The sequence below is a fragment of the Lethenteron reissneri genome, chromosome 65, assembly GCF_015708825.2.
Source record: "Lethenteron reissneri isolate LAM-NWPU_2019-01 chromosome 65, ASM1570882v1, whole genome shotgun sequence".
Taxonomy (NCBI): domain Eukaryota; kingdom Metazoa; phylum Chordata; class Hyperoartia; order Petromyzontiformes; family Petromyzontidae; genus Lethenteron; species Lethenteron reissneri.
The window spans coordinates 9190101-9262189 of NC_083843.1; the positions used below are offsets into that span (position 1 = coordinate 9190101).

A 72089-nucleotide genomic window follows, 5' to 3' on the forward strand; every position below is an offset into this window, starting at 1 on the left:
CATCGCTACACTATCACACACACACACACGAGTGTACATCACTACACTATCACACACACGAGTGTACATCACTACATTATCACACACACCAGTGTACATCACTATACTATCACACACACACAGTGTACATCACTACACTATCACACAGACGAGTGTACATCACTACACTATCACACACACACACGAGTGTACATCACTACACTATCTCACACACACACACGAGTGTACATCAAATATCCCCCGCGACCCGCACGGTGTAGGGAGGCCCTCATCCAGCAGTGGATTGACAAAGTGCCCGCTACATGTCATCACACCGATAGCTACGCATTACAACGTTGTATTATGAATTGCTCTATTGTAGTATACGTGCGTGTTAGTGCATGAGTGCTATTGTTATAGTTGTTCTGTTGTTACACGGCTACTGTGATTATCGTTACTGCAGACGGACGCTCACCGACTGTGGACCCAAACTCGGCCTACAACAACCTCCAGATTTCCTTGGACCTCAGGACGGTGACGTGCACCGCTGTCTCCCAGGGTCGCCCCGATCACCCACACCGCTTTAATGGCTGTACACAAGCCCTGTGCTCCGAGAGCTTCTCGTCGGGTCAGCACTACTGGGAGGTGGACGTGGGGGGTGTGGCGGGGGGCTGTCGGGTTGGAGTCGCGTACGGGACCATCGCACGGAAAGGGAGTGGTAAAGAGTGCCGGCTGGGAGAGAACGACTCATCCTGGGTTTTACGTATACATAACAACAGCTGCTCAGTGATTCATGGTGGTGTCTGGACCTCAGTGCCGGTGAGGGATCCTCCCCGGAGAGTCGGGTGTCACCTGCACTGGGAGGCGGGGCTGCTGTCGTTTTACCGCGCCGACTCAATGGAGCTGCTGCACTCCATCCACCACTCGTTCAGTAAACCGCTCTACCCCGCACTGTGGGTGGGTGATGTTGGTAACTCGGTGAGGATTCTGGATCTGAGTCGTGCGTCCTGAGAGCACGGAGTGTGAGCAGCGCAGAGGAGCAGCGCAGAGAAACGGGCACAACGCACAGACTCACGCACACAAAGACACAGATCCCCCGTGCAGCCTTAACAGACTGTCGGGGCAAGTGCTGTCAGCGAGCACCTATTAAGGCCGGCACGACACTCGAGGGGGTAGGTGGCCAACACCACGCCCGGCCGCCCTTGTCTCCCCAGGGGTGATGTTTACACACCGTACCAGGAACTCATTTTTCAGGCTGTGTCGACCAAGGGGAGGCCCATGACCTGTTCACCAACACCAGAGACGATCATCGGAATCGGTCCAGGCTCTCCCCTAGGTCGACTCAGCCTCAAATGAGTACCTGCTGCGATGTGCAAACATTGCCACTGGGGAGACAAAGGCGGGTCGGGCGTGGTGCTGGTCACCAACCCCCTCGTGTGCCACAGTGTCGGACTTCATAGGTGCTACTAGCAAACAGCTTTTGCCCCAACAGTTTTGTAAGGCTACTTGGGTGATAATTTTCTTTGGGTTAGTAGGTTGGTGTATATGCCTTTGTCTGTGTGTCAGGGGCGGTTTCTTCATTAGGGCGATTGGGCGACGCACCACCAATGTCATTCAACCACAGTCACGCTAGCCGTCACTCTCAGCCTCTGGATATAGTCCAATCAGCGTCATGTCACGTTCTGTGGAGTACCGCCTCTTTTGGGGCGATTTCACTCCGGCTGAGAATCGCCCCGAGTGGCCCCATAGACTTACATTGAAAGATGTTTTTTTTCGAACGGGGGCGCTCCAATGCATTCTCTATGGCTCCGGGAGGGCAAGCCCTAACGTGCTTACGTCATCATACGTGCTAACGTCATCATACGTAAGCACGTTTCATCCAACAATATAATTTATCGCTACCTAGTGGAATCTTTAATAAAATAAATTTGAGTGGTTTGTTTTAATAGTGAGTATATAAACAAACAAGATGTATTGTAAGAGTCACTTTATTTTTCATTAATATTAAAGAAGTGAAGTTGCCTTTACATGCTTAAGCTATTAATTTATTCATTGCATGGGTAGACCTTATCCTTATCAATCATCCAGACATTTGTCCCCCCTGAGAGATTTTGCAGGAGCCGCCACTGCTGTGTGTGTGTGTGTCTTTGTTATTGTGTCCGTGTCTTTGTGCTTGTGTGTGTGTGTCTTTGTGTGTATTTTTTTTTGGTGCTTGCCACCCACCCCTCGTGTGCGAGAGTGCCAGCCTTCGCAGGCTCTGCTACTTGCTACTAACAGCCCTTTTCCCAACAGTCTGTTAAGACTACACAGACACACACACAAATAAACACACACACACTCACACACATACAAACACACAGACACACAAACAGATAGACACATGTACATACATACACACACATACATACACTCACAAATACACTCACAAACAGATACATACACACAGATACACACACAGATACAAAGACAAATATCCCCCGTATAGCCTTAACAGACTGTATGGGTAAGTGCTGTTAGTGAGCATCAATAAAGGCCGGCACGGCACACGAGGAGGTGGGTGGCCAACACCACGCCTGGCCGCCTTTGTCTCCCCAGTGGCGATGTTTACACACCGCACCAGGTACTCATTTGAGGCTGAGTCAACCTAGGGGAGGCCCATGACCGGTTTACAAACAACATTGATAGCGATTATATTAATCGGCCTTGGCTCTCCCCTAGGTCGACTCAGCCTCAAATTACTACCTGGTGCGATGAGTAAACATTACCCCTGGGGATACAAAGGCGGGTCTCTCCCAGCCTGGCCTTCATAGGTTAAAACTCACTAACAGCACTTAACTCAACAGTATTTTAAAGTTATACGGGGGAACCTTGTCTTCGGGGAAGTGGGTTGGTGTGTATGCCTTTGTGTGTCTTTATTGTGTTTGTGTCTTTGTTACTGTGTCTGTGCGTATCTTTGTCTTTGCCTGTCTTTGTTATTGTGTTTGTGTCTTTGTTACTGTGTCTGTGTGTATCTTTGTCTTTGTGTATTTCTGGGCGTGGTGCTGCCTACCCACTCCCTCGTGTGCCACAGTGCCAGTCTTCATAGTTGCTACTCGCTCCTAACAGCACTTTCCCCAACAGTATGTTAAGGCCACACGGGGGTATCTTTGTCTTTAGCGTATAGAGGGGCATGTGCGTAGTGTGTGGTGGAGCGGAGGTGCAGTGGTTAGCGCACTGGTGGGGGAGAGCGGGGGGAGCCAAGCTTCTCTCTGACGTCATCGTCCCTCGCACCGCGCGCCGCGTGGCGCTCAACGCCGAGAGCGCGGAGCTCCACCGCGGGCGTGCTGGGAACACGCGTCACGTGACGCTGCGGGGTGACGCGCGCCGTCCCCCTCGCGGTCACTCGCTCGTTGGGCGATAAATCCGGGGTGGGAATGGGATGGCATCACTAGGGGGGGAGGGGGGGGTGACTACTCGTGGTGTGTGCCGAGCGTCTCTGAGCTAAAATATTTATGTTATTACCAGGGGTTGAGTGACTCCTCCACCCACACAAACTAGGTTTATTTTACAGGGCACAGAGAGAGAGAAGCCACACCTAGTAGTAGGAGGAGGAGATCTTTCACCTACAATATTAGTCAAAATAAAAGTTTGTTTTTATTAGTATTTTAATTATCTGCTCTCAGACTTAGACTTGGACCTGCAGCCACAACCTTCGATTCATGGATTAACGCCTCCCTCTGCTGACAAAAATGGGAACTGTCCTTTGACTTTGAAGTGGGTTCAAGTAATTAAGCGCCTGATATATATCTAGAGTGAAGATCTACCTTCCACTACAACACGACTAATATTGTCTCAACACGCATTAATAATACGCAGACAATATTTGTTATTACAGGGAGAGAGACACTGCAAACTCCAAATATACAGCAGCTTTCAAGGTCGTAATCCAACCCACGACCTCCTGCATACCAGGCGAGGGAGTTAACATATCCTAGCCACAACGGCGTCCCTCCTTAACGTGAGACACCAATCCGGTGTGAACCCAACCTTAAATCTTAGGCTGTTTAGCAACGCGTAGATGATTTGAGACGCATTGATTATATTGTACCAGTTGTGTAATTACGTGAACGCTAATCGCATTGTGATCTGGGCTGTGGGTGAGATTTTAACTTGCTTCATTGCTGGCATGATTTTGGCTTGTTTTGCTTTTTTCATTTTTGTGACCCAGGTCACTCTTGTCAATGAGACTCATCCTGATCTCCTGAGTTCTCACCTCATTAAATTTAAATTCAACTCGACTCGATCATCAGCATCAGCAGAAGTATCATCAGCAGAAAAATAGTAACAGGAGCAACAGCATCAACAGCAGTAGCTCCATCATTATCTTAATCAGCATCAGGAGTAGAACTAGCATCAATAATGATAGAATCATTATCAGCAGTAACAGAATCATCAACAGCAGCAGCATCATTATCATCACTCCGTGCAACCGAGACTCATCCTGATTTCTTGAGTTCTCTCTCACCTGGTTAAACAAATCGACTTTAACACGTAGGCTTTCGCGACCAATATTATCAATGATAAAGGTTTATTGGGTTAGATCGCGTAAATGTACATAGACCTGATTGTGTTCTGAATTACCTGTTAATTGTAATCACATTGTATTGAGGGTCAAGGGTCAATGTGTTCTGGGTGAATAAAAAATAAAATCTGAAAATCTAGTCAAGATTGTCATCCAGGCTGTGAATGTGACTCTCTCATAGCTGAGACTGACTTGTGTAAACATGTATTTTTTTGGGATGGTTACTGTTGCTTTGTTTTATGGATGTTATATTATCGGAGATTAAACCCGGGCACGGTTAGTAAATCTACAGATTACGCCTTCACAGGTAAGTGCTGCCTGGAGCCTTGGGCCACATTCCATGGCGCATCTCGTGGTATTCTTAGCTGCACTCTCAGTCAGTTTGCTTGTTCCTCGTCACCATGAGCTATGATGATGAATGGATCCTGACTGATGGATGATGATGATAATGACGACGCTTGGTAATGATTACCACCACCCACTCACCTGCACCCAACACTCTCCTACCCGATACCTGCCACTCCCTAACCTACTACCCCCCCCCCCCCCAGCCGTCTACAGAGACCCTCCCTCCCACCTGCCCATACCTGCTCGGCCATACACCTGCCCATTCTGCCACCCTCCCAGCTGCCCACCTCATTCCCGGCTGATGTCCCTCCCTCCTGCAAACCTGCAAACCCATTTACTCACCTACCCGCACAAAGGCAAAGATCCCTCGTATAGCCTGCACAGACTGTTGGACAAGTGTTGTTCGCGAGCATCTATGAAGGCCGGCACGGCACACGAATGGGTGGGTGGCCAGTACCAAGCCCTGCCGCCTTTGTCTCCCGAGTGGTGAAATTTATACTCCACACCAAGGTACTCATTTGAGGTTGAATCGACCTAAGGGAGGCCCATGAGCGGTTCAGACAATGGTCATTTGTGTTGGTGGCCATGAGTGGGAATTGAACTTGGATCGGCAGGTTCATAGCACAGCGCACTAACCACTGCAACACCAATATCCACCTACACACACCTGCTCAACCACCCACACGATCATCCTCCTACACTCCCACCTGATCCCCCACTCATTTACACATGAAGTTGGGAAGTAATTTGTTAAACATTTTACAATATTAAGTTGATTCTTTTTAAATACATTTTTAAACTGTCATGCTAAAATAATGGCAATGATAGAGACGACGTAATTTGTTTTTCAACCTTTGATAAGAATATTTTACAAGGTAAGGTTTGGTGCAGAAACCCACAGAGCCTCACCATAGCCGACGACATCAGTCCAAGGACAAACCATCACCGTTTGCCTGGCCACTCTGGGTTTTGTAAAAATCGCGACCCGTAAACTCCAACACCACGGTGTGAATGCAACGTTCCTCTATGCGCAGGTGTGAGTCGATTAGTGTCTTGGTTCGTCGCCGCCGTGTGCGCTCCAGTGACAGCGTCTCTCAGCCACAGCGAGCGGCTATCGGTGAGAAGCAACTGAGAGTCGTGGCGAGCGCAGCTCCCACTGAGAGCGTAGCGAGTGGACCTGGCTCCCGTCTGGAAGTGGTCCAAGCCGACCGTGTAACGTGTCTCACGTTGCGTCTAGACCGCTGCGTGCGATACGAAGCTCGTGTCTGTGACCTTGACCACCTGAGCACATTTCCACAGAGTGTCTCGTGAGGTTTGTAACCTCGTGCTAAATAATGTTGTCTTCCTTGTTCATCTCCGATGTTGTGAGCCCCCAGGATGTTAATGGTTAAAATATTTTATCTGGAAAGTCGCTCGATTTAACTTCTCATTCGCAAGGGTGTCCATGGTGTCAAGTGACACATGCGTAAAAAGTTCAATAAAACGATTTACTATGGACTATATTTTGTTATATTTTACCAGGTAAGGCACACTGAGTAATGTAGCTCTTTTTCAAGAACGATCTGGCTATCACAGATGATAGCTCAATGAAGTGGCTTATCATCATGTGGAAATGTATATCAGTAGCTTAGTATTCTAAACGCGTGATGTTGATTATAAATGTGGAGGGAAAAAACGATCATGGGGAGAAAGAGACACACGCAAACTCCTAATATGCAGCAGGCATCGGGGTCGGAATCGAAACCACGACCTCCTGCAGACCAGGCGAGGGAGTTACCATCTAATCACTCCAAATAAAAATGTTAAAATCTACATCTTACACGGTTTACGTTAATATACAACGTGACACACATTGATACAGAGCCAAGAACAGAGGCAAGGCATCGCACCCACGAGCATCAGAGGGCAGTCAAACGCACGAATGCGCGGTGCTCTGCCGTTCACGTGGGACGTTCTCTCGCTGTCACAAAATAACTCCACGCGTCCGTCAAATAACACTGCATGGCCCTTAAAGGTAACATATATTAAACGTTTCAGGCAACGGACCTATTAATAGGACATAATTGAGAGATAAAGCAGGAGGGCGATTCTGAATGAGTGCGTGCGTGTTTTGGTTTGACTCTGATGATCGTTGCTTGAGTGACTGTAAGGGTTTGGAATTGGTTCCCACGCACGCGTTTCTCTCTGTGTGCACGTGGCAGAGTTTAGCGGATCAACAACGAATTAATAAATAAATAACGCCAGCTTCTGTAGCGCCGTAGCATGGCGAGCCGTTTTTAAATCACCGAAATGTTTTGGCGACGCTGCGTTTGGCAGTGACGCACAAACAACAACAACAAAACAATCTCAGCACATCCGTAGTCGCTCTACATCTTCTCCGGGCTCGCGATGTGCTGTGAACAGGGGCCGTTGCTCGAACGTCTCCTGTTTTGTATACAGTACTGCCTTCGAAGGCCATACAGTGTCATGAATAAACGTGAGTTTCCATCCTCTTCGGTTCTTTCGGTACAGTCACGTAGGTATAAAATACAAATAAATCACGACGTTTCGATTGCAACACAAGCAATCATCATCAGGTGGGAAAAACACAACAATATTTTTTTTTGCTTAAGTGGGAGAAAAATGAATTATTGATCTGGTTTTCCCACATGATGATGATTGCTTGTGTTGCAATCGAAACGTGATTTATTTTTATTTTATACCTACGTGACTTTACCGAAATAACCAAAGCGAATGGATTCCTGCAGTCACAAAAGCTTAAAATCTAGTGTGAGTATCCATCGTTAAAAATGCGTGTGTATTTGCACGTAAATATGTTTGTGCATTTCAGTTTCTACGTGTCTATAACAGTGTACCACTGAGTAGCTATGTGAGTGTGTTTATATTTACTACCCAGACCTAAGCGATGAGGTTGTCTATAACATGACACAACACCCTATCTACTGTGTACAGCTCAGATAAAGTACACGTGTGTGTAATGTTGTTACATACCCTCACCATGTACTATAGCTGAGTTACATACAGTGCATAGTGTGCTGTATAGTGTGATGTGTAATGTTGTTACATACCCTCACTATGTACTATAGCTGAGTTATAGACAGTGTATAGTGTGCTGTATCGTGTGATGTGTAATGCTGTTACATACCCTCACCATGTACTATAGCTGAGTTATAGACAGTGCATAGTGTGCTGTATAGTGTGATGTGTAATGTTGTTACATACACAAACCTGTCAACCCATACGGGGTTACCCGTATTCTTGTGTAATGCGGGCGTAAATGGGCGGGGCGGATATGACGATCCGAGAGGGAGGAGTCAGGGTGACGTGGGGGAGAAGTTATAGCGGGGAGACAGGAAGCTATCTGGGTCAGTCGGGGGAGTGAAGGGTGGTGAACACGTTGGGTGGTCGCCGTGCCTCAGCCTGGTGGCTGAGGGGCTCATGACGGCGCCAGCCAGCGGGGTGGAAGAGAGAGTGGAGGATTGAGGTTGGAGATGGCGAGATAGCCACAGAGGCCACGAAGGGCTGAGGTAGGAAATGGCGAGATAGCCATAGAGGCCACGAAGGGCTGAGGTAGGAAATGGCGAGATAGCCATAGAGGCCACGAAGGGCTGACGTTGGGAGGTGGCGAGATCGCCACGCACGGAGGAACAGGGAGCAGCGATGGAGCTGCTGTGGGAGCAGCCAGAGGGCTGCACCAAGAGCCTGCAGCAGAGCTGCAGGAGCGTGGAAGGCTACGGGAGCGAAGGCAGATGTGGGGCTGCCAGGGAGAGAGTCTCAGGAGGAGTGCCGTGTGGGAAGGAGAACGCGAACCCCAAATAAAGGACACGGAGTCAGCGAGAAGCGTCTGAGTCCTTTTATTACACTGGAGTCAGAAGTGAAACGGCATCTCAAAACAACTGAGAGAAAGAAGAAAAAAAAAAAATATTCCTGCTACATCATCCGACGACGACGACCTTCCTCAGACAGTGGACCTGCCTGCGATGGAAGAGGAGATCCGTTCTGGAACGAGTACGGGTCCGGGTGAGCAAGGTGTCGCCGCGTCGGTGGACCTGTCTGTGCCGGAGGACGCCAACTTACGATGGAGACAGATGGCGATGCAGATGGGGACCTTGAAAATCGTGCTGGCGCAACTGTGTGAGTTCACCACGCCGAGGACGACGTCGGGGAGGCCCGGTGGTGATCCGCAGGCCTCTGCCTTTCCTGCGCTGCCAGCGCCATTGCCACGTGGCACGAAGACGCCATCTTGGGCGTGGCAGGGGAGAAACGGCGGGAAGCTGCCATCTTGTCTTCACCGCGGCGGGAGGACGCCGCCATCTTCAACATCGCGGCGGAGAGGCAGCCTTGCGCTGCCATCTGGAGGTGCCGCGGGGTGAGCAGCCTGCTGTGGGCTGCTGTTTTTCGAGGGGGTGCTGCGAGGAGAAGACGCCGATGCTGCAGCTGCTGGGGCGGGAGCTTCCCGTCCTGGCTCGGGTGCGTGACAACGGAGCCGTCAAGTCGCCGAACGAGTTCTGCGAGGCGTCTCAAGTTGCCACCCTGCCGTCCTCTTCTTGCTGCAGCCCCGGGCGAGTCATAACGATACGCACCCGGCCTTAACACACACCTCACCCATCTTTCGAGGGCCGGGGGGGGGCGATTTTGGTTTTCTCTCATGACTCGATTGTGCGGAGCGCGGTTCGGATTGTGTGTATGTGTGTGTAATAACGATGAACGCGCTATCTGCTTGTTGTTTTGGTGTCAATATAAGTGTGTGCGTGTGTTGAGAATGGACGGAGAGTCTGCTGTATTTGCTGAGTGTCAAATTGTGTGTGTGCGCTGCTGCGTGGAGTTGTTATCTTGATGGTGAAGTTAATTATTAACTTGGGAGCGTCGGGTATCTTGCGCTGTATTATTTGTGGGTTACCTTGTGTGATGGGCTTAATTGGAAAAAAAAAATATTTTTTTTTTTTGGTGTATTGTGCTGCGAGGTGCTGTGTGCGATGCGATTGTTGCAAGAGAGAGAATAATTGTGTTGTTGCTGCAAAGTTACGACAGGATTAATGGTGTGTTGGTTGCCTGCAGATCTGCTTGCTATTGTGTTTAAATGTACGCGTGTGATCGCAATATGCTGATTGTATGTGCTGTTATACTGTTTTGTATGGTTATGGGGTGCGATGCAGTGGTTGATTATTGGAATTGGGATTGTTATTATATTGTGCGTACCTGTTGGAAATTGGTAACAAATTCGAGGGGGACCCAAATAATTGGTTGTATGGTTGTTGTGCACACGAGATTGCGTGTATATTATAGAGGGGGACCCTAAAATTCGGTTGTATTGGTGTTGTGCACACGAGATTGCGTGTATATTATAGAGGGGGACCTAAAAATTGGTTGTATGGGTGTTGTGCACACGAGATTTCGTGTATATTATGGGTAATTGCGCTTTTTGAGAGAGAGAGCGCGCTTTGAGGGTGCGTGATGACGCCGTTGTGGGTGTCTCAAAGGTTAATGCTAATGGGACCGTAAATTGGCGCCAAGTGGCGTCGCGTATTCGGTTGATCGCATGCAACCACGAGTTGCTTGGCGAGTTGGGTTGTGTAACCAATGTGGTTGGTAAAATATTGGTTAAAAATTCCACGATATGACAGCTGTGCGCAGCAAGCTGGGGCTGTGCGTCTATCGTTGGTGGGGTTGTTATAACGTGACGGGGGATGCGTCTTGTGACCCCCAGCTAAGGGAAGCTGGGGTGCACGAATGGAGAAAACTGGCCACGTGTTCGCACGTTGGGCCGCCATTTTGCGCGCACGCGGGGTATGGCGACGATGCGCTTTGCGGAAAGGGCCGCCATTTTGAGTGCGCGCGAGATATTGCGCGAACGCGCTGGGCGAAGGGGGACGCCATTTTTGAGCGCGCGGGAAAAACCGGGGTGGGGCAAATATTCCATCTGTTATGCCTGCCATTGTTGATTGGGTGATGCACGAGTTGTGGTCACATCGGCCTATGGCTGATGGCTGACCTGACAGCCCGGAGGCGAAACCTCCGTGGTATGTCTTAAACTAATGGGCCATGTGCTCATATGGCTCGGGGAGTCAAGGTTCAGTTGTGCGGTGGCAGACTGAACCTGGTGTGCCGGGGGCTCACGGGATCTGGGTTAGGGTGTTATTGTCTCTATAAGAGAACACTGCCCCGTGGGGGGAGTCCATGGGGTCTGGCATTGCCGGGGGATGAACCTTCCCTGGGCTATAAAGCATCGGACTATACGAGGGTGGTGTGTGTCCATCTCTGATGGGATAGTAAGGGAGGAGCATGGCCGAGTTGCTGCTCATCCCCGAAATTGCACTAGCTGAGAGTATGGTCAGTGGATGTTGCTGTGGGTTGACGACCACGGTGGGGGTTAGGGCGAGTTAAACATTACCGCTGGGGAGCGTGGCTCTCTCCACGCGAGGGTGTGCGATTAGGCGTTTGTTGGGTTGCTGAGAGTGACCGTGGGTACATGCTGTGTACGTGCGATGTCTGTGCTGGTCCTCAAGGGAGGACTGCTGGTGGGTAAGAGCAGGAAATTTTGTTGTTGTTGTTGTCACGTGTAAATAATATTGTTGTTAAAATGTAAATACTGGGGCATCCATTGCGTTATTTTGGGTATTTATGGGGAGTTTTTTTTAAGCGGGCTGGATTTACATCATCTCCACTACCCTGAGGCCGGGTGGCTGTCGTGTACGACATGCGGATGTGCGTTGTTGTGCTGTGCCTCAGGGGATTGGATTCTCCTTCTCGTCACAGATTCTTCAGCTCCCGTCGCGCTGGGTGTTACCTGCTGTGCTAGCTGGATGAGGACTTGAAGGAGCAATTGAGCGCCGTTCGTCATTCTGCTCTACCACTTGCTCTTTGACGTTGGACTTGAGCCGAGCGGATGGAACTGCAACATGGACACGCACTAAAACATCACATTTCTGGGTTGTGCGCGTTGGCCGTTCTTGCGTGTCAGTTGCCGTTTTTGTTCATTGTGCCATTCTTATTCTTGTTGATGTTGCGCGGAGGACAGGCCGGTGTTCTGTTCCAGTTCCTGATACCTCCCCTTTCGTTGCTTGTGTTGTTGTTGTTATAATCTCCGTTGTGTCTGGGGGACTCCTGATTGTGATGCCTTTGCCCGCATTATTTTGTTCTGTTTCAGCCGAGGACGGCTGGGATTTTCTCTACGGGGGAGGGTAGTGTAATGCGGGCGTAAATGGGCGGGGCGGATATGACGATCCGAGAGGGAGGAGTCAGGGTGACGTGGGGGAGAAGTTATAGCGGGGAGACAGGAAGCTATCTGGGTCAGTCGGGGGAGTGAAGGGTGGTGAACACGTTGGGTGGTCGCCGTGCCTCAGCCTGGTGGCTGAGGGGCTCATGACGGCGCCAGCCAGCGGGGTGGAAGAGAGAGTGGAGGATTGAGGTTGGAGATGGCGAGATAGCCACAGAGGCCACGAAGGGCTGAGGTAGGAAGTGGCGAGATAGCCACAGAGGCCACGAAGGGCTGAGGTAGGAAGTGGCGAGATAGCCACAGAGGCCACGAAGGGCTGAGGTAGGAAATGGCGAGATAGCCATAGAGGCCACGAAGGGCTGACGTTGGGAGGTGGCGAGATCGCCATGCACGGAGGAACAGGGAGCAGCGATGGAGCTGCTGTGGGAGCAGCCAGAGGGCTGCACCAAGAGCCTGCAGCGGAGCTGCAGGAGCGTGGAAGGCTACGGGAGCGAAGGCAGATGTGGGGCTGCCAGGGAGAGAGTCTCAGGAGGAGTGCCGTGTGGGAAGAAGAACGCGAACCCCAAATAAAGGACACGGAGTCAGCGAGAAGCGTCTGAGTCCTTTTATTACACTTGTACAGGGAAATTGAGTAAAAACATGTTGTTTGTCTATTTGCTTGTGTTTCTCCCTTGTGATGGGACTTTGTAGGATGAACGTTGAGATTTATAAGGGACACGGGGTGACCAATCACGTCTGGATTGGTGCGTAATAAAGTAGGGCACTGATAAGGGGTTGACAGCTCTGCAAACCTACACCATGTGCTAAAACCTGAGCTGTATAAACAGTCAACGGCGAGGTTTTTGTGAGAAAATGATGAGAAGTAAACTTCTTGGTTCTTTCGGTAAAGTCACGTAGATATGTTTTACCGAAACTACCAAAGAGTATGGATTCCTGCAGTCACGAAAGCTTCAAATCAAGAACGATGAGAAGTGTCTGTCGTCAAAGTAAAAAGTCACATTGGTGATAAAATCGCGCGTCGTGAATTGAAAGAGACATTGATGAGGCGTCAAACATTAATGTTGTACAACAACAACAACAGCAGCAGCTGCTGCTGTGCGTCAATGAGCTGCACCACCCGCACGCCGTTTGCCACAACGTGCTACAGACGCAGTCCATGGCGACACGGAACCAAGGCGAATTCGTCGCTGCACTCCAACAACAAAGAAAGCGGTTCAAGATCAAGTTAATTTATTAGGTATAGCCCTGTGAGTCATTCGGCTCTTGAATCGGGTGCAACCGCAACAAACAAAAAACTAAAACATGAACAAGAATATATCTTATAGTGACTATGTGCAAACAGAAAATCCAAAATAAGACAGCAAAATATTGCAGAAAAAGCACCGTACACCATCACTGTGTGCAAAGATCCAAGTCAAACAACAACAACCACAAGACAACTTAGATTAAGGCCATCAGTCTAACTCTGTACTACAACAAACAAACATGGCACAACCAAAAAACTTTTCTAAAATCACCAAAATAAAGCCATAAAAGCAATGAAACAGTGGTCATAGGAACTGTGACCGAATTTTCACAATAAACGACGTGAACAACGTGTACTACCAAACTCTGCAGCCATAACTGGCTGCATGAGTCACTCCACAACAGTAGGAGCATCAGTCGGAGTATCAATATTTTTCAATGCACCTTTAAGATCAGCACACTAAATCAAAACACAGATCATACTTTGCAGCGATCATCCGGAGCGAAACATTGTATTTTAGGCTAGGGGTATACAACTCCTGTAGAGCAGTTCTGAGTGAAGATCTCCAGACCCTCGGGGCATCAATAGCAAAGGCCCTTCCTCCAGTATTGTACGGCAATAGGGAATGTGAAGCTGGTAAATGAGCGACGACCTTAGGTCAAATTTGTTCTTTGAAACAGAGAGGAGATCCAGCAGGTAATCTGCGAATTTTTTTGTAAGTACATCATGAATAAATAAGATCTTATGCACAAGCCGTCGAACATTGGGAGATGTTAAGTTTGACCCAATGTAGAGATCACAGTGGTGAGTCCTATATGGGCAGTTCAATGCAAATCTTAAGGCCGAGTGATACATTGAGTCAAGCTTCTTCAGTACAGTACTTGAGGCTGATTTATACACGATGTCACAGTAATCAAGTAGAGGCAGTATGGTAGCTTTTATCAATTCCAAATGGAACATAGGGGGGAAGCAGTGCTTGTGTCGATACAGAAAACCAATTTTTATTTTGTCTTTTTACCAATATAATCAATGTGATCTTCAAATTTCAGTTTTGAATCAAAAATTACCCCAATATACTTATAGATCTTGACTTGCTCTATTTGATAATTATTTAAGGAATGTAATTGGGGAAAAATAACTTCCTGCTTTAGTCCTGGTGAGAAGCATAGCACCTTGGTTTTGGAGGTATTCAGGACTAGTTTAAGAGCAACTAGCTGATGTTGTAGTTTGTTGAAATCACCCTAGAGTTTAGCAATCACGTCATCCGGACAGCGGCCAGCAGTAATCAGTATCGTGTCATCTGCAAAAAGATTTACCCTGGAATGATCCAGGTCAGTGCCCAATTTATTGACATAAAGAGAGAACAAGAGAGGGCCAAGGATTGAACCCTGTGGAACCCCTTTTGTTATCTTAACACTGTTTGACCTCCAACCATGTGTGAGTACAGTTTGGGTGTGAAAAGAGTGGTAATTTTTTAACCATTCTACTCTGTGTTTGGAGAAATGGAGGCAACTTAGTTTACTAAGCAGGGTGTTGTGGTCGACTGTATCAAAGGCCTTGGACAAGTCAAGAAAAAGACTGGTGCAGTACTGCTTATTATCAAGGCTACTGTAAATGTGATTCAGAGAGTCTAATGCAGCAGATGTGGTGCTGTATTTTTTTCGGAACCCAGATTGTTTTTGATGTAATAGATTGTTGTCGGACAGGAAACTGCTAATTTGGTAGTTCAATAATTTTTCAAAAATTTTCATCAACGGGGACAAAATTGAGATAGGTCGGTAGTTATCTGGATCATCTTTAGGGCCCCCTTTGTGAAGTGGACGAACATAGGAATGTTTCCATTCTAGAGGTATTGATGCTTCTTTGATGGACAGGTTGAAAATATGGGCTATAGGTTTGTATATTAGGTGACCAATAGTTAGCAGAGCAAAGACGGGAATACTATCTGCTCTGGTAGAGGAGGACCCTTTGAGGTAGGACAGTTGTTTCAGAACATTACTTTCGTTGATTGGCTGGAAACTAAATTCGTTTAATGTTTGGACAGGGGTGTAGGAATTTGCATGCGCAGGGGTGACTCCCAAAACATTATCAAAAAGGTCACCAGCTTCAAAAAAATGAAGGTTAAAATTGTCAACTATTTTTTGGGGCTCTGAAAAATATTCCCCATTTCGGTTAAGCTCAACGGGCAGATTATCTGTGTTAGATGCCTTTTCGATACTTTTGATTGTTTTCCAGAAGATCCTGGCATTTCCATGTGATTCCAGGAGAGTGGAGGAAAAGTATGCATTTTTTGCATGCCGTATTTTTTGACGCATCTATTCCTTAAATCCTGTATTCTAGCCAGTCATGGACAAAATTACTTTTCTGAGCACATGCCCAAGCCTTGTCCCTAGTTTTCATGAGCTTAGTAATCAAGGGATCAAACCATGGTGGGCGGTTGCCTTTAGTTTTAAATCTAACCAACGGAGCATGTTTGTTAAGAATTTGGAGAAACGTGTACCTGAAGGTCTCCCAAGCCATAGTCAGGTTGGTGATATCACAGACCTTGTCAATATCTGAGTGAAGCACATCATTAGTAAATGCCTGAATGCTGAAGTGTCTCATGGGGTGCTTCTCAACCAATTTAGGGGGGGCTTTCTGTCTGGCTGATGATCTCACCCCAAATATTGAGGAGTGATCGCTAAGGTTATTACCCAGAACCCCAGTCAGCGCGAAATTGTGAGGGGCATTTGTTAATAGGACGTCAAGCAGAGATGACTGTCCCGGGTTTTTTAGGTTGGGTCTTGTAGGGACATTTAATAATTGAAATAGGTTAAATTCATCTGCAAAATGTGTGGCCACGGCCGGTGGGTTTAGCCAATTCCAATTAAGATCACCCATTAAAATGATTTCACCTTTAGGAAGGCCCCCAAGAAGCTCCCTCAGGGCGTTCCCAGCTTCAACATCCTTACCACTAGGCGGTCTATAGCAGCACACTACCAATATCTGTTGATTTTTAGGGAGAGTGATTTTGAGAGCCAGACCTTCAAAGCAATATATCTTTAACAAGGAATGAGCTGGTGAACATGCAATAGTACTACGAACATATATGGCAATTCCACCTCCTTTAGACCCTCGATCAAGTCGAAAAAGGATGTAGTTGTCAATCGTAATCTGCAAGTCATTGACGGCCGGAGTGAGAAATGTTTCTGTAAGGCAGAAAATGTCTGGGTCCAGATTTGCCACTTCTAGTTTTAGTTGACTTAATTTAATCACAAGCCCTCTGATGTTGACGTGTAGAACACCAACACCTTTTCTGCCAGAAAAATCTACAGAATTAAATGAGTTCTTTACATTTGGGCCAGGGTGAAGCTCAATACCTCCCAGAAATAAGAAAAGTAGAATTAATAGTTTGCACAAGTATTTTCTGTGAATGGATGAAGAGCGACAAACCTTGGACGAATAGCAGCTGCTTACGTATGGTGACATTTTTAAGAGCAGAATGAAGTTAGGAAGGAGTGCTGGTGAAGTAATAGGACAGAGATAGGGTTTAAAAGGATACAATGATGGAGTGTAGAAGTGGCTATAAGCTGTTTCACTAGCAGGTGTAGTGGCAAATGGAGCATCAACTATGGACTCGAAAAAACGAGGGCTGCCAGTGGTGGAGTTGTGTTTGGCACTAGATATGGCCGGGAGGGACAGCAGTAGAATACACAGCAGAACTGCCATCTTTAAAAAAACAAAGAACCACAACAGTTAAACACACACGTGAAAACGTACAGGTAGGCCGAGCGCGAGTAATGTCTTGCCGCACTCGTCGCACATGTACGGCTTCTCGCCCATTTGACGAGCGCCCTCCACGGAGGCCTCCATGTAGCCCTCCACGTAGGCTTCCTCGAAGTAGGCCTCAAGTAGGCTTCAAGTAGGCTTCAAGTAGGCTTCAAGTAGGCTTCAAGTAGGCCTCTACGCAGGCATCTACGCAGGCCCCGACGCAGGCCCCGACGCAGGCCCCGACGTAGGCCCCGACGTGGTGTGGGTGGCTGTTGTTGGTGTGGGTGGCTGCGGTCGTTGGTGTTGTGGTGGTCTGGGTGGTTGTGGTTAGTGCTGCTGCGGTGGTGGCCGTGGTTGTGGTGGTGGTCCCCGCGCTCAGCCCGGCGCCCCTGAGCCGCGTGTGTGCACACACGCACTCACCACGCGCGCACACGCACTCACCACGCGCGCACACGCACCCACCACGCGCACCCGCACCCACCACCGACGCCGTCGACGCCGTCGACACCGCTGGGTGACACACACACGCGCGCTCCTCACCACACACAGAACAACAGCGATCTCAACAACAACAGCGATCTAAAAAAAAATCACGTCTCCCTCTCACACGCGGCCCACCCTCACACACGTCTCCACTCTCACACACACTCACATTCTCACACACAGTTCACACTCATTCACACTCATGCAGAGCCACTCACACGCTGCCATCACGCTGCCGCCATCTTGCTGGGAAGGGTGGAGTGACTCCAACTCAACCCACGCGGGCCTCACCTTCCGTGTCTGATGCTCATCCTCCAGTATGATGAACTTATGACCTGTGTGGTCTCCTGCAATGGTGCAGTCCCTGCACACGAGGCTGAGGTCTTGCTTGCAGTAGAACTTGAGTTCCTCGTTGTGCCTCTTGCACTTCACATCTGGTGAAACCAGGACGTGATCTTTAAACTTCGTATTTTCCAGGTGAGGCACGAGGTGTTCCCTGCAGAAGGACGTCTCACACCTGAGGCAGGTCTTCACTGCAAGCGTCTTGCCTTTTGGGCAGTTGTCACAGAAAACAACACCATCAGCAGCAGCAGCCATGGTCTCAGTCACTCGCAGCTGCTCTGAGGTTGGCGATCATCACGTTCCTGGTCAGCTGGGGTCATCGAGGGAAGGTCTTGCGGCACTGCGGACAGCAGTAGGAGTCTGCCTCCTTCCAGGCGTCCTCCAGGCACTGGAGGCAGAACGAGTGGCCGCAGCTCAGCGTGGAGGGACAGTCAAACGTGTCCAGGCAGATGGAGCAGGTCAACTCACGGTCCACGTTCTCAGCGGGAGCTGCGCTCGCCATGACTCGAGGATGCACCCAAAATAGTTCCTCACTGTGGCTCAGAGAATATATTTCAACAAAAATCCTTTATGTTTATAATATCGTGAGATGTTGATTACCATTGACGAGGTGTGTTCTGTTCAGGAGACGCTGTGTGAGCAGCCCACACAGCGGAGACGAACACGCGATGACCCACGGAGAGAGAAACCATTACCAACCACAGGGGTGATTGTATTCTATTATTTCACAATTTTACGAGGAAAACTTTGCCATATTCCGTCGAATCAAATTCGAATTTATTAATCATCGTACAATAACAGTTGCAGTGATTTTGTTTCTTGCTTTGGTTTTTTTTGTTATGTTTTAAAGTTAAAGTCAATGCGATATTGTTGCTATACCCACCCCCCACCCGCTGAGTGGTACATTCCGAACAGCCCAGCAGCTACGGTGAGCAATGTGGATCAAAGCAGACACCGGTAATACGATTTGTTATTATCACATGTTAATTTGGCATCTTTGAACTGACGTACATCAGAATCGGAATATTTATACTGCAGGAGGAATCCGATGAGCTCGGGGTAAGCATTTACACCATGGGAACCTCATTTTCCAGTAAAAATATAATTGTGGACCAATCAACTTCAAGGACAGTGCACATTATCAGAGTTATGTCTTTTGTTTGTATTATGACTGCAGGTATTGCGGTCTATGAAAACATGACTCCTTGTAAAAAGGTGTCAGTTTTGTTGCCAGATAGAAGGGTAAAAAAACAATTATCATATTTTTACTGGCAAATGAGGTTCACATGGTGTAAAAATGTAATATTAAAGGTTTAAAAAAAAGTATGTCGTCTCTATCATTGACATTTATTTGTCCTGGATTTATTTTAGCTTAACTGTTTAAAATTGTCTTTAAAAAAATAGTAACCATCAATATTGTAATTTTTTTGACAAATAATCTCACAACTTCACATGTAAATGAGTGGGGGATCAGGTGGGAGGGAAGGAGGGTGATCGTGTGGGTGGTTGAGATGTGTGTGGGTGGAGATTGGTGTTGTAGTGGTTAGTGCGCTGTGCTATGAATCTGCCGATCCAAGTTAAATTCCCACTCATGGCCACCAACACCAATGAGCATTGTCTGTACCGGTCATGGGCCTCCCTTAGGTCGATTCAGCCTCAAATGAGTACCTGGTGTAGAGTATAAATATCACCACTCGGGAGACAAAGGCGGCAGGGCTTGGTGCTGGCCATCCACCCATTCGTGTGCCATTCTGGCCTTCATAGATGCTCGCTAACAGCACTTGCCCAACAGTTTGTTCAGGATATACGGGGGATCTTTGCCTTTGTGCGGGTAGGTAAGTGGGTTTGCAGGTGTGAGGGAGATCAGCCGGGAATGGGCGCTTGACTAAGCATGTGGTGGGAGGGTGGCAGGATGGGCAGGTGTATGGCTGAGCAGGTGTGAGTGTGGGCAGGTGGGAGGGAGGGTCTCTGTAGACGGCTGAGGGGGTAGTAGGTTCGGGAGTGGCAGGTGTCGGGTAGGAGAGTGTTGGGTGCAGGCGAGTGGGTGGTGGTCATCATTACCAAGCGTCGTCATTATCATCATCGTGCTTTTCATTATCATCCATCAGTCAGGATTCATTCATCATCATAGCTCATGATGACGAGGAACAAGCAAACTGACAGAGTGCTGCAAAAAAAACCACGAGATGCGCCATGGAATGTGGCCCAAGGTTACAGACAGCACTTACCTGTGAAGGCGTAAGCTGTAGATTTACTAACTGTGCCAGGGTTTAATATCCCTTAATATAACATATATACAAACAAAACAACAGCAACCATCCCAAAAAAATACATGTTTACACAAGTCAGTCTCAGCTATGAGAGTCACATTCACAGCCTGGATGACAATATTAACAATATTTTCAGATTTTTTTTATTCACCCAGAACATATTGACCCTTGACCCACAATACAATGTGATTACAATTCACAGGTGGCTCGGAGATGTTAACTCCCTCGCCTGGTATGAATTAGGTCGTTGGTTGGATTACGACCCTTGAAAGCTGCTGTATGTTTGGAGTTTGCGTTGTCATTATCCCCGTAATAACAGTTTATCTGTGTTAATAATGCGTGTTGAGACAATATTAGTCGTGTTGTAGTGTAAGGTAGATCTTTACTCTAGATATATATCAGGCTTAATTAAATAACAAACTTCAAAGACAAAAGACAGTTCCAATTTTTGTCAGCAGAGAGAGGCGTTATCCCATGAATCCTAGTGTGTGGCTGGAGGTCCAAAGTCTCAATCTGAGAGCAGGATTAAAACGTTAAACAAAAAAACCTTTTTCACGAAAAATATTGGTGGTGAAAGCCCTCCTACTATTACTACGTGTTAATATGGCTTCTCTATCTCTATGCCCTGTACAACTACTTTGGCGGGTGGAGGAGTCCCTCGACCCCAGGTTATAACGAAAATGCTTTAGCAGAGTGACGCTCGGCACACACCACAAGTAGTTCCCCCGTAGTGATGCCATCCGATTCAACCCCTGGTTTAGCGCCCAATGAGCGAGTGATCGCGAGGGGACGGTGTGCCTCCGCAGTGTCACGTGACGCGTGTTCCCAGCACGCCCGCGGTGGAACTAAGCACTCTCGGCGTTGAGCGCCACGCGATGTGCGGTGTGGTACGAGGGACAATGACGTCAGAGAGAACCTTGGCTCCCCCCGCCCTCCTCCGCCAGTGCGCTAACCACTGCACAACCGCTCCACCCCACACTGCACACATGACTCTCTATACACTAAAAACAAAGATCCCCAGTGTTGCCTTAACAGACTATTAAGGCAAGTGCTGCTAGTGAATAGCACCTATGAAGGCCAGCCTGGCGGAGACCCGCCTTTGTATCCCCTTGGGCGATAATTACTCATCGCACCAGGTACTCATTTGAGGCTGATTCGACCTAGGAGAGACCCAAGACCGATTCAGATAATAGTTATCAATGGTGTTGGTAAACCGGTCATGGGCCTCCCCTAGGTCGTCTCAGCCTCAAATAAGTACCTGGTGCGATGAGTAAACATCGCCACTTGGGAGACAAAGGCGGCCAGGCGTGGTGGTGGCCACCCACACCCTCGTGTGAAGTGCCGGCCTTTATATGTGCTTGCTGGCAGCACTTGCCCCTACAGCCTGTTCACACTATACGGGGGTATCTGTCTTTGTGTGCACAAGTCTGGGCGTTGTGCCCGTTCCTCTGCGCTGCTCACACTCCGTGCTCTCAGGATGCACGACTCAGATCCAGAATCCTCACTGAGTCACCATCACTCAACACACACAGTGCGGGGTAGAGCGGTTGACTAAACGAGTGGTGGACGGAGTGGAGCAGCTCCATGGAGTCGGCACGGTAAAACGACAGCAGCCCCGCCTCCCAGTGCAGGTGACACCCGACTCTCCGGGGAGGATCCCTCACCGGCACTGAGGTCTTCACACCACCATGATACACTGAGCAGCTGTTGGAATTTTTATATAAAACCCAGGATGAGTCGTTCTGTCCCAGCCCGCACTCTTTACCACTCCCTTTCAGTGCGATCGTCCCGTACGCGACTCCAACCATCCAAATCCCCGCCACACCCCCCACGTCCACCTCCCAGTAGTGCTGACCCGACGAGAAGCTCTCGGTGCACAGGGCTTGTAGCCAGTGATCAAAGCGGTGTGGTTGATCGGGGCGACCCTGGGAGACAGCGGTCCGCGTCACCGTTCTGAGGTCTGAGGAAATCTGGAGGATGTTGTGGGCCGAGTTTGGGTCCACAGTCGGTGAGCGTCCGTCTGCAGTAACGATAATCACAGTAGCCGTGTTAACAACAGCACCACTATAACAATAGCACTCGTGCACTAACACGCACGTACACTACAATAGAGCAATTCATAGCGAGCATTGTTATACAACGTTGTAATGCGTAGCTATCAGTGTGATGACATGTAACGGGCACTTTGTTAATCCACTGCTGGATGAGGGCCTCCCTACACCGTTGCGGGTCGCGAGGGATGTTTGACCATACTTCACCACGCCGGTCACCGCGCGTTGGCGAAGGCAGGCGGCACGGCTGGCGAGAGCACAGAAGTACAGTACAGCGGTGCGTTTGTTTGCCCCGCCATCTGCTGCCCCGCCACGTAGCCCCGCAGCCAGTAGCACCTGCTAGGCAGGGTGGTGACTGCCCCGCCACGTGGCCCCGCAGCCTGTAGCACCTGCTAGGCAGGGTGGTGACTGCCCCGCCACGTGGCCCCGCAGCCTGTAGCACCTGCTAGGCAGGGTGGTGGTGGCCTTGCCCAGGCCCAGCCCCTGCGGGGCTTTGCGAGGTGCCAGGAGGTGGGGCGCTCTGTGTGCTGGGGCTGCAAGATTTGGGGAGAATCTCGAATTGCGATTTGATTTGCGATTACATTTTTTTAAGTCGAGCTTCAATTCAATAGTCACTGTGTAATAAATTTAAAACATGTGATGGAGCATGATATCAAAATATGAACTGCTCTGTATATTCTAATGCAAGGATGAGAACTTAAAATATATGAATTGCTTCGAACATGTATTTATTAAAAAAATAATTATTGAAAAAGAACAGTTAAATATAGAACAATTGTCAAGTTAAATAAATAAAGTTATAATAAAAAATATAAACAATTCCAATAACAAAGTAATGACTTTTCAAATCGCAAAAAATAGCAGCCTTTGCGATTTGCTAATCGTATTGTCTCAAATTGCGACTTCAATTTGAAATCGATTATTCGTTCAGCCCTACTGTGTGGTAGTGCCCGTGGGAGGCAGTGGATCGCAGCAGCGTGGATATCAACACCGCCGTAGCGTCTATGTGTGTGTACAACAAACACAAACATCTCCCGTGTGTCACCTTTCACAGGCTGTAGGGGCAAGTGGTGTTGGTGAGCACCTGTGAAGGCCGGCACGGCACACGAGGTGGGTGTGATAATGTAGTGATGTACACTCGTGTGTGTGTGTGATAGTGTAGTGATGTACACTCGTGTCTGTGATAGTGTAGTGATGTACACTCGTGTGTGTGTGTGATAGTGTAGTGATGTACACTCGTGTCTGTGATAGTGTAGTGATGTACACTCGTGTGTGTGTGATAGTGTAGTGATGTACACTCGTGTGTGTGTGATAGTGTAGTGATGTACACTCGTGTGTGTGTGTGATAGTGTAGTGATGTACACTCGTGTGTGTGTGATAGTGTAGTGATGTACACTCGTGTGTGTGTGGTAGTGTAGTGATGTACACTGTGTGTGTGATAGTGTAGTGATGTACACTCGTGTGTGTGTGTGATAGTGTAGTGATGTAAACTCGTGTGTGTGTGGTAGTGTAGTAATGTACACTGTGTGTGATAGTGTAGTGATGTACACTCGTGTGTGTGTGTGATAGTGTAGTGATGTAATCTCGTATGTGTGTGGTAGTGTAGTGATGTACACTGTGTGTGTGATAGTGTAGTGATGTACACTCGTGTGTGTGTGTGATAGTGTAGTGATGTACACTCCTGTGTGTGTGTGATAGTGTAGTGATGTAAACTCGTGTGTGTGGTAGTGTAGTGATGTACACTGTGTGTGTGATAGTGTAGTGATATACACTCGTGTGTGTGTCATAGTGTAGTGATGTACACTCGTGTGTGTGATTGTGGAGTCATGTACACTCGTGTGTGTGTCATAGTGTAGTGATGTACACTCGTGTGTGTGTGATTGTGGAGTGATGTAAACTCGTGTGTGTGATAGTGTAGTGATTTACACTCGTGTGTGTGTGTGATAGTGTAGTGATGTACACTCATGTGTGTGTGTGTGTGATAGTGCAGTGATGTACACTCGTGTGTGTGTGTGATAGTGTAGTGATGTCCACTCGTGTGTGTGTGATAGTGTAATGGTGATAACTACTCGCGGTTCGCAAGCTGTGAGAGAGCAGTTGGTAAACAAGGTTTTCCCGCTCAATCAAACATTTAGGGTCAAATGGGGTGAGGTAGGATCCAAACGCCAGATTGGGAAGAACCAATTATAATAATAATAGTTCAATTCGTAACGCGCGCAAATTTGCAGACGCAACTCAGAGGCGCAGAGCCAAGCTCAGAGTCGCTCAAAAGCATGATTGTAGAGGTGAGTTTTTAAGTGTCTCTTGAAGGAGGCGATTGAGGTGATGCTGCGAATGTGCAGAGGGATATCGTTCCAGACTGTTGGGGCTGCCACCGAGAAGCGGCGCATAGACATGACCATCCTGGATCTTGGTATCAAGAGGAGGTCGTGAGTCTCGTTGCGCAGGCATCTGCCGTGTGCTGAGCTGCAAGTTGTCAATAATGAAGAAAGGTACGGCAGGCAGGCGGATATGAAGGCATTGTGGCAGAGGCAGGCGGTCTTGTAGATGACCCTACTGGCGATGGGGAGCCAGTTGAGAGCACGGAGACAAGCTAATGAGTCGAGACGGGGATGAGTGTGGGCAATGACGACGCGTGCTAGGTTATTTTGTAGTCTTTGAAGTTTCTTTAGGTTGCCAGCGGAGGTCCGGACTAGGACGGAGTTACAATAGTCAAGGCGAGACTCAACTATGCAACATGCCAAAGTGTTGGCAATTTCAGTAGAGATGAGAGGACGTATGTGTCTAAGAGCCTTCAGGTGAAAGTTACATGAGCTGATGATATGGTTGGTTTGACGGTCGAAGGATAAAGTTGAATCTAGGATGACACCGAGGTAGCTGAAGTGGTCGGTGAACTTGATGCTGTGACCGAAGATGTGTATGTGTGTGGGGAGTGCTGCTGAATTGAGACGTTGCTTGGTACCTAACATGATGGCCACTGACTTTTTCGGATTAAGGGCTAGGTTGTGTGCAGTGAACCATTGTTGCACGGCGGTGGTACATTCCGAGAGCCTCTCGAATCCAGATGCATTGCTAGAATCGATGGCGGTGAATAGAATCGTGTCATCCGCGTATGAGTGATGCTTAACACCGAAGCTTGCAATGAGCCGGCCGATCGGGGAAGTGTAGGCTGTGAAGAGCCAGGGGACCTAGAACAGAGCCCTGGGGAACCCCGCATAATGCTGTTGTTTCAGGCGATGTGGACATGCCCACCCTGACTGAAGATTGCCGGTCAGAAAGGTACGAAACTATCCGCTTGAGTGCTGAGCCGCATATACCGAAGTCGGATTTCAGGAGGGAAGTAAGGAGCGAATGGTTGATGGTGTCGAAGGCTGACGAAATGTCCAGACTTACAAGTGCAACAGTTGAACCGGAATCAATGATCGTTTAAATGTCATCGAGCACTCTAGTGAGTGCTGTTTCTGTGGAATAGTTTTGACGGTAAGCTGACTGGAAGCAGCAGTAGTTTGCGGAGGAGGTGACGTGTGGTTTTAGCTGGGCGAGGGCTAGTTGTTCAAGGAGTTTAGAGAGGTTCGAGAGGTTAGTGATGGGACGATAACTAGATGGGTCATCCGGATCTAGACTTGGTTTCTTTAACAAGGGAGAAACCAGGCCAGATTTGAGGTTGGACGGAAAACACCCCGAAGAGAAGGAGGCATTTGCGATGTTCCTGATCATGATGGCGAGTTCCGGAGCACATTGCTTGAACAAGGAATCTGGGAGCACGTCGAGTGGAGATGACTTCAAATGAAGTGATTCAATTAAAGAGAAAACGTCTTTTGTAGACACCGGCTTTAGCATAATTAGAAAAGTGTCTGGGTTAGTGCTTACAATTTTAGGTACCATGAGCGGGGTACAATGGTGCAATGTGTCAGTAGACGTGCACGAGTTTGCAACGGCGATTAGCTTGTTGTTGAAGTAAGTATGAAAAGAGGTGGCAAGTTTCAGTGAGGCAAGGGGATCGCTAAGATGAGGGACCATAGTGCTACCAGGATGGAAAAGATCTTTGATTGTTTTCCATAGAATGCGCGGTTTTCTGGTTGCTTTTTTGATGCGTTCCTCAATGTGGGAGGAACGTGAGACAAGGATTAGTTTGTTAGTTTTCCTGCAGGCGACTCTGTAAGCAAGTCGATCAGCAGGTAGACCACTGCGGGATGCGATACGTTCAAGGCGCCTCCTGGTTCGCTTAGCAATGATGGCATCTCTTGAGAGCCAGTGAGTGTCGTGAGAAGACTGCCTAGCGGTTCGTGATTTTTATGGAGCTAGTTTGTCCAGCGCCGCCCTCATGTCAGCTTCTAGTTGGAGAGCGCAGACGGTTGGATCCGATGATGGGGATAACATTGAAAGCAAGTTTGCAAGGAGGTGACGAAAAGCAGAAAATTCGATACCCTTAAAATTACGCAAGTTGCGGGTGAATTTGATGGTGATTGGCTTCGGAAATTGGAGGGAAGAAAGTATGAGGCGGTGGTCGGAGTAACCAGTTTGGAAAACTCCCAGTGCAGTGATGCGTCGGTGCTGGTTAGGTTCCAGAACCAGGTTGAGCATGCTCTCAACGTTTGTTGACGAAGCTCTGGTGGGGCCTGAGTTTGTGATGACCAGGTTATGGCAGGCCAAAGTTGACTCAAGGTGACTATCGATGGAGGCTGGGGTATTGCCGGGGCAATTAAAGTCACCTGTAAGCACGAGCCTGTGAGATGGGTTAGGAATCAGATATAGGAATTCCGAAAGCTCATTTAAGAAGGTGTTGATGCTGCCATCTGGAGGGCGATAGATGGAAATAATGGAAAAGCACTCGTTAGTAGTAGGGGATATGGACTGGACCTCGAATGTGGCCTGAGCCATTGGTAGATAGAGCTCTTTAATTTTCAAGTGAGCATTGTAAACAACCGCTAAGCCACCAACCCGCTGGTTAGTTGCGCAAGGTTTATGTAAAACCTTGTATCCTGGGGGCGCAACTTCCAGAGAGATGGCTGGCGGGGAGTCTTGCCTGCACCAGGTCTCAGTGATGAGCAAAAGGTCGATGTGGTGGTCCGAGATGGTGTCGTGAATCAGGGCTGATTTATTGGTGATGGAGCGTGCGTTGAGTAGGCCGAGGCAAATGTGTGAAAGTAGATGTGAAGATCCGTGCAGGTGAGGCATCGAGGGAATGGAGGAGTTGGCTGGTTCGATTACGACCTGTGAACGGCGGCCCCTACCACCTCTGCAACCACGGTGCCGATGCAGTCTCCGACGTTGGCCTCGGAGAAGCCCAAGGACAGAGAGCGTCCTCAGGAGCGCGGGTTGCAGGTGCAGATGATGAAGAGATGGTGCATGTCGTAGCCCTATTATATCAGCCCGAGCTGCAACGATGGTGCTGATGAAGGGGCCCGGATTCGGGTGGACTCCAATCAGCGGCTCTGCTGCCCTGAGCAGCAAGTCGAGGTGTTGTTGTCCAAGCTCCACGCTGTCAGCAAGCACTTCCCCGTACGTAGCGGATGCAAACACGCCCGTGTAAACACTCGTTGAGCGCGTACACGGGCGTACGCCCGTGTACGCGCTCAACGTGGCCGGGGATTGGTTAACCCGGCCACGAACAGGTATAAAAGCTGGAGCGCTGAGAGCTCTTGGAAGTTCTGCTACACGAAGACCCAAGCTGGCTGAAGACAGCAAGGACCCTGGACCAAGCCTTCCAGCCCTTATCAGGGCTGGGGCTCAGTGTAACCAGTGGTCAGAGGAGATAGGTCCTGGATAGGACCCTGGCTCCCAGCCTTCCCGCCCTTGTGAGGGCGAAGGTCTCGAAAGATCAGAGGTCGGTGACCCGCCAGGCCAGCGGCGGGTCAGTGTGCCTCCCCTAGGTCCCAGCTGGAGGATGCTAGGCTAGCGGGGGAGATAGTCGGCAAATCCAGAGTCTGTAGCTCCTCAGGATAGCGGGTACGGGGACCGTATACTCCTTGTGTTAGGTATAGCAAGTATTGGTGAATAAAAGCGCGTGGCCTCGAAGAAGTCTCCGTCTCCATCAAGAACATTACAACTGGTGTCAGAGTGGCCAAGAACTTCGCCTACATGGAGACCAGACAGAAGGCGCTCACCAGGGCCTCGGACAAGGAGGTCGATGCCGACGCTGATCCAGAGGCGGGAGCGCCATTTCCGGGGGACGGGTCCGCAGCGGCGGGCTCGCATTCTCCGGGCCCATCAGGGAGTCGCCATCGCCGGGATGGGCGATCCAGTCGGCCCACGCTCGGCTGGCCAATCTCCTGCATGCCGCTGCCTCCATCCTCGACGAGCTCACGCTGGGGTAGCGGGGGCTGCGAGGGGAGGACCAGGCCAGAGACTGGGGGCCGGGTCTGCCGAAACACACGGGATTCCCGCGCAGGGTGTTGACGTCATCTCCAGCCGGGGATACGTCACTGCCGCCGGAAGTGCTGCAGCCGTGAGCGACGTCACTTCCACCGAGGGTTTCGACACTTCCGCAGGAAATGACGTCAGCTGCCCCGGAAGTCACGTGGACCAGGGGTCATGCGTCACTTCCGGTCCTGGAGGCCTCCTATGCGAGGCTGTCGCGTCTGCAGAGATGGGGCCGCCGCTGCTGCAGGACATTTTATCATCTGACGGCGCTACAAACGCCACGCTCGGGCCACAGCTCGCCTCGGGGGAAGACTACGTTCCTGGACTGCAACAGCGCTTGCCGTCTCTACAAGTCTTCACGGCTAAAGGTGGAGACTGGGCAGTGTTTGCCCGACGATTTGTGGCAAATGCGGAGACGGCAGGGTGGACTGCGGACATCGCTCTCCGAGCCTTGCCTTCCGCACTGGACGACGTCGCTCTGGCCATGTTCCTCCTCATCCCACGGAAGGCTCGCTCCACGCTACAAGATGCCCTCGATCGGATGGCCTTGGTGTACAGGCCTCCATCAGAAACCAGGCATCGCTTCGCGAGTCGGAGGAGGGAGGCCGACGAGACACCCCTCACCTACCAGAGTGCGCTGATGGCGCTGGCTCAAGCTGCCTGCCCTCGAATGGACGACGTGGGCCTTGACTCCATTGTGCTGGAGAAGATGTTGCTGCTGGCTCGGGAGTTACAGATCGCCGTTCACGTCAAGGACGAGGCGAATCTCTCCTCACTGGGCGCTTCCCAGTATCTACATACAGAGCTGCTTCTCCAGCGAGTCGGGCAGGTGGCGGCGTGTGCTATGCGTGCGGCTGCGCGGGAAGACGAGGTCCTGGATAACCAGGCCTTCGCATCGCAGCACGCCGCAAGCTGGAGAGCGGCCGACCGGCCTCGCCAGAGGGAGCCCCGGCGAAGACACGACTCCCCGCGGGCATGGGGCCGTGTCACATGCTACAATTGCGGCCAGCAGGGTCACCTGGCATCGGGCTGCCCAGCTCCTCGACGCCGTGCTCCGGGTCGCCCGCCATCGTCCAACCGCTCGCCTGCCGCTCCACAAGAACCGCAGGCATGTCGCGACACCTCACGCATCGGGTACCTGCCCTCATCTCATACACTGCGTTTCCATACACCACTCTGTCACGTTGGGTTGAGTGGTCAGAGCCAGGATGGGGTTGACGTTTGGCAGCCACTCCGACCAGTTCAGTGGTCGGAGTTGGCCCACAGGGTTGTCGCTGCGGCTACGGGCTCTTCGGTTATTATCGGCGCCATTGAGGGGGTTGATTTTCGATTGTTGGTTGATACGGGCGCTTCAGCTACTATAATTTCGGACCTCATATACAATGTGCTGCCCCAGAAATGTCAGGCGCTAGCACCAGTTTCCATCCCTTGCTTTGCAGCGAATGGGGGTTCCTTGGGAATTATTGGGCAAATAACGGCACAAATTTGTATTGGCGATATTAAAGTAACGGGTCCCATTTTGGTTTCTGAGACCCTTGCCGTTCCCTGTTTGATGGGCATGGACTTCCTCGGCAAAATGTCCATTAAAATATTAATCGAAAAAGGCTGCATTGAGCTCCCTTCGGGCCGCCAGATGGCGTTCCTGCCTTCGGCCACCGGGCTACGCACGGCTTGCGCGACTGTTCCGGCTATGGCGTCCCAAACTGTACGAATTCCGCCGGGCGCGCAAATGTTAGTTCCGCTTCGGTTACGGAAACCGCTCGGGTTAGAAACAATGTCGGGTATTTTGCTGGCTCCTTCCAATACGGCCGTAGGGGGGTTGGAGCTAGTGGGAGCACAAACACTTGTGCCTGCTGAGGGACAACCCTTCATTCAGGTGTTGAATGCAGGGTTGCGGACAAAGGTTGTGCACCAGGGGGCTGTGATTGCCCATGCACCGTTGCCACTCCACACGGACTCCGTCGTGGCTCAGGTAGATGATACGTCAGGGTCTGAGGCGCAGTCTGATACCGATGAGGGTTGGATGGATTCTCTCTGTTCAGGGGCTGAAAATCTTTCCGAGTCCCAGTGATTGAAATTGCGTACGTTACTCCGTGAATTCCCCAATGTTTTTAGTAAGCACAAATTCGATGTCGGGTGCACTAATCTATTGAAACACCACATTGATAAGGGAGAGTCCGCTCCCATTTGGCAAAATCCGTTTCGGTTAAGCCCGGCAGAGAAAGAACATGTCCGGTTGGCAGTGAACGACATGCTTGCCGCGGACATTGTGGATCCCTCCAACACCGATTGTGCTCGTGAAGAAGCATGATGGCAGTTTGATATTGTGTGGATTTTCGAAAACTTAACAAAGTTTCGTTGGCGGACACGTATCCGCTTCCTCGCATGGACGAGTCACTCGATGCCTTGGCGGGGGCGTGGAACTTTTCTACCTTGGACCTTTTATCTGGATTTTGGCAACTGCCTTTGGATGAGGCATCTAAACCGAAGACCGCGTTTCGTACACCACGAGGCCTTTATCAATTTAATCGGTTACCCATGGGATTGCACTCAGCTCCGGCGACGTTCCAGAGATTGATGGAGCTGGTCCTCGCTGGGCTGCAGTGGAACTCATGTCTCATCTATTTGGACGACATAATTATTTTCAGCCGCACGTTTGAGGAACATTTGGAGAGATTGAGGGCTGTGTTTGTTAGGATGTGGACCGCTAACCTTAATTTCAAGCCTCAGAAGTGTTTCCTATTGCGGGAATCGGTGCGGTACCTCGGGCACATTGTCAGTCGTACGGGCATAGCCACCGACCCCGCAAAAACTGATTGTGTAAGGACGTGGCCAACACCCACGTCTGTAGGAGAAGTCCGCAACTTTATAGGCTTCGCGTCCTATTACCGCCGGTTTGTTGAGGGGTTTGTAACGATTGCGAAACCTCTTCATGCTTTAACAGCTAAGGGGGCCAAGTTCCATTTGGGGGATGCAGCGGACGGGGCGTTCAAGGCGCTTCGCGATGCCCTCGTCAGTGCCCCTCCCTTGTGCTACCCAGATTTCACATTGCCCTTTATCCTGGACACTGACGCCAGCAATACCGGCATTGGCGCAGTGCTCTCGCAGGTCGTGGACGGGGTCGAACGCGTCGTTGCCTACGGCAGCAGGGTGCTGTCTCCGGCGAAACAACGTTATTGCGTTACTCACCGTGAACTGCTCGCTATTGTCGTGTTTATACAACAATATCGTCCGTACCTGTACGGCAGGCATTTTATGGTTCGTTCTGATCATGCGGCACTGCAGTATGCGCTAAAAATAGACCAGCCATTCGGCCAGTTTTCACGATGGCTCGAGGTCCTACAGGATTACAAGTTCACGGTAACATACCGGAAGGGTACGCGACATTCAAACGCTGATGGCCTGTCGCGCCTTCCTCCGGGAGATGGTTGTGCGTGCTTTATGGGCTCTGGGAGATGCAAGTCAGCTACGGGGGCTATACCGGCTTCTCCGATTGTGGCGGGGTCAGAGGTGGTCGACGGGGAGCCTGTCCCCATTGTTGACTCGCAGGAGTTGGTCGCTCGCGACTCGCTGCTCGACCTGCCCCTAGATGAATTGGGACGGTTTCAGATGGAGGACGTTTCCCTCCTTAGGTTACGCCGTCGGGCCGAACGTGCGGGAAATTTCCTGGAGGGTATTGGAGCTGTCGTGTTGCGTGATGGTCTCCTCATGTCATGGGATGCCAGCTCGCGGTGTTATAAAATCGTCGTCCCCACCGCTCTGCGGGGCAGGGCCGTGTGGGCGGTGCACGAACGCATCCTGCATTTGGGCATTCACAAAACGCTCGCCACGCTGCAATTGGATTTTTTTTGGCCGGGGATGGCAAGCGATGTCGCCGACCTGTTAAATAGTTGTACGCAGTGTGCGCGGCGGAAACACCCGTCTAGGGAGGCCTGCCCATCCCTTCAGTCGATTCGGGTGTCCCGGGTCAACGAGCTGGTGGCACTTAGACATTCTGGGTCCTTTTCCTGTCACCGCTCGGGGTAATAAGTACCTACTGGTTGGGGTTGAGTATTTCACCCGTTGGCCTATGGCCTGGGCCCTCCACAACCAGTCGGCGGCAGCCATTGCAGAGGCGTTCCTCCAGGGCTATGTCCTGGATAAGGGCGCCCCGGAACGGCTGCTGACCGACCAGGGAAAAAACTTCTCATCTAACCTTCTGCGGGAGGTCTGTGACCTTCTGGGTACACAGAAGGTGCGAACTTCCCCCTACCACCCGCAGACCGATGGTATGGTCGAGCGTCTGCACCGTACTATTGCTTCGATGTTGTGCCATCAGGTGGATGAGGCACAGTTGGATTGGGACCTGCGTATACCTGGGGTTCTGGCCGCATATCGTTTGGCACCTCATGCGGCCACGGGCTATTCGCCCTTTTACTTAATGTACGGCAGGGATGTTGACCCCCCCAATGGGCGAATGAGCGTCTGTATGATCGCTGGGTTTCAGTATACAAATGGTCCGTAGGGGATAAGGCATGGCTGCACTGTCCCCAGGTACCGCTGTCAACGTCATCTACATTGCTCAGACCCTGGCGAGGTCCGGTGGACATTGTTCGGGTCGTTCGAGACCAGTGTGTTAGGGTCGCATGCGGACGGCGCTCGTGGTACGTTCACCCTTCGCGCCTGAAACCCTATGTCGCATCGCGCACTCACACATCTTCATCTCGCAGGGGCCATTCGCGTGATGTGTCCGGCATGCCGGGGGAGGGTTTTTGTGATCCTGGTGTTGCTCCACACCCTCCCGCCGCTCCTTCGGATGTTGCAGGTGTGAGTCCACCAAGGGTGGCCTCACCGAAAGATCGGGGAGCTGCCCGACCGCCTGGCCTGCAGGAAGACGGCTCACGGGCTCAATCCCCGGCCTCTCGGGACGTGCCGGACGCCCATCGTCTAGCCCCTCCCGACCCTCCGCAGGGAACGCTGAACTCTTCCGATGGACCTGCCACACGGACTCGCTCGAAGTGTCCCAGGTTCTCGATACCTGATCCGACGCATACACACCGCCCCCCCTCCCTGGGCCCCTGGCGTTCGGTGGGGGGTGTGGGCGTGCAGTTGACCCAGGTCCTTGGTGTGGTGTGTCCACAGTGTTCATATGTACAGGCGGGTTGGGGTAAATTATTGTGGTTTGTTGTTGTTGTTGGTTTGTTGTTATTGTTGTTACTGTTGCTTTGAGGCTCACGCATTGTTTTTTTCTTCACGCTTCCGAGTTCCTGTTCCTTGTATTATTGTTGGGGTTGTGAATTGTGTTGCAGCCGGGACGGCTGAGTGCTGTACAGGGGGGGGGGGGGTGATGTAGTGGTGATAACTACTCGCGGTTCACAAGCTGTGAGAGAGCAATTGGTAAACAAGGTTTTCCCGCTCAATCAAACAGTTAGGGTCAAATGGGGTGAGGTAGGATCCAAACGCCAGATTGGGAAGAACCAATTGAAGGGGTCCAAGAGGTGGCCGGGGATTGGTTAACCCGGCCACGAACAGGTATAAAAGCTGGAGCGCTGAGAACTCTTGGAAGTTCTGCTACACGAAGACCCAAGTCGGCTGAAGACAGCTAGGACCCTGGACCAAGCCTTCCAGCCCTTGTCAGGGCTGGGGCTCAGTGTAACCATTGGTCAGGGGAGATAGGTCCTGGATAGGAACCTGGCTCCCAGCCTTCCCGCCCTTGTGAGGGCGAAGGTCTCAAGAGACCAGAGGTTGGGGACCTGCCGGGCCAGCGGCGGGTCAGTGTGCCTCCCCTAGGTCCCAGCCAGAGGACGCTAGGCTAGCGGGGGAGATAGCCAGCAAGTCCAGAGTCTGTAGCTCCTCAGGATAGCGGGTACGGGGACCGTATACCCCTTCTGTTAGGCATAGCAAGTATTGGTGAAAAAAAGCGTGTGGCCTCTAAGAAGTCTCCGTCTCCTTCAAGAACATTACAATAGTGTAGTGATGTATCCTCGTGTGTGTGTGTCTGTGTGATAGTGTAGTGATGTACACTCGTGTGTGTGTGTCTGTGTGATAGTGTAGTGATGTTCACTCGTGTGTGTGTCTGTGTGATAGTGTAGTGATGTTCACTCGAGTGTGTGATAGTGTAGTGATGTACACTCGTGTGTGTTTGTGATAGTGTAGTGATGTACACTCGTGTGTGTGTGTGTGAGAAAGTGTAGTGATGTACACTCGTGTGTGTGATAGTGTAGTGATGTACACTCGTGTGTGTGATAGTGTAGTGATGTACACTCGTGTGTGTGTGTGTGTGAGATAGTGTAATGATGTACACTCGTGTATGTGTGTGATAGTGTAGTGATGTACACTGTGTTTGTGATGATGTAGTGATGTACACTCGTGTGTGTGTGATAGTGTAGTAATGTACACTCGTGTGTGTGTCATAGTGTAGTGATGTACACTCGTGTGTGTGTGTGATTGTGGAGTGATGTACACTCGTGTGTGTGATCGTGTAGTGATGTACACTGTGTGTGATAGTGTAGTGATGTACACTCGTGTGTATATGTGTGTGTGATAGTGTAGTGATGTACACTCTCGGTCCGGCAAAACAACCTCCTACCTCCTCGCGGTGCCGTCGTGGGCAGTGCTGTGGGGGGAGGGACAATGCCCATTGGCCTCTCCCCTCATGGCGTCTGTGACCACCACAGTGGCTAAACGGGGGCTCTGGACGGGTGCGAGGGGCTGGTAACCCCTCCACCTTCAATAAATTACCACGAAACCACGAATTAAACATAAACCTGTAACTAATAAGCTTGTGCCGGAGGCCCCGGGGGGGTCAGGCTTTTATGACGTCTCCTGGCCAAACCCCATTTGGCGGAGCCAGGAGATTGAATCTCCACCCTCGGGGCTCCTCCAGAAACAACAAAAAACCATTGCGGATGGCCACGTGGAATGTTCTAACGCTCACTGCGGAGGAGAGGCTGCCACTCCTTTGTCGGGAGCTGGACCGGTACCACCTGGATCTCTGCGGCATTCAGGAGGTCCGGTGGACCGGTTCTGGCTCCTGCCACCATAAGGGGTGGACAGTCCTCTACTCGGGGCAGGAGACTGCCAAACAACAGGGTGTGGCTCTTCTTCTGAACAAAAGAATGAAGGGGGCGTGGGAGCGTGGCGGTGAGGTGTGGGAAGCTGTAAGCCCCAGGATACTTTGGGCTCGCCTTCCCATCAACCGGAGGCGAGGAGTGGTGGTCGTGGTTACTTATGCCCCCACCGAAGACGAACATCCGTGGAGGGATGCAGGCAAAGCCGATGAGTCGGACGCTTTCTATGATCTCCTGTCACAGGTGCTGGCTAAAGTGGCCACTCTTGACAGAGTCATCTTGTTGGGTGACTTCAATGCCCGAGTTGGTCATGATGCTGGCACCTGGTCTGGAGTGATTGGAAGGCATGGGCCAGATCAGCTCAATAACAACGGTAGGAGGCTGCTAGATTTTTGTGCAGCCCATGGGCTTGTAATTACCAACACGCTCTTCCGGCATCGGCGCATCCACACAACATCATGGATGCATGCCGGGTCCAAGCAAGAACATCTACTGGACTACATAGTGACGGACCAGCGGATGCGAGCCCATGTCCTTGACACCAGGACCTACCTTGGAGCTGATCTGCCATCTGACCATCGACTAGTCATCTGTAAGATGCGCCTGCCATTCTTCCACTCCGGTGGTGGGTGTACACCCAGGATCCCATTCCAACCAAAAGTGGCCTGGTCTCAGTTAGCTGATGAAAGTTGCAAGCGAGAATTTCATCATCGCTTGCAGCTGGGGTTGGCATCGTCCCCCACTCCACCTGATGTCGAGGGTAAATGGGCGAGGTTTAAGACTGTGACTCATGCAGCTGCAATGGCTGCTTTGGGTACGCGTTCCAGACCTCCCCAGAAACCCTGGCTGACAGAGGAGGTGTTCAGGTTAATTGAGAAAAAGCGACAGGCCCACTCTCATCGGCTACAGCATCCCACGTCAGAGAATGAGGAGGTTTACTGCAGCCTTCGCTCGGAGGTTCGGAGAGCCGTAAGGCGCTGCAAGGATGGGTGGTGGTCGCGGGTTGCTGAGGAGATGGAATTTGCCTCAGTGGCCCGCGATCACAAATCACTATTTAACTCCATCAAAAAAGTAACCTGCAGCACCACAGCTATTACTATCATTAGCGGAAAAAACGGTGATCCAATCTTCGACCCCCAGGAACAGGTTTGCAGATTTGCTGAGCATTTCTGTGAGGTCCTGGGGGAGGGAAAATCTCTCAGCCAGGAAAACATCATGGCACAAAGTGGGGATAACCCTGCTGAGGCTGCGGTGCCTCAAATATTGGAGGTCACCCCTTGTGAGTGGCTAGCTGAGGTGCCATCTGTTGAGGAAGTACTGAAGGCGATCCGGAGTCTGAGAACAGGAAAGGCACCGGGCAGAGATGATCTCCCAAGCGAAATGCTGAGGGAGGGTGGCGCTTGTGCACAGACTGCCCTATATGACATCATAACAACAGTCTGGACCGCTGGACGGGTACCGCAGGATTGGAAGGATGCCCTGGTGGTCCCCCTCTTTAAGAAGGGGGACCGCACAGACTGTAACAACTACAGGGGCATCTCACTCCTCAGTGTGCCGGGAAAGGTCCTGGCAAGGATTATTCAACATCGCCTTGCTAGGCACGCTGAGGAGAGGCTTGCGGAACCCCAATGCGGTTTCAGGAAAAGGCGGTCCTGTACAGATGCCATATTTTCTGTCCGTCTGCTACAGCAGAGGTGTAGGGAATTCCAACAAGACCTACATCTCTGCTTTATTGACCTGGTCAAGGCCTATGATACCATCAGTAGGCCTGGGCTCGGGGTTATTCTTCGTGCTTTCGGAGTCCCTGACCCTCTGCTCACGATCATTATGGACCTTCATGATGGTGAGCGGGCCCGGGTAAAACTACGTGGCCGGGAGTCGGAGCCTTTCCCTGTACACTTTGGGGTGCGACAGGGATGTCCTCTGGCTCCCACATTATTTAACATCTATTTCGACTGCGTAGTTCGTGAAGCCTTCAATAGCTGTAACGGGGGAATTTCCATTTGGTACAGATATAATGGGAGGCTGATCAACGCCCGGGTGCGATCAAGGGATGGCTCCCTATTGGTCAACCACGTTATGTATGCCGATGATTTGGTAATAGCTGCTCATTCAGAAGAGGAGTTGAAGACGCTGCTGCTGAGACTGGAGCATGCCACTAAGAGGTGGGGCCTTACCATCAGCCCCACCAAAACTAAGCACCTGCCTGAGTATTTTGTACCATCGGACACTCCACCCCCACAACTCCCAATCGGTGATGGGGCAGTTGTGGAGAGAGTGGAGAGTTTCCCATACCTGGGCAGTGTGCTTATGACCGGCTCCAGTTTATCAGCAGAGGTCTCACTCCGAATCAGTCGAGCGGCAATATCTTTTCATCGGTTGCGTAACGCTGTGTGGAAGCTACCTGGTCTGTCGCTTCGCACAAAGCTTCAGGTCTTCTCGGCCATGGTCATTCCCTCCCTTCTCTACGCTTGCGAAACGTGGACCCCCCTAATGGAGCATCTTCGTCTGTTGGAAACATTTAGGCTGGCCTGCCTATGATCCATCCTGGGTTTAACCAGGCTGGATTGTGTGAGCTCACACATCCTTGAAAGATCTGGGCAAAGTCCCATCGGTGAGCTCCTCCGGCAGGCAAGGCTGCGTTGGCTGGGTCATGTAGCCCGCATGCCCAGCTACCGCATGCCTAAACAGCTTTTGTTCGGCCGGATCGAGGGGGCTAAACGGGCACGGCACGGGCTAGAGAAGAGATGGAGTGATGTGGTACAGGAGGACGTGGAGCCGAGTGGACTTGCCGATGACTGGTACCAGCGGTGTCAAGATCGGCCTCAGTGGAGGAGGCTCGTGAAGGACGCTACTGGGCAGTTAGAGGCAGTCGCCCTCCAACAACAACGGAGGGCGGAGGAGCGACGCTCACAACAACGAGTGGAGCGGCGGGTGGCTAAAGCACAGCAAGTTGGTACAGTAGGTGGCACAGGTGGTGCATCAGCCAGTCATCTCGGTCAGTCGACCCGTGGCACCTGCTGGGTCTGCCCCGTGACCTCCTGCCAGCGGGCGTTTGACACTTCACGTGTCCTCAAGGTGCACTTGGCCTGGCACAAGCGTCGTGGTGACGTCACCGCCACTTAGTGGCGAATGGCGGTTGTTGTTGTTGATGTACACTCGTGTGTGAGTGATAGTGTAGTGATGTACACTCGTGTGTGTGTGTGTGAGAGTGCAGTGATGTACACTCGTGTGTGTGTGATAGTGTAGTGATTTACACTCGTGTGTGTGTGTGTGTGATAGTGTAGTGATGTACACTGGTGTGTGTGTGTGAAAGTGTAGTGATGTACACTCGTGTGTGTGTGTGATAGTGTAGTGATGTACACTCGTGTGTGTGATAGTGTAGTGATGTACACTCGTGTGTGTGTGATAGTGTAATGATGTACACTTGTGTATGTGTGTGTGTGAGAGTGTAGTGATGTACACTCGTGTGTGTGTGATTGTGTAGTGATTTACACTCGTGTGTGTGTGATTGTGTAGTGATTTACACTCGTGTGTGTGTGATAGTGTAGTGATGAACACTCGTGTGTGTGTTTGTGATAGTGTAGTGATGTACACTCGTGTGTGTGTGTGATAGTGTAGTGATGTACACTCGTGTGTGTGTGTGTGAGAGAGTGTAGTGATGTACACTCGTGTGTGTGTGATTGTGTAGTGATTTACACTCGTGTGTGTGTGTGATAGTGTAGTGATGTACACTCGTGTGTGTGTGTGATAGTGTAGTGATGAACACTCGTGTGTGTGTTTGTGATAGTGTAGTGATGTACACTCGTGTGTGTGTGTGATAGTGTAGTGATGTACACTCGTGTGTGTGTGTGTGAGAGAGTGTAGTGATGTACACTCGTGTGTGTGTGATAGTGTAGTGATGTACACTCGTGTGTGTGTGTGATAGTGTAGTGATGTACACTCGTGTGTGTGTGTGATAGTGTAGTGATGTACACTCGTGTGTGTGTGATAGTGTAGTGATGTACACTCGTGTGTGTGTGATAGTGTAATGATGTACACTCGTGTATGTGTGTGATAGTTTAGTGATGTACACTCGTGTGTGTGTGTGTGTGATAGTGTAGTGATGTACACTTGTGTGCCTGTGATAGTGTCGTGATGTACACTCGTGTGGGTGATAGTGTAGTGATGTACACTCGTGTGTGTGTGTGTGATAGTGTAGTGAGCGGGATTCACACTCGGGACACCAGGTTCGTAGCGCAGCGCACTAACCACGACACTACCGCTCCGCAACATACATGTACAAACCAAAGTACATGCACAATAACAGACGCACACATAGCAAGATTCCGTGGAACTCACACATGAATGCCAGCAGGTTGATCACAGCTCCCTGCAGGGCTCTGATAGAGGCGATGTCTTTTTCACTGGGAGATGACGGTGGAGATCCCTTCTGAGTGTCTCTCCTGTGAGACCAGAACCAGCAGTGACTCACACAGCCCGTGTCTTACACAACACCAACACACACAGCATCATCTCACAGCAGCATCACACAGAATCACACAGCATCATCACTCACAGCATCACACAGCCCTGTCTTACCCAGCATCATCTTATGAAAAATAAGAATAGGTTTTGCCCATTCTGGCAATAAACTAGGTGCTCTGATGTTCAAAGACCAAATAGATATATTTTGTAAGGAATCAAATCTGCATTAACCACACGTACTTGTGGTGATCAAGCAAACAAACATTCTCTGATAATTATATGTGATGCAATGCCTTTAAATATGATTGGCCTAGAACAGAGACAGCCTTCTTTATGGCCTAGTCTCACCAGTGTCAGACCAGAGAACGCCAAAGGTGAACAGTGAGCATGTTTGTTTGCAGGTTCATCACAAGTACGCGTGGTTTAATGCAGGCTTGAGTACTTGCCAAAGGTAGCTATTGCTGTTTGAACATCTTAACACCTGTTTTATTGCCAGAAAGGGTAAAACCTATTCTTATTTTTCATACTATTGTAGTGACATAGAATCGGACACATAGCATAGCTCTGGCTGCTGACAGGGAATGGGATATGCAGCTTACAGCAGCCCTGACTGACAGCAGGTCACGTGATAGATCAGAGATGGATGTAGGGGAAGGGTCACTAAAGGGACATATCGAGAACCTGCTAGTAGGTTCCAGAAGAGGGGCGTGGCCAGGGCAGAGCCAGGCCACGCTGACAGTATAAGAGGGGCCCCAGGAGGGGACCTCGGGGCTGTCGTGTGGAGTGGGATCCTGTCGTGCTCCTGCTGCTAGAGTCTTCATCTTCGTCTCCATCTTCACCATCTCAGCGTCGCCAGTCAGGCAGTCTACTAGCTGTCCTGACTGGGAATCGTAGTTACCAAGTGTGAACTGTTAAGGCCGACTTCTACTCTTAGTGTCTCTGAGTCAGTCACTACACTATGATACCGGCAAAAAGGTCCCATAATACAGTATCATTTCACACAGCATCATACCACACATCATCATCACGCACAACATCATCACACAGCATCAATATACACCATCACTCACAGGATCCTACCACACATCATCATTATACACATTATCATAATCACGCAGCCCATGTCCCACACACGGCGTCACCCCATGTGTTAATTTGTGTGACTTCATGAGTCCATACCGGTTTGTCTCCTTTAGGTGAACCTGCAGGAGTCAGACAAAGGGGGCACGAGTCAGTTCACCTCCAGCCATGTTAACCACACGGTGATTGGTAGACGCGATGAGCTGGGCTGTGCTCAGCGATTCGCATATGTCCGGTGTTGTTGGTTGTAAACAAGATGAAGCCGTCGACTCGTTTGGACTCGATGGTTCTCAACAGCAAGGTGTGGCCTCTCAAACCGTTGCCACTGTGTACCCAATGTCACAGGAAGAGGCGTCCGTAGCACTCGATGTCGATTCGCAGTGATTGGGAACCAACATTCAAAATAAGTACGCACTGTGAGGGTGAATTACACCCAGAGAATCGCATAAACAGACGTCGATAGTTTAACAGGATAAACATTTTTTGAAGCAGGCATTGGACTCATCAGCAGTCAGTGCTGAAAAACAAAGCCCCCTGGATTTCCTTAAGTTAAAAGCACTTCTATTTTCAGCATGACTGATGGTTGGTCTACATTTGGTTACATTACTAATTAAAATGTAGTGTGAAGAAGTCTCAATCTGTTGCACATTACAGGACCATGCGGTTACAATTTTAAATGCCAACATCTGCATACATTGCCAACCGATTAACTCGAGGGATTTGCGTGTTAATCGTTTATTTATGAATTGGAATTTCAACAGTAATTTCTATTTTTATCAGAATATACAAATTCACGTCAGTGGACTTGATTCCTCATTTAATTTCAGAATGCATGGGCTATACATTGTATTGGCAATGCAAGATGCTTTATCCTTGCGTTGAGTTACATCGCATGTGCCATGTTTAAAAAAACGCAACGAATATACGCGAACTGGGGCACTTGCCCTGGCTCCTTGAGTGCTCTACCTGCAGGAACGTGAGCGAGTCCCTCTCCTCCTGCAGAGCGCGCAGGCGCGTAGCTGCGGCCTGGAGGTTGCTGATCTCACGCTCGTAATGAGCGATGTTCTCCTTGATCTGGGACAGCAGCTCATGCCCCTTCACGTCCACGCGATCCAGAGCTGCCTTCTCGTCTTCATCCAGCGTCGCCCTCATACGGGTGAACTCGCCTGAGATGCGAACCTTGGTCTGGACCATGGAATCCTGCAAAGGGGCATGCGATAGATTCTATCAATTCATATACCATGCTGTGAAGACCAAAGCCACATTTTCTTAGGTTTTTTCGGTAAAGTCACGTAGGTAAAAATGTTAAATTAATAAAAGTAAAATAAAATAAAAATCACGACGTTTCGGAATGGTAGCTCTTGTAATCTCTCATTTACTTGATACAGCTGTCGTGGCTGTGACGGTTCCACCTGAAGACAGAAGCTTGTGTTGCCTCCGAAACGTCTTGATTTTTATTTTATTTTACTTTTATTAATTTTTACTTTTTACCTACTTGACTTTACCGAAAAAACTGAAGAATATGAATCCTTGCAGTCACGAAAGCTTCAAATCCAAAGTCACATTGTTTTCTGGATATTTCAAACCTAGATTTCCCTGCCTTGACATTGTCGTTGAGCTCCCGCTTAACAGGTCAATAACTTTAAGTATCTAGGTGTTATCTTGTCCTTCACATTGATAATCTGGCCAGTAATTATATAGTCCAAGCCACCATCCTCCCCATCTTTGACTCCTGTGTAATCATCGACCGCCTAGCCTCTTGTTCCATTATACCACCTGGCCGCCCGCTTTGACCTTGATGCCTCCATATCAATGCATGATTAAATCCTCTGTATCACCTCTAATTTGTCCCCCTGGATACCTTCATCCTTAACGTTCTTTTGAACAAAACTGACAAATACGTGTAAAGACAGTACAGGGGACTAACGGTCACAAGGGGTAATGACAGGGGAATTGGCATGGGAAGAGACTAGGGACCACAAGGGATAATGACAGGTTAAGTGACAGACAGGGGAAGGATCTGGGTCTACGACAAGGATCGAGAATAGGGGCTGTGGCCAAATGATAGAAGGGAGCAGGTGCGGATCAGGGGCCGAGAGCCATTCAGAAGGTTCTAGAGAAGGGTCGTGGCCAAGGGTCAAGGGATGGCCATGCTGGGCTTTAAAGGGGTCGAGAGGAGAGGCTCGAGGCTGCTGTTGGAGTCGGGGTCTTCGCCTGTCAAGTGAACGTGTCTTCAATAAAGATAATCACAAGATCAGTGTTTCCTGGAGTCGTTACATATGTAAGCACCTCCTAACTCCGCAAATTCCCAGTCGCAGCTTCAAAAGTATATCTCTATTCCTAAAAATAAAATCTATTATTAAAACTAGGTTTGGTGACACGTCCTTCCAGGCTGCTCCTACTCACGTTACTGGAATGTCCTTGCTTCTCAGCCTCGGCTGGGCTCCCTCCCCACCCTCCAAATTTATTAGAGAGCTGCGTGATGAGTGTGATGTGAACCAGTTCTGGATTTTACCTTCAGCAAACCGCACTGACCAGCACAACTAAGTATGGCCAACTAGCCTCAATGATCAACACGATGTGGGGAAACCTTCGTCCAGAAGTGTATTGGTGAGGATCTGTAAATTATTTACAAAATAGATAAGCACACACATCGCCTTCCTCATAGATCTGTCTCTCCACGTGAATAATACAAGTATTTTGTACACAATCTATTGGCCCGGTGGCCTTTTGGGATTGTATAATTATAGCATAACTGTATTCATTCAGTGCAAGCAAACTCTGGACTGGTTTTGGCATGCAGTGTCTCATCAGCAGTCAGGCTCGCTTAAATTAATGCAGGTGAACTGCTAGGTGTTATAGACAATGACCCTCTATGATATAGATCTTAGTCAGATGAAATGTTTTTTGATGCATAAAGAGTCGGAGGGTAACAGCCAAACCCTCAGACTCTCTGAGTTGCATAGCCCTTTTGGATGCCTTGGCATTAACTGGCTGGGGTTTCAATCTTGATTTTAAGCTTTCGTGACTGCAGGTATCCATACTCTTTGGTTCTTTTGGTAAAGTCACGTAGGTTGGGGTATCACTAACATGGCCGCCTTTGCTCCCTTAGCCTCGATGTATCGATGGCTCTTGCTCTTCTATGGGCTGTATGTCTCACTGACACGGCCACCATGGCCCTGTGCACGCTTTTCTCTCACAGCGCAGTGGCCAGAGCCGCAGCTTGTATTTAACCAGGTTAAGTCATAACGTCCTGCCGTTTGACTGTTACCCTCCGACTCTCTGAGTTGCATTGCCCTGTTGGATGCCTTTGCATTAACGGGCTAGGGTATCACTAACATGGCCGCCTTTGAACCCTTAGTCTCGATGTATCGATGGCTCTTGCTGTTTTATCGGCTGTATGTCTCACTGGCACAGCCACCATGGCCTTTTATGCACCTTCCTCTCACAGCACAGCGGCCAGCGCCGTAGCTTGTGTTACACATAGACTTTACATTAACTTGCTAATCTCCCTAATCCCTAATCTCCCATTAACATCCCATTAACACTGCTACTGTGCGCATGTACGGCCATATGCGGTGACTCAAGCTCATTAACTTTGACATGCTAATCTCTCTCCCTAATCTCTCTCCCCATCAACTCAAACATAAAACCCCTTGTTGTAACAGCTCTATCGTTATTTTCTTCCTGGTTCATCAGTTCTGCTACTGGATTTTTTCGCCTGAGGACGACCGCTTGTATTGTAATCGAAACGTCGTGATTTTGTTTTCTACCTATGTGACTTTACCGAAAGAACCAAAGAATATGGATTCCTGCAGTCACGAAAGCTTCAAATCAATACAAAAGGGTCCATGCCTATAATTACAGGGCAGTACATCAGCCTTACCTCAAGCAATCCTGACTCTGATACAGAGACACTGGGTGTGGAAATCGGTCTAGAGTTTGCTTGTACCCATTCAATACTTTGGAAAGATGCACTCCCACGTCGTGGGGCTGATGGGATGTATACATTTTTCTTATGATTTTTATACAAAGGCAGATACATGATGGAGATGTTTTATCTGTCAATAGAGCGAGACCAGCTGCGCTTGGCCCGCGACTGGAAAATGCTAGCTGACATTGGCCGGCAACTTGTGTTTCCTCCGGAGATCGCAACCACCACCCTAAGACCTGACATGGTGCTCTGGTCCAGTTCGCTCAAGAAGGTCTTCATCATTGAGCTCACAGTACCCTGGGAGGACATAGTAGATGAGGCTTATGAGCGAAAACATCTGCGCTATGCCGATCTAGCTGCCGAAGCACGGCATCATGGCTGGAACACAGAAGTCCGACCAGTGGAGGTGGGCTGCAGAGGTTTTGTGGCAACATCTACAACCAGACTGCTTAGAGACCTGGGAATTAAGGGCCAGAGCCAGCGTTCGGCAATCAAAGCTGTATCGGAGGCGGCAGAAGGCAGCAGTCAGTGGCTCTGGATGAAGAGGAAAGACCCCAGCTGGGCCCCAAAGTGAGAGGGCTGGGAGGTATGCAGTCAACAATGCTTGACTCAGGGAGAAGGACACCCCTGCCATGCATAGTCCCATGGGATGTTGGCTATCAACAACAAGGCAACTCCTATGACTAATTGGGAATGGGACGCAAGCGTAGGATTGATCACCCTGTCGCTGGCCGCCTTTGGGGAGGGTGTATAGTATAAAAGGCCGAAACACCCTAGGAACCAAAGGTTCACTACTGACGATGCGCTCCCCAAATTTCACCAGGCTCACTGTTCATGAACTCTTGGAAGTGCTTGCACAAAGGATAGTAACATCTCATCCTGTGTTCTTTGGAATCTGAATTTGTTACTTATATTCTCCACGTTTTTTTTGTAAATTATGAATATCACCAGCTGACCTGATGCCCTGCATTACAATGGATACTTCTGCATGCGAAAACACAAACAGGCTCATCGCTAAATCGTTGGAGACATATCAAAATTAGAGACAATTACGTAATTATCCTTAGCAATAAAATGTACGGCACTAAGAGTTAATCACATCACGCACCTGGGGGGGGGGGTCAGATATTTATGACGATGTGTGACGAGGGGGGAGGGGGTGAGAAATGTGACGTCACATCAAAATGCGCAACTTTAAATAAACACGTTCTACTTTATTAAATATACTTTTTAATGTTTTCTCCTACAACACCAGAGTGCAGCGCCACATTAAATACACACTACAATGACAATAGTTAGACTCTGTTATGTTTGCTTGAGAGTTGGGTGCGTGTCGTGAGAACATAATTTTTCCAGCATTCCCAGCACTCTCTTGAAGTCGTGTCTCTTGTGTTTATGCTAGCATTTAACAGCCAATTTACTGTCACTTCATCTTCATTTTCACTCGTTTAATTTCTAGCGTCTAATTCAATGCAGTCATTGCTCCATACTGCGTCATTTTATCTCAATCATTGCAAGTTATTCGAGTTTACCTGCGAAGTGCTTTGCAATCTATGATTTTTTTCATGATTCTTTTTTTAAACGTTGCATTTTTTTAACATTTATATTTCAAGTCCCCATAGCCATAATAAAGCAATATCCTGCAGTTATTACACAATGACTCAAGACTAACAAAATTTACTTGAATCTACGGAGTTGTTCTCACAGGACGAGAGTCAGACTCCACGCAGGGTGGAGGTCACAGGGTCACAGAGTCCACGCGTGGTACCTGCACGTCCTTGCGAGCGGCCTTCATCCGTCCCACGGACGCCTCCGCCTCCCTCCTCTTCTCCTCCACCGCTCGCGTCTCTGCTCCAACTCCATTCTGTAAGAGACGAAGCCACCAGAGGAGACTCAACTTCCTATGTGGCTCCCTCTCAGCCCCACTCCACACGGAGGCCTCCACAGTGATCGTTCTATAACTGCCCATCAGAAAAGAGTCCAAAGAATTCAGCTTGAAAGAAAAAAAGAGCGTGGAGAATCATCCCACCCTGATGGTTTTGATTAAATGAAATGTTGTTGTAGCACTCTTATGGGCTCAGGTACTGTTCGCTCCTGAGTGACTCCAACTCAACCCACGCGGGCCTCACCTTCCGTGTCTGATGCTCATCCTCCAGTGTGATAAACTTATGACCCGTGTGGTCTCCTGCGATGGTGCAGTCCCTGCACACGAGGCTGAGGTCTTGCTTGCAGTAGAACTTGAGCTCCTCTTTGTGCCTCCTGCACTTGCGTTCTTCAAGGTTCACAACTGGTGAAACTAGGACGTGATCATTAAACTTCTTCTTCTCCAGGTGAGGCGCGAGGTGTTCCATGCAGAAGGATGTGTCACACTTGAGGCAAGTCTTCACTGCAAGCGTCTTGCCATTTGGGCAGTGGTCACAGAAAACAACACCAGCAGCAGCAGCCATGGTCTCAGTCACTTGCAGCTGCTCTATGAGGTTGCCGATCGTCACGTTCCTGGTCAGCTGGGGTCGTCGAGGGAAAGTCTTGCGGCACTGCGGGCAGCAGTAGGAGTTTGTCTCCTTCCAGGCATCCTCCAGGCACTGGAGGCAGAACGAGTGGCCGCAGGTCAGCGTGGAGGGGCAGACAAACGTGTCCAGGCAGATGGAGCAGGTCAACTCACGGTCCACGTTCTCAGCGGGAGCTGTGCTCGCCATGACCCGAGGATGCACCCAAAATAGTTTCTCACTGTGGCTCAGAGAATATATTTCAACAAAAATATTTTTTCTTTATAATATCGTGAGATGTTGATTACCATTGATGAGGTGTGTACTCTGTTCAGGAAACGCTGTGAGCAGCTCACACAGCAGAGACAAGCAAGGAAATGAACTGACTTCACCTGTTGTTTAGTTATGAATAACTTGAGAAACGCCCTGGAATGTTCCACGCGGCGGCCACGCTCACCTGTGTAGACGTGGCGTTACACTCACGCACTGTTAGCTAAAATTGCTTTTTGTGTTTATTTTGTTGTCCTTCCCCTGCACTTCCGATTAGCACAGTTGGCTCCGTACGATGGGAAAGAAGTTCAACATAGCTTTGACTGGTCTCAAGTGATGTAATTTTTGAACAAACAAAACCCAGCAGCAGCCAGGGACACAGCGATAATGGTTTGTCCCACAGGTCTCATTCTCTCCTTCTGAAATCTGTGAAAGGGGTTTATTCCTGGGGGAGATGTTCTCCCTTGTGGATGGCAGCTGGTTAGTAGTGTGTGTGGATGGTGAGTGGTGAGTAGTGTGTGTGGATGGTGAGTAGTGTGTAGATGATGAGTGGTCAATATTTTTTGTATCAAGGCTCACAGACAAGAAACAAGGATTTGTAATTACGTTACACGGGGTTACAAACCTCACGAGCCACCCCCATGGAATGTGCTCAGATGTTTAAGGAATGTAAAAACAAGCCCCGCATCACACAAACCTGTCTAGATGTACCTGTAGATTCGCGCCTTTGGCTTTAACCAGTGCCAACAATGGACTTTGTAAGAACATGATCACAATCGTAAAAATAACACATCCTGAGATGCAGGCTTTCGATTCCAAGCAGTCGCCTGTAATTAAACGCGGTTCTCCGGTGAAACGAGTTGATGGCTTAAGCCCCATTATCAACGCCAGGCATGAACACAAACGCATACAGAGTTTGGTTCTGCGATTCATTTGTCCAAAGTCCAGCTGTGAGCATTGTAGAGTCGTGGTTTGACCGTCGTGCGTCGAACATAGGGTCAGGCTGTGTGCATTGCCACAGTGGAACCGCACCTTGTACAGACATTATGATGTAAAGGTGAACTTGTTTTTTCCCAACTGTGTCTTTATCCATTTTTTTCTTGCAAGGTCTGTTTGTTAAAGCTTCACAGTCTGTAATCGTGTTAAATCTTTACCAACTAATATTATTACTGGCTTCATGCATCCTCTGTTCATCTGTCAATAATTTTGTAGGTTTTTTATTCTTACGACACAGTTTTATTCTGAGTGGATGATGGTTATATGTATGCTGAACTTCTTTGACACCGTACGTAGTCAACCGTGCTAATCGAAGGTGTGTGGTTTAGTTTGTGGGTGAGTGAATGGGTGAGTGGGTGTGTGGGTGAGTGTGTGAGTATGTATGTTATACATATTTTGCAGCGTACGTAGCCATTCGTGCAAATCGAAGGTGCGAGTGAGTGGGTGGTGGAGGTTAAGTGGGAGGGGGGGGGGTTATTTGGTGAGAGGCAGACAGATGGGCAGGAGGATGGCGTGAAGGGTGGGCGAGCAGGTGGTGAGAGGGCTGGAGGAAGAGTGGCTGGGAGGGCGTGCGGTTTAGTGGTTGGGTCCCTAGGTGAGTGGCCTCACGCTTTACAACAGCGAACAGCCTCTGGCTAAACAAACATCGTGGTTCATTTAAGCTTGTACGACTTTCACCGTCCATTTTACTATTATGCCTAAAAAAATCGAGGATTTAAATCTTCATAACCTAAACAATATATATTCATCATCCATTGTTAATGTTAAGATTTTACATCCTGGAATCGCCGAGTTTGGACGATTCTATAAAACCTACTTTTATTTTACCAGGTAAGGCCCACTGAGGTATATAGCTCTTTTCAGAAGCGACCTGGACACAATTGATAGCTCACAGACGTGGCTAGTTACGTGGACATTTATAGCAGCCAAACACTCTAAATGCACTTTTCTAAGTGTGAAGGGAATCATCGGAGGATTGGGAGAAAAATGTACGCGACCACAGGCAGAGAGAATGCAAACTCCAAGTACACGTACAGGCGTCAGGGCCGGGATCGATCCCACGACCTCCTGTACACCGGGCGAGGTAGTTAACATCTTCCAGCCACCGCAGCGAGATGAAAAATAAATCACAGAGCAGCTACAACGAACAAGGAAACGAGCTGACTTCACCTGCAGCTAAATTATAAACACCACGAGACGCGCCCTGGAATGTTGCACGCAGCAGCCCGTACTCACCTGTGTAGACGTGGCGTCACATTCACACACACAGTGTCAAGGTTAAAGAGTCGCAATTGATATATTTTTACAAAAACCCCACGGTAACCATGAAAACAGTGATGATTTGTCCTATAAACTGGTTACACCGGCTTGGGTGAGGCTGTGTTTTTTCACTGTAAACCTCACCGTGTAAATTTGTCACGTAAACAAAATAAGTAATATTTAAAAATATTTTTTTTTAAAACACGCTTTAATGAAATGTACCATACTCTTCTTGGTTCTTTCGGTAAAGTCACGTAGAAGGGAAGTAATAAAATAATAAAAAAATAAAACATTACAGTGTCTGACGCTGTCGCCTCGGCTGCTTGCGTTGTGGCCGAAACGTCGTGAGAATTATTTTGTTATGTTTTATTTTTAATATTTTATTATTTCCCTTCTACGTGACTTTACCGAAAGAACCAAGAAGATGAATCCCTGCAGTCACGAAAGCTTTAAATCGAAATTGTACCATACTCGGAATGGCAGAACTCGACGACTCCAGGAAGTGACCCCGAAGCTTGCCACAACGTAAGGGACCGTGGTGATTTACAGCCAACGTCAGTTGAGCGTGGACAATTAGACCCAAGCCGAAACATAACATGTAAAGTGGGTTAAAATTGAGTTAAAGATTTGAGGATACGACAAGAGTGAGTTAAATAAAACCGTGTAACAATAATAAAAAAAACATGATGGCTAGGGTGAGGCTGTGCGTTTTGCCCAGCAAACCACACCGCTGTCAGTTCGTATTCAAGGTTTAAACCAGGGGGTTCAAAAACCAAAACAACAAGGAGAGACATTTTTTCTAATTTTTTACAATTCGGTAAGTAAAATAGAATCCAACCAACTCATTATTTCAAGAGCCGCAATGCAACGTGGTGTGAGTACGAGACACGGTAGTGGTGGTCGTTGATAAGTAAAAACGTGGTGTGAGTACGAGAGACGGTGGTGGTCGTTGATAAATAAAAACGTGGTGTGAGTACGAGACGGTGGTGGTCCTTGATAAATAAGAACGTGGTGTGAGTACGAGAGACGGTGCTGGTGGTGGTCCTTGATAAATAAGAACGTGGTGTGAGTACGAGAGACGGTGCTGGTGGTGGTCCTTGATAAATAAGAACGTGGTGTGAGTACGAGAGACGGTGGTGGTGGTTCTTGATAAATAACAACGTCTCACGAAGCAGCCGTCCCTCAAAGAGCCGCACGCTGCTACGGAGCTGCAGGTTGCCGACCCCGTGCCCTGAACCAACTGGCGTGACCGTCAAGTAATAATAATTTAAGTAGTATAATGTTATAATAATAATTATAATAATTTAATTATGTAACTGGAAATGGATAATAATAAAATAATGATTTAGCTATTTTGTATGTATTATAACTTATTAAAATTTAATAACTGTGAAATACTGACACCTAAATAATAATTAAATAATAAATTAATGCTCGTGCTATAATACTTTGACGCTAATAATACAAGAATAGCATTTTAATAATTAAATAATGCATTTCTACTTTTTACATAATCATTCAGTAATGGTAATATACTTAACATTTACAATGCGCCCTTAAACAATCGCTCTCGGGGTGCTATGCATGGTAAGTCAGAAAATAGTGAACATCACCCAAGGAAAGAAGTGAGAAGGAGATTTGAACATCACTAAAGGGAGAAAGACATTTTAAACAGATAAGGCTTTAGTGGAGATGTGAAGATGAGCAGTGGAGATGTGAAGATGAGCAGTGTCTCGGAAGTCCCCTTGACCTCGAAGGGCAACGAGTTCCAGAGTGTAGGTGCCATAATTGCCAACTCACCTCCACGTGTGTAGCCTGGAGACGGTGGAACGGTGAGCAATGCACAAGCTGAGGATCTTGACGATCTTGATGGAATATTCGTGGCTGAAGGTCATGGATGTAGGAAGGAGCAAGTCCATTTAAGGCGAAGGCGAGTTAGTTGGAGCTGCCTTTTTAATCCTTTATATTAAGTTCACTTGCTTGCTTGCTTGCGTGCTTACGACCGTGCCAATCTTTCGGTCGTTTTTTAACCCACTTAGCGTGATCCAATCGAGCTGACATTTTGCACACAGACTCGTTGTGCGTGACAATTTATTTTCGTGAAATTTTTTTTCCATAACTTTACACTTTTTAGGAAAATATTTTTTATATTTAATTAATGGTAGCAGGCAATCATCTGACCCATAGGTGGCAGCCATCTCAAGCCAGAGGACGAGAGGACTCTAGCCGCCACGCATATAAAGGATTTATAGTGAAAAACTTTGTTTTTACGGGTTAATTTTTTTAATCCTTTATATTAAGTTCACTTGCTTGCTTGCTTAGGACCGTGCAAATCTTTCGGTCGTTTTTTAACCCACTTCCCGTGATCCAATCGAGCTCACATTTTGCACACAGACTCGTTGTGCGTGACAATTTATTTTCGTGAAAATTTTTTTCCATAACTTTACACTTTTTAGGAAAATATTTTTTTTATTTAATTAATGGTAGCAGGCAATCATCTGACCCATAGGTGGCAGCCATCTCAAGCCAGAGGACGAGAGGACTCTAGCCACCACGCATATAAAGGATTTATAGTGAAAAACTTTGTTTTTACGGGTTAATTTTTTAAATCCTTTATATTAAGTTCACTTGCTTGCTTGCTTAGGACCGTGCAAATCTTTCAGTCGTTTTTAACCCACTTCCCGTGATCCAATCGAGCTGACATTTTGCACACAGACTCGTTGTGCGTGACAATTAATTTTCGTGAAAAATTTTTTCCCATATTTTACACTGTTTAGGGAAATTTTTTAAAAGATTTAATTACCAATTGCTTAATGGTGGCAGCCATCTCAAGCCAGAGGACGAGAGGACTCTAGCCGCTCCGATGCCACGCATATAAAGGATTTATAGTGAAAAATTTTGTTTTTACGGGTTAATTTTTTCTCGTTGCTATCATTGCCTCTTCTTTCTGCAAGGATTTGTTTTTACACTTTGCAGTTCTTTCTTGGTCTCATTATCTCCATCAGAATATCTGCGAAACGGGTTTATTCCTGGGGGAGATGTTCCCCCTGGTTAATGGCGGCTGGTGAGTAGTGTGTGTGGTGAGTAGTGTGTGTGGATGGTGAGTGGTGAGTAGTGTGTGTGGATGGTGAGTGGTGAGTAGTGTGTGTGGATGGTGAGTGGTGTGTGGATGGTGAGTAGTGTGTGGATGTTGAGTGGTGAGTAGTGTGTGTGGATGGTGAGTGGTGAGTAGTTTGTGTGGATGTTGAGTGGTGAGTCATGTGTGTGGATGGTGAGTGGTGAGTAGTGTGTGTGGATGGTGAGTGGTGAGTAGTGTGTGTGGATGGTGAGTGGTGAGTAGTTTGTGTGGATGTTGAGTGGTGAGTCATGTGTGTGGATGGTGAGTGGTGAGTAGTGTGTGTGGATGGTGAGTGGTGAGTAGTGTGTGTGGATGGTGAGTGGTGAGTAGTTTGTGTGGATGTTGAGTGGTGAGTCATGTGTGTGGATGGTGAGTGGTGAGTAGTGTGTGTGGATGGTGAGTGGTGAGTAGTGTGTGTGGATGGTGAGTGGTGTGTGGATGGTGAGTAGTGTGTGGATGTTGAGTGGTGAGTAGTGTGTGTGGATGGTGAGTGGTGAGTAGTTTGTGTGGATGTTGAGTGGTGAGTCATGTGTGTGGATGGTGAGTGGTGAGTAGTGTGTGTGGATGGTGAGTGGTGAGTAGTGTGTGTGGATGGTGAGTGGTGAGTAGTGTGTGTGGATGGTGAGTAGTGTGTGTGGATGGTGAGTAGTGTGTGTGGATGGTGAGTGGTGAGTAGTGTGTGTGTATGGTGAGTGGTGATTAGTGTGTGTGGTGAGTGGTGAGTAGTGTGTGTGTATGGTGAGTAGTGAGTAATGTGTGTGTATGGTGAGTGGTGAGTAGTGTGTGTGGATGGTGAGTGGTGAGTAGTGTGTGTATATGGTGAGTGGTGAGTAGTGTGTGTGTGTGCATATGAGATGGTGAGTAATGTTTGTGGATATCGCCTGGTTTGTCGTGTGTAGACAGTGAGTGGTGAGTATTTGTATCAGGGCTCGCAGACAGACAAGAAACAGGGATGTAAAATTACTTTACACGGGGTTACAAACCTCACGAGGTACCCCGATGGAATGTGCTCAGATGTTTAAGGAATGTAAAAACAAGCCCCGCATCACACAAACCTGTCTAGATGTACCTGTAGATTCGCGCCGTTGGCTTTAACAAGCACCAGCGTGTGTCACGCTAACGCTCATTATTTCCCGCCTGTTGATTGGCCAAAACAACATTAACAATCGGGGATATTTACACGAAAAAAAGTGTTTCTGTATTTAAAAGTTTAAATACAATAACATGTTTATAACATGCTTTAAAGTTGAATTACAATTGAATAAAATAATTTGTCCGCGATGACCCACGGAGAGAGAAACCATTATCAACTACAGGGGTGATTCTATTCCATTATTTCACAATTTTACGACTAAAACTTTACCATATTCAGTCGATTCAAATTGCCGTTAACCGTTTACAGTTCAGATCTAGCACATGGTGTGGGTATGCAGAGCTGTCAACCCCTTATCAGTGCCCTTCTTTGTTACGGACCAATCCAGACGTGATCGGTCACCCCGTGTCCCTTATAAATCTCAGCGTTCTTCCTACAAAGTCCCATCACAAGGGAGAAACACAAACAAATAGACAAACAAAATGTTCATTTACTCAATTTCCCTGTACAAGAATACGGGTAAACCCGTATGGGTTGACAGGTATGGGTATTCATCTTCTTGGTTCTTTCGGTAAAGTCACGTAGAAGGGAAGTAATAAAACAATAAAAATAAAACATAATAAAATAATTCTCACGACGTTTCGGCTACAAACAATTCTCACGACGTTTCGGCTACAACGCAAGCAGACGGCTGCTTGCGTTGTAGCCGAAACGTCGTGAGAATTATTTTATTATGTTTTATTTTTATTGTTTTATTACTTCCCTTCTACGTGACTTTACCGAAAGAACCAAGAAGATGAATCCCTGCAGTCACGAAAGCTTTAAATCGAAAGGTATGGGTATGTAACAACGTTACACATCACACTATACATCACACTATGCACTGTTTATAACTCAGCTATAGTACATGGTGAGGGTATGTAACAGCATTACACATCACACTATACAGCACACTAGGCACTGTCTATAACTCAGCTATAGTACATGGTGAGAGTATGTAACAACATTACTCATCACACTATACAGCACACTATGCACTGTCTATAACTCAGCTATAGTACATGGTGAGGGCATGTAACAACATTACACACACGTGTACTATATCTAAGCTGTACACAGTAGATAGTGTGATGTGTCATGTTATGGAAAACCTCATTGCTTGAGTCTGGGTAACGGCCCCCCAGATAGTAAATATAAACACACTCACATAGCTACTCAGTGGTGTGTGTTACACTCTCATTTAGATACAAATACAGGCGCATTTACAACTCATTCATAAATATAAATACACACTCGCATAGCTACTCAGTGGTGTGAGTTACACTGTTGTAGACACATGGAGAAACAGAAATGCACACAAATATATATGTGCAAATTCACACGTATTTTTAACATTGGAGAAAACTCACGTTTATTCATGACACTGGCCTTAGATTCGCTTAGAAGGTAGTACTGTATACAACAGGCGACGTTTCGAGCAACGGCCCCTCTCCACAGCACGTCGCAAGCCCGGAGAAGTTGTCGAGCGACTCTCCGAATGTGCTGAGATTGTTTTGTTGTTGTTGTTTGTGCGTCACTGCCAAACGTAGCGTCGCCAAAACATGTTGGTGATTTGAGAACGGCTCGCCATGCTACGGCGCTACAGAAGCTGGCGTTGTTATTTATTTATTAATTCGCTGTTGATCCGCTTAACTCTGCCACGTGCACACAGAGAGAAACGCGTGCATGGGAACCAGTTCCAAACCCTTACATTTGTAGTGCTGACAAAATAGGCAGAGACTTCTCTTTGCAGGCAACACCGTTAATTTACTCTAACGACACAGAGCGTCCCTAACACGGAGAGGTAACGGCCTCTCCCACCCAATAGCCGAGAGGATACGTCCTCACACTTAGTGTGCCCTCACACTATACTCTGCTATCGGGAATTCCTCCGTTAAGGGACCTAGGGGAGGCTATACTCACCCGACCTTGCCAGGGTAATGGGTGCCACCACTGTCCGTTCGGACCTAGCCCTGACAAGGGCCGGGGGTCGGAAGTCCCAGGGCGCTATCTAGACGTCTTCGGGTTTTGAGGTGAGTGCAGACTGACTCACCCTGGGAGAGCTGCTGCCCTTTTTATACTCCTCTCTCCCAACCACCCTCAGCTCGATTTATCCGGATCTCTCTGGAGAGGGTCTGGGTCCGACCGTTGCCCCCCCAGCCCCTCCCTCAGTGGGCTGTGGCCCCTTCACCCCTGGTCAACGGTTGTTGGAGTCGTGAGTCGTACACCTGTCACTCAACAGCCCTCTTGGCTGTTCTGCGCCCCCTATAGACTAAGGGCGCCACTACAGGTGAGTGTACGTGACCCATACAATACTGCTACGCAGGTAAGTACACCTGTTGCGCGTAACAATGGCACTACATATTCACTCAAACAACGATCATCAGGGTAATAACCCAAACACGCACGCACTCATTCAGAATCGCAGTCCTGCTTTAACTCTCAATTATGTCCTATGAATAGATCCGTTGCCTGAAACGTCGTTCAATATATGTTACCTTTAAGGTCCATGCAGTGTTATTTGACGGACGCGTTGAGTTATTTTGTGACAGCGAGAGAACGTACCATGTGAACCGGCGTTGTGCACTGCGCATTCGTGCGTTTGACTGCCCTCTGATGCTCGTGGGTGCGATGCCTTGCCTCTGTTCTTGGCTCTGTATCAATGTGTTTCACGTTGTTTATAAACGTAAACCGTGTAAGATGTAGATTTTAACGTTTTTTATTGGGAGTGATTAGATATTAACTCCCTCGCCTGGTCTGCAGGAGGTCGTGGATTCGATCCCGACCCCGACGCCTGCTGCATATTAGGAGTTTGCGTGTCTCTCTTTCTCACCATGGTCGTTTTATCCCTCCACATTTAGAATCAACATCACGCGTTCAGAGTATTAAGCTACTACTATACATTTCCACATGATGATAAGCCACTTTGTTGAGCTGTGATGGCCACATAGCTTCTGAAAAAGAGCTACATTGCTCAGTGTGCCTTAGCTGGGAAAATATAACAAAATCTAGTCCATAGTAAATCGTTTTATTGATGTTTTTACGCATGTGTAACTTGACACCTTGGACACCTTTGCGAATGAGAAGTTCAATCGAGCGACTTTCCAGGTAAAATATTTTAACCATCAACATCCTGGGGACTCACAACATCGGAGATGAACAAGGAAGCCAACATTTCTTAGCACGAGGTTACAAACCTCTTATTTGTGTTGCAGTCGGCTCGATCGTATCTAAAGGGAGCAGCACTGAATTAATATTTGACGCGTGCAGATGGCATTGAGTCATGTTCGGATTTCGTGTAGCGCATCAAACGAACTTTAATTAGCACATTGAGCCTTCCCAAGCGTTGGGAGCGGATGAAGGCCTAAATGCTGGGGAAACAGGAAATCGGGATGGACTACTTCCATGAAAAGGTGAGACTATGCAAGCAACTACATTTTGGAGTTCCAAGATTTTTAAAAAAGCAACTGGCGATTGGTCTGTGGTGCGACTAGCTCCCATGAGAGCGGTGTGTAAACTACAATGCTGATGACCGGTTCAATGACTCCCCCTCCCCCCTTCAGTTTTTTTGTTTTGTTTTTTATTTGTTGCAGTTGCACCCGATTTAAGAGCCGAATGGCTTACAGGGCTATACCAAACAGATGAAACTGAAACTGAAAGTTTTAAGAGCTCTTCAAGGGGCGTGCCGATTGTATTGTCAAAGGTGAACTGGGACACCGGAAGCAAGCACAAAGAAGAGGCACTGTCCAAGGACGAGAAAGTCAGACCCAAAGAAAGGAGCACCGACACCATCCATCACTGGGAGCACGAGCACTGCAGCAGCAGCTGGGCGCCGCCTGCACAAGTTCCTCGTTGTATCATCAGCAGGGCGCCGGTGTTGTAGAGTTGCAAGCAACCTGGGCACATCTCTGCCGACTGCCCATTAGCTCCTAAGCCCTCGCATCTGTGGCATCTGTAAGCGGGAGGTACGTTAGTTCCTCAGCCTGCTCCGAATGGACACACCAGAGTGGACATTACGAATGTTACGTTGCAAGTCAACACCGTGAGTGAACCGGCACTAAAGCTAATGAAATGTATCAAACCAGCCCTGGTCAACTGTATTAATTTGGAAGCGACGATTGACCCAGAAAGCGGGGCATGTACGATCCGGGTGACTGCCGCCTTACGCTGCAGGCAAGGATTGAAGATACATATGCATTAGTATTCGGCTTCAGCAATAATGAGTCAGCTGCAACCACCGTACTTGGAAAGGCTGAATTGGAAATCGATTATGTAAAGTGAACAAACGGTAACCGTCCTTGTCGTGCCAGTCATGGAGAAACCAGTGGTTCTGTTGGTTGGACGTACATGTGTAGTGACTGGGATTGTCACTGTATGGTGCCGGGCCTATAAGGCCACGGCGTGTGATGCATCGTCATTGTGTGCACCCCAGAGAGGGGGTGTAGTACCAGCCCTAGTGGAGGCTGGCGGAGCGCTGTTAGCGCAATGGCACCACGCGCAGCGTGCGATGCGGGCTTCCACCACAGGGAGCGAGAGGGTGTCAGCCAGCCAGGGTTACTTTGGGTGATGGCACTCTGGTTGATCCTGTAGACACGTGACCGGAGGTAACAGGATGAGGCCCCCGGGTGGAGGGGGCTAACGGATGGTCACATGGTCCGGGTAGAGCTCTGAAGAGCCTTTGAGTAAGTGCAAGAGAGATATCGAATGTGGGCGGGGCTAGAGGCGGAGCCGGCCCCAGCCCAGACAGATATAAGGCGGCTCCCGGGAAGGGATCGGGGTTCTTCTTCATGATGCAGTGCTGGAAGATTCCCGTAAAGTACTGAAGAGGCTGCACCATGATGTCTAGGACCCAGCTCGTGGTCCGGACAGGGATAGCGTAGAGCATAGGTGTTAATGTGTTACTGTAGTTAGTCGGGTGGTCATCACCCTAGACATACGTTTAGTGTTAATAAACGTGTTGCTCTCAAAGCAAACATATGCGACTCAGTTGGACTCACTACAACTGGTGTCGGAAGTGGCCAAACCGCTATTTTTACATAGCTAGCAATAGACAAGTATGTCTACACGTCGCAGAATTCGTACCAGGGCATCGGAAGATGAAGAGGAGCTGATTCCGCCCACAGCTCCCGAGGTGGGAGTGGGGGCGCTGCCAGGCAAACAGGGATGGTTTGTCCCTTGGACTGATTTAGTCGGCTATGGTGAGGCTCTGTGGGTTTCTGCACCAAACAGTACCTTGTAAAACATTCTTATTGAAGGTTTAAAAAAAAAAGTATATCGTCTCTTTCATTGCCATTTATTTGTTCAGGATTTATTTTAGGATGATAGTTTAAATTGTCTTAAAAAATATTAAACTTAATATTGTTAATTATTTGACAATTGATCTCCCAACTTCACGTGTAAATGAGTGGGGGATCAGGTGGGAGGATAGGAGGGTGATCGTGTGGGTGGTTGAGCAGGTGTGTGTGTGGGTGGAGATCGGTATTGTAGTGGTTAGTGCGCTGTTCTACGAACCTGCAGACCCAAGTTCGATTCCCACTCACGGCCACCAAAATCAGTGACCATTGTCCAAACCGGTCATGGCCTCTCGTAGGTCGACTCAGCCTCAAATTAGTACCTGGTGTGGAGTATAAATATCGCCACTTGGGAGACAAAGGCGGCCGGGCTTGGTGCTGGCCAACCACCCACTAGTGTGCCATGCCGGCACACTAACAGCACTTGTCCAACAGTCTGTTCAGGCTATAGGGGGGATCTTTGTCTTTGTGTGGGTAGATGAGTGAGTAAGCGGGTTTGCAGGTGATCAGGTGATCAGGTGGGCGGGAGATCAGCCGGGAATGGTTTCTTGAATATGCATGAGGTGGACAGGTAAATGGGTGGGCAAGTGGGAGGGTCTCAGTAGATGGCTGGGTGGGTCGTGGGTTCGGAGTGGCAGGTGTCGGGTAGGAGAGTGTTGGGGGCAGGTTAGTGGGTGGTGGTCATCATTACCAAGTGTAGTCATTATTATTATCATCATCATCATTCTCTTCATTATCATCCATCAGTCAGGATCCAATTATCATAGCTCATGGTGACGAGGAACAAGCAAACCAATTAAGAGTGCAGCTATAAATACCACGAGACTCACCATGGAATGTGGCCCAAGGCTACAGACAGCACTTACCTGTGTAGGCGTTAGCTGTAGATTTACAAACCGTGCCGGGTTTAGTCTTGGCTAATATAACACAAGGCAGTCAGGCTCAGCTCTGAGAGACACATTCACCGCCTGGATGACAATCTTGAATTTTTTTTTAGATTGTATGTTTTTATTCACCCAGAATACATTGACCCTTGACCCACAATACAATGTGATTCCAATTCACGGGTAACCCAGATCACAATCATGTCCATGTATATTTACACGATCTAACCCAAGAAACCTTTATTATTGATAATATTTTTCGCGAAAGCCTACGTGTTAAAGGCGATTTGATTAACCTGTTAAGAACTCAAGATACCAGGAGTCTCGGTTGCAAGAGTGACGATAATGATGGTGCTTCTGCTGCTGCTACTGATGATGATGATTCCGTTGCTACTGATAATGCTTCTATTATTATTGATACTGTTGGTACTACTCATGATGCTGATTATGATGATGGAGATACTGGTGCTGTTGCTCCTGCTGTTGTTACTAATTCTGCTGCTAATGAAACTTCTGCTGATGCTGATGATTGAGTCGAGTTGAATTTGAATCTAACGATGTGAGAACTCCGGAGATTATGATGAGTCTCATTGACAAGAGTGACCTGGGTCACAAAAATGAAAAAAAAAACAAGTCAAACCCATGCTAGCAATGAAGCAAATAGAAATATCACCCCCAGTCCAGAGCACAATGCGATTAGCATTCACATAATTACACAACTGGTACGATATAATAAATGCATCTCAAATCATCTACGCATTGCTAAACAGCCTGAGACTCGAGGTTGGGTTCACACCATATTGGTGTCTTACTTTAAGGAGGGGCGCCGTGGTGGCTAGGAGATGTTAACTCCCTCGCCTAGTATGCAGGAGGTCGTGTGTTGGATTCGGACCCTGACGGCTGCTATTTTTTGGGGTTTGTGTTCTCTCTATCCTTGTAATAACACACAGTGTCTTTGTGTTATTAATGCGTGTTGAGACAATATTAGTCGTGTTGTAGTGTAAGGTAGATCCTCACTCTAGATATATATCAGGCGCTTAATAACTTTAACCCACTTCAAAGTCAAAACACAGTTCCCATTGTTGTCAGCAGAAGCGTTATCCCATGATTCGAAGATTGTGGCTTCAGGTCCAAGTCTGAGAGCAGATAATTAAAATATTAATCAAAACAAACCTTTACGAATAATATTGGTGGCGAAAGACCTCCTACTACTACTAGGTATTAAAATGGCTTCTCTCTCTATGCCCTGTAAAATAAAACTAGTTTGGGTGGGGGGGGGTCACTCGACCCCAGGTTATAAGAAAAATGTTTTAGCCCAGCGACGCTCAGCACACACCACGAGTAGTCCCCCCCTAGTGATGCCATCCCATTCCCACCCCGGGTTTATCGCCCAACGAGCGAGTGACCGCGAGGGGGACGGCGCGCGTCACCCCGCAGCGTCACGTGACACGTGTTCCCAGCACGCCCGCGGTGGAGCTCCGCCCTCTGGGCGTTGAGCGCCACGCGGCGCGCGGTGCAAGGGACGATGACATCAGAGAGAACCTTGGCTCCCCCCGCCTTCCCCCACCAGTGCGCTAACCACTGCACCACCGCTCCACCCCACACTACGCACATGGCTCTCTATACACTAAAGACAAAGATCCCTCATGTCGCCTTAACAGACTGTTGGGGCAAGTGCTGTTAGTAGCGAGGAGCAACTATGAAGACCGGCACTGTGACACACGAGGGAGTGGGTATGCAGCACCATGCCCAGAAGTACACAAAGACAAAGACACGCACAGACAGTAACAAAGACACAAACACAATAACAAAGACACACAAAGACAAAGACACGCACAGACACAGTAACAAAGACACAAACACAATAACAAAGACACACAAAGACACGTACAGACACAGTAACAAAGACACAAACACAGTAACAAAGACACACAAAGGCATACACATCAACTCACTTACCCGAAGACAAAGATCTCCTATATAGGTTTAAAATATTGTTGAGTTAAGTGCTGTTAGTGAGTTTCACCTATGAAGGCCAGCCTGGGAGAGACCCACCTTTGTATCCCCAGGGGTAATGTTTACTCATCACACCAGGTAGTAATTTGAGGCTGAGTTGACCTAGGGGAGAACCAACGCTGATTCATATAATCGCTATCAATGTTGTTTGTAAACCGGTCATGGGCCTCCCCTAGATCGTCTCAGCCTCAAATAAGTACCTGGTACAATGTGTAAATTTCGCCACTTGGGAAACAAAGGCGGCCAGGCGTGATGGTGGCCACCCACACCCTCGTGTGAAGTGCCGGCCTTTATAGGTGCTCACTAACAGCACTTGCCCGTACAGTCTGTTAAGGCTATATGGGGGATATTTGTCTTTGTATCTGTGTGTGTATGTATCTGTTTGTGAGTGTATTTGTGAGTGTATGTGTGTGAGTGTGTGTGTCTATCTGTGTGTGTCCATGGAGCCTTAACAGACTGTTGGGGAAAGGGCTGTTCATAGCAAGTAGCGGAGCCTGTGAAGGCTGTCACTCTTGCACACGAGGGGGTGGGTGGCCAGCACCAAAACAAAAATATGCACAAAGACACACACACAGACACAGTAACAAAGACGCACACACAGACACAGTAACAAAGACACACACACAGACACAGTAACAAAGACACACACACAGACACAATAACAAAGACACAGACAAAGGTATACAGACCAACCCACTAACTCAAAGAAAATTATCCCCCGTGTAGCCTTAACCGACTGTAGGGGCAAGTGCTGTTTGCTAGTAGCACCTATGAAGTCCGGCACTGTGGCACACGAGGGGGTCGGTGACCAGCACCACGCCCGACCCGCCTTTGTCTCCCCAGTGGCAATGTTTGCACGTCGCAGCAGGTACTCATTTGAGGCTCAGTCGACCTAGGGGAGACCCAGGACCGATTCCGATAATCGTCACTGGTGTTGGTGAACCGGTCATGGGCCTCCCCTAGGTCGAATCAGCCTGAATAAAGAGTTCCTGGTACGGTGTGTAAACATCACCACTGGGGAGACAAAGGCGGCCGGGCGTGGTGTTGGCCACCCACCCCCTAGTGTGCTGTGCCGGCCTTCATAGGGGCCGTTTATAAATGATGTCACGCGATTTTTGAGCCCCCCCCCCCCTTCGTCACACGGCGTCACAAAAAGTCAGACCCCCCTCAAATATGACGTCACCAAGCTCTGCCCCCCCCCCAAAAAAATACTTAAAATCGCTTCAAGCTATTGTCATTGTAGTGCATATTTAATGTGGCGCTGCACTCTGATGTTGTAGCAGAAAACATGTATTAAAAAGTCTATATAATTAAGTAGAACGTGTTGTCTATATTTATTTAAAGTTACTCATTTTGACGTGACGTCACATTTCTCACCCCCCCCCCCATCGTCACAAATATTTCCCCCCCCCCCAGGTGCGTGACGTCATTTATGGACGGCCCCATAGGTGCTCGCTGACAGCACTTGCCCCAACAGCCTGTGAAGGCTACACGGGGGATCTGTGTCTTTGTGTGCGTGAGTCTGTGCGTTGTGCCCGTTTCTCTGCGCTGCTCACACTCCGTGCTCTCAGAACGCACGACTCAGATCCAGAATCCTCACTGAGCTACCAACAACACCACCCACACGCAGTGCGGGGTAGAGCGGTTGACTAAACGAGTGGTGGACGGAGTGCAGCAGCTCCATGGAGTCGGCGCGGTACAACGACAGCAGCCCCGCCTCCCAGTGCAGGTGACACCCGACTCTCCGGGGAGGATTCCTCACCGGCACTGAGGTCCAGACACCACCATGAATCACTGAGCAGCTGTTGTTATTTTTACGTAAAACCCAGGATGAGTCGTTCCTTCCCAGGCTGCACTCGTCACCACTCCCTTTCCGTGCGATCGTCCCGTACGCGACTCCAACCTCACAGTACCCCGTCACACCCCCCACGTCCACCTCCCAGTAGTGCTGACCCGACGAGAAGCTCTCGGAGCACAGGGCTTGTGACCACCAATCAAAGCGGGGTGGGTGATCGGGGCGAACCTGGGAGACAGCGGTCCGCGTCACCGTCCTGAGGTCCGAGGAAATCTGGAGGTTGTTGTGGGCCGAGTTTGGGTCCACAGTCGGTGAGCGTCCGTCTGCAGTAACGATAATCACAGTAGCCTTGTTAACAACAGCACCACTATAACAACAGCACTCGTGCACTAACACGCACGTACACTACAATAGAGCAATTCATAATGAGCATTGTTATACAACGTTGTAATGATTATCTATCGGTGTGATGACATGTAACGGGCACTTTGTCAATCCCCTGCTGGATGAGGGCCTCCCTACACCGTGGGGGTCGCGGGGGATATTTGACCATACTTCACCACGCCGGTCACCGCGCGTTGGCGAAGTCAGGCGGCGCAGCTGGCGAGAGCACAGAAGTACAGTACATCGGTGCGTTTGTCTGCCCTGCCATCTACATTTTTTAAAGTCGAGCTTCAGTTCAAATTTCACTGTGTAATAGATGTAAAACATGTGTGATACCATCAAAATGTGAACTGCTCTATATATCCTAATGCAAGGCTGAAAACTTTAAATATATTAATTGCTTCCAACATGTATTTGTTAAAATTTTTAAATAAACGATCAAACAAAGAGCAATTGTTAAGTTTTTTCGGTAAAGTCACGTAGGCAAAATAATTATAATAATATAAAATAATGATAAAATAATAATAAAATACTAATAAAATTATAATAGCGCCAAAATACTAATAAAATAATAATAAAATGCTATTAAATAATAGTAATAAAAAAAAAATTCTAATACAACAATAATAATAAAATAAAATAATAATACATTACTATTGCTAAAGTAATAATAAAATAATAATTAGATATTTTGTACAACAAACACAAACATCTCCCGTGTGTCACCTTTCACAGACTGTAGGGGCAAGTGGTGTTGGTGAGCACCTGTGAAGGCCGGCACAGCACACGAGATGGGTGTGATAGTGTAGTGATGTACACTCGTGTGTGTGTGTGATAGTGTAGTGATGTACACTCGTGTGTGTGTGTGTGATAGTGTAGTGATGTACACTCGTGTGTGTGTGTGATAGTGTAGTGATGTACACTCGTGTGTGTGTGTGATAGTGTAGTGATGTACACTCGTGTGTTTGTGTGGTAGTGTAGTGATGTACACTCGTGTGTGTGTGTGATAGTGTAGTGATGTACACTCGTGTGTGTGTGTGTGTGATAGTGTAGTGATGTACACTCTGTGTGTATAGGATAGTGTAGTGATGTACACTCGTGTGTGTGATAGTGTAGTGATGTACACTCGTGTGTGATAGTGTAATGATGTACACTCGTGTGTGTGTGATGGTGTAGTGATGTACACTCGTGTGTGTGATAGTGTAGTGATGTACACTCGTGTGTGTGTGTGATGGTGTAGTGATGTACACTCGTGTGTGTGTGATAGTGTAGTGATGTACACTCGTGTGTTTGTGTGGTAGTGTAGTGATGTACACTCGTGTGTGTGTGTGATAGTGTAGTGATGTACACTCGTGTGTGTGTGATAGTGTAGTGATGTACACTCGTGTGTTTGTGTGGTAGTGTAGTGATGTACACTCGTGTGTGTGTGTGATAGTGTAGTGATGTACACTCGTGTGTGTGTGTGTGTGTGATAGTGTAGTGATGTACACTCTGTGTGTATATGATAGTGTAGTGATGTACACTCGTGTGTGTGTGTGATAGTGTAGTGATGTACACTCGTGTGTGTGTGTGATAGTGTAGTGATGTACACTCGTGTGTGTGTGATGGTGTAGTGATGTACACTCGTGTGTGTGTGTGGGTGATAGTGTAGTGATGTACACTCGTGTGCGTGTGATAGTGTAGTGATGTACACTCGTGTGTGTGATAGTGTAGTAATGTACACTCTTGTGTGTGATAGTGTAGTGATGTACACTCTTGTGTGTGATAGTGTAGTGATGTACACTCGTGTGTGTGATAGTGTAGTGATGTACACTCGTGTGTGTGTGTGTGATAGTGTAGTGATGTACACTCGTGTGTGTGTGATAGTGTAGTGATGTACACTCGTGTGTGTGTGTGTGATAGTGTAGTGATGTACACTCGTGTGTGTGTGTGATAGTGTAGTGATGTACACTCATGTGTGTGTGTGATAGTGTAGTGATGTACACTCATGTGTGTGTGTGTGATAGTGTACTGATGTACACTCGTGTGTGTGTGTGATAGTGTAGTGATGTACACTCGTGTGTGTGTGTGATAGTGTAGTGATGTACACTGTGTGTGTGATAGTGTAGTGATGTTCACTGTGTGTGTGTGATAGTGTTGTGATGTACAATCGTGTGTGTGTGATAGTGTAGTGATGTACACTCGTATGTGTGATAGTGTAGTGATGTACACTCGTGTGTTATAGTGGAGTGATGTACACTCGTGTGTGTGTGATAGTGTAGTGATATCCACTCTGTGTGTATGCGCTTTACTTGAACATTGATAAATGATCGTGGGGAGTGGTAGCACAGTGCTTAGCGTAGTGACCCGATTTTGAGTCTTGCTCACGGCCAACACCAGTGACGATTATCGCACTCGGTCCTGGGTCTCCCCTAGGTCGACTGAGCCTCAAATGAGTACATACTGCGGTGTGTAAACATCGCTACTTGGGAGACAAATTCGGTCGGGCATGGTGCTGGCCACCCACCCCTCGTGTGCCGTGCCGGCCTTCATAGGAGCTCGCTAACAGCACTTGCCCCAACACTTTGGAAAGGCTATATGGGGGGTCTTTGTCCATCAACGTATTGGTATTTATTGATTTGTGTTCTTTTGTAATTAACTTGTTGTTGCCTGTGCAGTGATTTGGACGGGCAACTCAGCTTATGCCTTGGTCTGGCTGTCTAATAGAACCTAAAGTCGCCTTTGATTCTGAGAGCTTCAGGCTGTAACACTGAATCCTGAGAATCCTCAAGGTCTTCGATTCTGTATCTGCACACGAGGGGGTTGGTGGCCAGCACCACGCCCGTCCGCCTTTGTCTCCCCAGTGGTTATGTTTACTGCACACCGCACCAGGTACTCATTTGATGCTGCATCGATCTAGGGATAGGCCAAGGACGGGTTCAGATAATGCATCGCTGGTGTTTTCTGTGAGTGAGAATCGAACTCGGGTAGCCGGATTCATAGCGTAGCATGCTAACCACCACACCACCGCTCTGCAACATGTACGATCACAATTATACGCGCAATAATACACACGCACACGTGACGAGAGTTCGTGGAACTCACACATGAACGCCAGCTGGTTCCTTATCGAGGCGATGTCTTCTTCCTTGGGAGATGGAGGTGGAGTTTCCTTCTGAGCGTCTCTCCTGTGAGACCAGAACCAGCAGTGACTCACACAGCCCGTGTCTTACACAGCACCAACACACACAGCACCATCACAGTATCATCATCACACCATCACAGAGAAAGTGCCTTACACAGCATTATCACATACAGTATAATCGATCACAGCATCATCACACACAGCATCATCCACTCACACACACATCACACACAAGGCGTCACCCAGTGTGTGAAACTGTGCAAGTTCATGAGTCCATACCGGTTTGTCTCCTTCAGGTGAACCTGCAGGAGTCAGACACAGGGGGTGCGAATCAGTTCACCTCCAGCCACGTTAACCACACGGTGATTGGTAGACGCGATGAGCTGGGCTGCGCTCAGCCATTCGCGTATTCCAGTGTTGATGGTTGTAAACAAGGCAAAGCCGTGGACTCGTTCGGACTCGATGGTTCTCATCAGCAAAGTGTGGCCTCTAAAACCGTGACCACATGGTACCCGATGTCACGGGCAAGAGGCGTCCATAGCACTCGACATCGAGTCGCAGTGATTATGACCCAACATTCAAAATAATGATCAATCTCTGGGTTGGTTTCACATGTCTGAGACTCATCAGCAGTCGGTGCTAAACAACAAATGCCTCTAACTTTACTGATGTTAAAGGTGCTTCTCTTTTCAGTTTTACTAAATGTTGGTCTATATTTGGTTATATGAATGATCAAAATTTAGCATCAAGTAGCCTCAATCTGTGGTAAATTACAGGACCATGCTGTTATGGTTTTTAATGCAAACATCTGCATACATTACCAACCATTTATTAACTCGTGGGATTTGTGTGTTAATCGTTTATTTATTCTTTGGAAATTCGGCGATAATTTTCATTTTTGTCAGAATATAGCATGGGCTATAGGTTGTGTTGAAGGTACAAGTTGTGTTATCCTGTGCTTTGTGATACATCGCATGTGGCACATTTATAAATGCACAGGCAGTCCTCGATTTACGAACACCGGCACTTACGAAACAGCTTCCTTGAAATATATATATTTTACATTGACTTAAAATGCGAACTCACACTGGCAAACTAAACCGCAGAACTATTTTTTCAGCGGAGCGATCCTCCGCGAGATGTAATGAGTCAGCTGCACCCTCCGAGTGTGTGTTCATGTGTGTGCGCCCGCGGGCAAACATGTCGAGCGGTATTATCTTTACATCGGTTGCGTAACGCTGTGTGGAAGCAACCTGGTCTGTCGCTCCACACGAAGCTTCAGGTCTTCTTGGCCACAGTCATGCCCTCCCTTCTCTACACTTGCGAAACGTGGACCCCCTAATGGAACATCTTCGCCGGTTAGAAACATTTAGGCTGGCCTGCCTACGATCCATCCTGGGTTTAACCAAGCTGGATTGTGTGAGGAGTTCACAAATCCTTGAAAGATCTGGACAAAGTCCCATCGGTGAGCTCCTCTGGCAGGCAAGGCTGGGTCAAGTAGACCATATGCCCAGCGACCGCATGCCTAAACAGCTTTTGTTTGGCCGGATAGGGGCGGCTAAACGGGTGCGTCACGAGCTAGAGAAGAGATGGAGTGATGTGGTACAAGAGGATGTGGAGCTGAGTGGACTTGCTGATGACTGGTACTAGCGGTGTTAAGATTGGCCTCTGTGGAAGAGGTTCATGAAGGATGCTACTGGGTAGTTGGAGGCAGTGACCCTCCAACAACAATGGAGGGCAGAGAACCGACACTCACAACAACCAGCGGAGTGCCGGGTGGCTAATGCCCAGAAAGTTGGCACAGTAGGGGGCACAGGTGGTGCATCAGCCAATCATCGCAGTTAGTTCATCCGTGTCACCTGGGTTTGCCCCGTGACCTCCTGCCGGAAGATGTTTAACACTTCACGTGGCCTCAACGTGGACATAACCTAGCACAAGCGCTGTGGTGATGTTACAGCCACTTAGTGGCGAATGGCGGTTATTGTTATTGTGTGGGGAGTGGTAGTGCAATGGTTAGCGTGCTGCACTATCAACCCGGTAACACGAGTTCTATTCACCCTCACAACCAACACCAGTGGCAATTATATGAATTGGCGCTGGGCCTCCCCTACGTTGACTCAGCCTCAAATGAGTACCTGGTTCGGTGTTGAAACATCGCCACTGGGGAGTCAATAGTGGTCAATGGTGGCCGGTCGTGGTGCTCCCCACTCACTCCCTCGTGTGCCGTACCGGCCTTCATAGTTGCTCCTCTTTAACAGTCTGTTCAGGCTCTATGGCACATTGTTGTCACTGGAGTGTGTCTGTGTGTGCACGTCTGTGCGTGTGCACGCATGCCCCGTGTGTGTGTCTTTGTTGTGTCTGTCAGTGTATATTTGTCTTGTGTGTGAGTTTGCGCGTGACCCATGTGTGTGTGTGTGTTCAATTGTAGTGACTCATTGCGCCCCTTCCAACAAGCAAGACAGGATCAGGACTCAAGGTAAGTGAAAATAAAACCGATTTTTTTTTTCAAATTTCTATCACTTTATCTTACGTGTTATATACTATGCAATTATTTGACAGTGTAACATGATAATGTGCAATATTTATTCTTATTGATTAGTTTAACAGTACTTCCATTTTGTGTTGAGCCATAAGACATTTCATAACACCGATTGTTTCGGCATTAAAATAGAGTACATTGTTGTGTTCTGACTTACGAATGGGGCTGATGAACGAGTTGTGTTGGTAAGTCGAGGAATGTCCATAATGAACACGTGAACTGGGACACTCGACGTGGTTCCGCAAGCACTCTACCTGCAGGAACGTGAGCGAGTCCCTCTCCTCCTGCAGAGTTCGCAGGCGCGCGGCTGCTGCCTGCAGCTCGCTGATCTCGTGCTCGTAATGAGCGATGTTCTCCTCGATCCGGGACAGCAGCTCGCGCCCCTTCACGTCCACGCGATCCAGAGCTGCCCTCTCGTCTTGATCCAGCGTCGCCCTCATACGGGTGAACTCGCCTGAGATGCGAGCCTTGGTCTGGACCATGGAATCCTGCAAAGGGACATGCGATAGATTCTATCAATTCATATGCCATGCTGTGAAGACCAAAGTCACATTGTTTTCTGGATATTTCAAACCTAGATTTCCCTGCCTCGACACTGTCGTTGAGCTCCCACTTAACAGGTCAATAACTTTAAGTATCTAGGTGTTGTCTTGTCCTGCACATTGATAATCTGGCCAGTAATTATATAGTCCAAGCCACCATCCTCCCCATCTTTGACGCCTGTGTAATCATCGACCGCCTAGCCTCTTGTTCCAATATACCACCTGGCCGCCCACTTTGACCTTGATGCCTCCATATCAATGCATGATTACATCCTCTGTATCACCTCTAATTTGTCCCCCTGGATACCTTCATCCTTAACGTTCTTTTGAACAAAACTGACAAATACGTGTAAAGACAGTACAGGGGACTAGCGGTCACAAGGGGTAATGACAGGGGAATTAGCAAAGGAAGAGACTAGGGGCCACAAGGGTAATTGACAGGTTAATTGGCATAGTGGGTACAGTGGGTAATGGCAGGGGAATTAGCATGGGAAGAGACTAGGGGCCATTCGTAGGAAGTCAGATACGAATATAACCGTCCAGGCCTTGGTTAGGGAATTGGTAGAGATTTTGCCAGGCATGCAAATGTTGTTCCCCTTGCGTTACCGCAAATGATTACATTTGGTCGACCTCGAGATTCCTCCTTACACCGTCCAACACAGCGACCCGTGGGCTTACACTGGTGGGCACACAGACGATCCTGCGGATGAGCCAGGAGCCATTTCTGCACGTGTTAAATGTGACGGCTGTGGTCCAGGTGGGTACTGTATTGGCTCACGCGATGGCTGCGTGTTGCGAGGCGGTTGACTCGGCGGCGGTGGATATTGTGGGTGCGGTGGAGGAAAGGGCCAAGTTAAATGCGAAATGGGCTGAAACACTGTGTAACTAAAATCCGGATTTGTCTGAGGCGCAATGGGGCAAATTGTGGTCGTTGCTACTGCAATTTTCGGACGTTTTTAGTAAGAGCAAGTTTGACATTGGACGTACTTCGCTGCTGCAGCACCATATTGATACGGGTGACGCAGCTCCTATACGCCCGAACTCATACCGTATGAGTCCTGTAGAAAAGGAGCATGTACAACAGGCGGTGGATTAAATGTTGGCGGCTGATAT

The 72089-nt window shown here is 48.5% G+C and overlaps 3 protein-coding genes across 3 annotated transcripts in view; 1 reads left to right on the plus strand and 2 right to left on the minus strand.

The window, feature by feature from the left end:
* LOC133359571 (E3 ubiquitin/ISG15 ligase TRIM25-like) overlaps positions 1–1130 on the plus strand; it is a 17492-nt gene extending 16362 nt beyond the window's left edge. Inside the window, exon 6 of the mRNA XM_061578016.1 lies at positions 443–1130. Within this exon, the coding sequence (XP_061434000.1) occupies positions 443–990 (548 nt within the window). The 3' untranslated portion in view covers positions 991–1130. The remainder of the gene's footprint in view (positions 1–442) is intronic.
* A 20039-nt stretch (positions 1131–21169) lies between these two features.
* LOC133359576 (E3 ubiquitin-protein ligase TRIM11-like) lies at positions 21170–47929 on the minus strand. Its single transcript, XM_061578021.1, has 6 exons — positions 47269–47929; positions 46908–47003; positions 42172–42405; positions 41305–41327; positions 40000–40103; positions 21170–22215 (listed from the first exon to the last, which is right to left on the minus strand). Exons 1-6 carry the CDS (start codon positions 47833–47835, stop codon positions 21668–21670), a joined length of 1572 nt encoding a protein of 523 aa, XP_061434005.1. The 5' UTR covers positions 47836–47929; the 3' UTR covers positions 21170–21667.
* Positions 47930–64003: 16074 nt separating this feature from the next.
* The window catches only part of LOC133359577 (E3 ubiquitin-protein ligase TRIM11-like), a 15296-nt gene continuing 7210 nt past the window's right edge, over positions 64004–72089 (minus strand). Inside the window, exons 3-6 of the mRNA XM_061578023.1 lie at positions 70689–70922; positions 68175–68197; positions 67856–67938; positions 64004–64710 (exon numbers count right to left, since the gene is read on the minus strand). Of these exons, the coding sequence (XP_061434007.1) occupies positions 64160–64710; positions 67856–67938; positions 68175–68197; positions 70689–70922 (891 nt within the window). The 3' untranslated portion in view covers positions 64004–64159. The remainder of the gene's footprint in view (positions 64711–67855; positions 67939–68174; positions 68198–70688; positions 70923–72089) is intronic.

Coding starts and splice junctions, on each gene's coding strand:
- LOC133359576 (XM_061578021.1), bottom strand. CDS start 47,835: ATGGCGAGCACAGCTCCCGCTGAGAACGTGGACCGTGAGTTGACCTGC. Junction 47,004..47,268: donor ATGAGCATCAGACACGGAAG/GTGAGGCCCGCG, acceptor CGTCTCTTACAG/AATGGAGTTGGAGCAGAGAC. Junction 41,328..42,171: donor ACTCGCTCACGTTCCTGCAG/GTAGAGCACTCA, acceptor TGACTCCTGCAG/GTTCACCTAAAGGAGACAAA.